A 60,871-nucleotide genomic window follows, 5' to 3' on the forward strand; every position below is an offset into this window, starting at 1 on the left:
GTGATGTCTACATGCTAAGTAGAAGACCTTTCTATCCAACTGTTGCTCCAGTAGTTTAGTAGCTCCCTTGTGTACACTACTGTTGCTAGACGTTGTATCAAACACAAGGGCAGTCACCACACCTGCAAGCTCCCATGCCGCCAGTAAATCCATGGAGGCTTCTGTGCAGTGTTTATATGCTACAAACAAAACAGATCATAACATGTCATGCAAAAACCGTCCTATATTTGTAACTATAATTAAGAAAATTACTTAAGACTGACTGTGGTGCATGTTTCAGTTTCTCTTGTTGAGTTTACTCTGATTTTGTACTCTGCCAACACCCCAAAATGCCGATTTTTTTTCATTTTTTTTCACTAAATATCAGAAGAAATACTTCTGTAAAGGTTTCCATGCATTCTATTGTATCAGTCAGAGTGTAATTACTTTCTATAACCTGCTTGTGCAAATTTATTATTGAAAACATAGGTGGAAATAAGCCTCCGAATGCTGTGAAACCAGCATTTCGGAAAATGTGTAAACATAAGAGCTTCTTGCTTCATGAGGCAAAGGTTCCCAATGTTTTAGAAAATAATGGTTGTGATATTCGACTTTTTCATGCCAAATAGCACCAGAAACCGTGCAGGGGGGTATAAATATAGGAATTTTATGTATTTTGAAGAAGTCTAATGATTGGTATTTGAAAAGGCAGCATGAAACCCTGATGGGAGCATCCCTAAAAATTACTATTATTTCTCAGAATTAAAAAAATAATAAAAATATGACTTTTTGGGCATACTGAAAATGAAAAGAACAAATGAACTTTTAAGGTTACTTTTACTTTCATTCAAGAAGTGGTTGTTGATGTGACGGTAAACAGGATGGTGGTGGTTGATCTCGCTGCCACATCGTGTCTTTGGGAACAGTCGCGTCTTCAATGAACGCAAGAGACAGGCACAACCAAGGTTCCACTGTTTTTACCTTATTGCCAATTCAGTACATATAAATGTATTAAATCATTTTTTAAAAAATGCTCATAAAATAAAAACATTGGCAAACAAGTAAATTAGTAAACAGTTTCAATTTATTTGACTTCATATTTATATTTCATTTCATGAAGTTTTCATGGAAATTGGTGTAGTTTCCGTGTAACTAACCACAAATCGCGTTTGGTACCAGTTTTCATTTATTTCCTTTCTGACAAGTGGTGATTGTTTGAAATGTGAAACCATGACCATGTCTGTTTATTAAATAGAACACATGTGGTTTAATACAATACCAAATTTTTAAAAAGCAAAAAAAAAAGACTATTTACATAAGTGCTCCCAATCCTGGAAGTAGTGGGTAGTGCTTTCCTGTTGGACCGCTGAGATGCTCCTTTGGGGGAACCCCTGATTGTATCTGGACTCTTTGGACGTCAGCCTGCAGTCCACCTCATGTCCACCTCAGTCCTCGTGGTTCTCATCTCTGTGTTTGCGTGCAAAGAAGCCGAGCTGGGGAAGTTTAACACAGAGTGACGCTCTGAACTTTGAACTTCCCTAAATGTTACCATTGATGTCCAAATACCTTCCATAGTATGAAGATGATGAGCGCCAGTAGCAGCAGACCACCAATGATGCTACCAATCAGAATCCACAGTGAGATGGGAATGGCTCTTCCCTTGAGCACCTCCAGTACAGTCTTAAGACAGAAGAACATATTCGACATAGATATACATGAACTAGATCGATAGACAGTGTTGTTCTTACCTCTCGCCAGGCTGTTTCTGTTCCCAGAGTGATGAGGTTGGTCTCTTGAGGTGCAATCTGATACATGCTGATTATCCTTGCCGACTTATACTTGGCCTACAGACAAAAAGACAAAAGAGGTGGCAAAAATTGTTTGTGCCTTCAAACAAAAACAAAAAAAAAGACAGAAAAAGCTGTAATATGCATGCCAGGCCACTAATTGGCGATATTACTTTTGTGAAGAAATACAAGGGGCACCAAATGCTTGTCCTTCAGAATGAAAGCATTTTTACAGTACACTTCATTGCCGAATGTTTGGGTTTTGCATTTACATAATGTATGCAGTAATCCCTCGTTTATCGTGGTTAAGTGGTTCCAGACACCGCTGTGATAAGTGAATGTCCGCGAGTTTGTAAATTGAATATTTTCGTAGTTAGTGTACAAAACCTTTTTACGGCCTTCTACATATGGTTTTTAACATTATTAGAACCCTCTAGACATGGAATAACACCCCTATAGTCACATTTACACTCCTCGTTAGTGTACAAAACCGTTTTACGGCCTTCTTCATATGAATTTTAACATTATTAGAACCTTCTAGAGATGGAATAACACCCCTATTGTCACATTTACACTCCTATGACCCAATATCGTAGACATAATAAGAGAAAATAAGACAGAAATAAGAAATATGATAGACTCACACATGTTACATTATCACTGGGTACTTCCTGTGGTGGCTATTCTCATCAATGTAATATTACTGACACCTAGTGACCAGTGCAGAATACTACATATTACACACATATGCCAGCGTACGGTTTGTTTCATTTGATACGCTTACTACATGCTTACTTAGAAATAATACTTAACTTACGTACTTGTGCATTATAATTACCGTAATTTCCTTTTTTCTCATGCTTTGAACCCTGCGGCTTGTCTAGTGATGTCTAGTGAAAACTACATTTCCCATGATGCTTAGAGTGCAGCTTCTGGAAGTAGTGACGTGGACACGTGACGTGGAAGCTAATATCACGTTTTAAAAGTCCTATGCAGTCATCGCTGGCACATCTTAAATTAGTTTGATGAAGTGTAGAATTACTACAGCTTCTGTTTGGACTACTGGGAGCGCCAACTGTCCACTATCACCAACAGGTTTCGAAAGGCTGGACTGAATGAAGAGGATAGCTCAAGCTAAATGGCTAATTTGCTTCAAGAGAACGGAAGCGATATATTTCTATGTCTATATCCCATGTTAAAACGTGGACACCTGCGGTTTATAGCCAGCTGGGTGTATGTACGCTTAACCAGGCCTTTGTATGTCTTCTGAATGCCTTATATTTGTATTTGAGTTCATTTAGCCATATTTATGCTTGAAAAGGCTTCATTTAGGCATACAATTTGCTTAAATGTGCGACTAATAATAGGCCGGAGTCAACCATGAAACCGCACTGATATTAAAAATGAACATATTTTGAAAAACCGTGAAGACAACTGTATGATGTGTGAAAGAGCGTATTAGCGATGCACTGCAAAAAATGTAACCTAAGCATGATTAAATAGCTGAAATACTTATTACTGGCTAGCGAGTACAGTGTTTCCCACCCATTTAGTTGTGGCGGTCCAAGTTTATTCATGGCGGGCCGCCACAACTAAATGGGTGGGAAACACTGTTCATAAACACATTATAACGGGACTGTCTGTGAATGTAGCTTGTCATTCCAACTCCGTACAGTAGATTCTTAACACACCTCATGCACACCTGCTCTGCCAGAGAATAAGAGGACGTAGCAGGAGGGATCAGTGTTACCAACTTAGTATTCAGACCCCTCTAGGGCGACAGTATCTAGCGACATTTTTTTTTAATCTTTTTTTTTAGACACTTTTGGAGACTTATAACATGAAAGCATATATTGCTCTTTTCAACGAGCAGCCGGTGCCTCCCATCGAAAACCAGTGAATGATTAATTAATTAATCAAGTAATTATTCGTGAAGAACCCTGGTAGAGTGAGGGAGCGATGTAGCAAGGGATGACTGTAGTGGTATATACTGTACAAGTGGTCATAGAAAAGGAAAGTGAAAAGTGAAGTGAAATTAGACATTGCAAAATGCTCACAAAGCGGGGAAATGCCAATCAACATGCTGCTCAAACATTGTGACTGTCATGAAGGATAAAGATGGTATTCTTGAACATGTGAAAGGATCTGCTCCTATGAAATGGTCAGTGATGACTAAACAGCGTAGAGGCCTCATTATTGACACAGTCTCTCCCACTCAGTGTAAATGGTCCTTGAGGATCTCACCTTTCTGAAAAAGTCATCATGCACTCTTCGGCTAAGGCGAATAACCGCAGTCTGTCCTTTCAGGAGCTGCTGGACTTGACAGGTCACCTCTATGCACCATGACCTGCTGCAATTCTACATAATAAAAATACGGTTAGCGTTCTTTAGGGGAGTTGAAACAGGCTGAGTTGCTGCTTGGCCGCTCACCAGGACGTCGTTCTGCATCATGTCTTCAGGGTGGAGGGGGCGCACGTCTCTCTGGCGACCCTTCAGCCCAGCCAGATCGCTCGTCACGCTGCAGTTCACGCCCGTCGCCTAGGAGACATCTTTTTGCGTCACACGTGATCGGAAAGGGGACGCATCTGTAACGAGGACAAGGACTCACGTTGTGCGAGGACACGTCGGTGACCGTCATAAAGACCCAGTCTCCTGCCGCCACGGACGGCAGAAGCAGCCTGAGCTCCAGATTACTCACGGGGTAGCAGCCCAGGTTCTGGATCTACAAAAACACAGAGTGATGAGGTGAGTCTTTCGGGTGGAGGTGTCATGAGACACTCAGTTCACAAGATAATACACGAGATTGGGTCTATGACGGGGGTGTCCAAACGTCTTCCAGCAAGGGCCACATACTGAAAAATGAAAGGATGCAAGGGCCACTTTCATATTTTGTAAACTAACACATAGAGATATGCTAAGAAGCTACAGTATATGTAGCTCAAGAAAAAACTGCCTTTCACCTTTGTAATACAGGTGAAATGCTACTAAAAATGATGTTTTTTCCATAATAAAATGAGTTTATTCTTGTAACATTGCGACTTGTGTTCTTCATTAGATTATGACTTTTTTTTTCTTAATATTTTGAGTTTATTCCCGTAAAATTACAGCTGTTTTTTCCATTTTTAGTGTTTTTTTAAATTTTCCAACTATTTCATTTCAGCTTTCCTCTTGTAAATTTTGTTCTTGGAATTATAACTTTATTCCCATAATATTTTTTTTATCTTTTAAAACAATGTATTTTTTCTTTATTTCAACATTTTTCCTCATTTTACAAGTTTATTCTCATAAAATTGCAACTTTTTTCTCATTAGAAAGCTATTTTTTTCTCTTAATATTTTGACTTTACTCTGATAACAGTTGATTTAAAAAATAATAATTTAATTTCCAAATAGTTCAACTTTCATCTTGCATATTTTCTTCTCTTAATATTTTGACTTTATTCTCATCTTATAAATTTTCCTCCCAACCTAAGTTTCCAAAAATGACAACTTTCATTGTGCATTGTTTTTTTCTTTAATATTTCACTTCATACTACTACTTTATTCTTGTGAAATGATGTTTTTTTTTTCCTTGCTAGATTACAACTCTTCTCTTAATATTTGGACTTTTGATTGATTTTCCCATTTTTGCTGCTGTTGTTTTTTTTATTAAGTTTCCTTGTTAAATTACATTTTTAGACTGTGGTGCGGGCCGATAAAATCACAGCTGTGGGCTGCAAATGGCCCCTGGGCCGCACTCTGGACACCCCTGGTCTATGAGAATGAGATGAGACTAGCATTAGCACTCAGTAAGGTCATCAGATCTTACCTTCATGCATTCCCACATAGTATCAGCAATTGGGATCAATACAAGGTGAAAGAAAAAGGGGAAAAATAGAATATAGTACTCTATATTAACTAACTGAGTTAAGTATGGACAAAATGTGATTAATTGTGATTAAATATTTTAATAAATTTACAGCTCTACTTTTAGGAAAAGTACAGTGGAAAAAATATAAGACAATATATTGCAATCTACTCATTTAATGTCATCATATGTTACGTTGCATTGCTCCTCACGAGGCTACAGTCTGCACTGTGTGTATGCTACCTGCCCCGCCTCCACCCACCAGGACAGACGAGATGAGATTTTATCAATACTTTTAAGAAACCATCCATCCATCCATCCATTTTCTATACCGCTTCATCCTCATTAGGGTCGCGGGGGTATGCTGGAGCCTATCCCAGCTGACTTAGGGCGACAGGTACACCCTGGACTGGTCGCCAGCCAATGGCAGGGCACATATAGACAAACAACCATTCATACCTATGGACAATTTAGAGTCTCCAATTAACCTAACATGCAGGTTTTTTGGGAATGTGGGAGGAAGCTGGAGTACCCGGAGAAACATGCAAACTCCACACAGAAATGCCCAAGGGAGAATCGAACCCAGGTCTTCCCGATCTCCAGGCTGTTCCTGTGTTGGCCAACATGCTAACCACTAGACCACCGTGCGGCCCCTTTTAAGAAACCACAATGAAAAAATATTTAAAAAATGACATACATCCACCTCCTTTGATTGTAGGAAGTTAGCAATCTGCTGCTCTATTGAAGGAACATGGCTTGACCTTGGTGTAGTTTGGAGCCCTGTGAGGACCACATTCATTCATGCATTCTGATCCATCTTGTCAGTAAGTTTTTCATTTGCTAAGTGATATTCTCCTTTGCTTCATTCGCTTCCTAAAGGGTGGTGCAAAAGGCATCGTTATCCTTCAATAGTGCCTTGATATCATCCTGTAGAATATTGATATCATTAAATAATGCTCTATTTTCTTCTTTAACCTTCTTAAGAGCAGCGCGTGAGACAGCTTCCACAGGGTTTACTGCCTCCTTAAGAGCAGCGCGCAAGGCAACATTGTCTTCCAATAATTCCCTGATATCATCCTGCAGAACCCTAACATCCTTGCATAATGCTGTATTTTTTTTTAGGATTTTTAGCTTCCTTAAGAGCAGCGCGCAAGGTAGCATTGGCATTCAATAATACCTTATTATCATCCTGCAGAGCCTTGATATCTTCTATAGAGTTTTTAATCTTCTTTTGGGTTTTTTCCTCCTTAAGAGCCGCGTCAAGTCTGCATTTTCATCTTGCAACTCCTTGACCTCTTCTCTTAGTGCTTTGATAGCCTCTGTGCTCTATTTTCTTCCATAATGTTTGTGATAGCCTTGTTCAGTGCACTATTTTTTCCGCAATGTTTGTGACACCAAATAGGGCATCTATGATCATTTCATGGAGGTTATCGTGATTAAGGTTAATTTCTGCTTTCAGAAGCGATATATCCATCCTTATACTTGCAGAATTTTGCACTGATTTTGATTGCAGATTCTCAGTTTCTTGCATTATTTGTAATAGCGTAATCTCTGGTGTCTTCTTCTTGAGAAAATCTTCAAATCCTGGAGTTGTTTTTTTTATCTGAGTCTGTGTTCTCATGTGTGTTCTTCTTGAGACAATCTTCGAGTCCTGGAGTTGTTTTTTAATCTGATTTTGAGTGCGTATATGCAGAGCCAGTATCATTTTGCTTTGTGTTGGGCATTGTTGCCAAGCAACCGCTTTGAACTTCAGCAGTTAGCCAGTTGGCTTGACTTGCTAGCAGGTAGTTTATTTCAAGGAATCTGTACCTCTCACCTGTCCAAGTTAAAGTTGGGGGATTCAGCAAGCAGTGCTGATCTTGTGTTTATGAAGTGCAGTCAGGAAAGCACCAAAATGTTTAAAATTTCCAGTGTCTTCAACAGAGCTCCTGCCATACACGTCCTTCCCAGTCGAGGGGAAAACAAATTTGCAATCTACTCATTTAATTTCTACTACGTTAAACTCTTCTGCACTCTGTGTGTATGTTACTGGCCACGCCTCCATTCACCGAGACAAACAGACTGTATGACTGACAAAAGGGCACACACTGTTGATGCCGTTGTTCTATGGAACAAACGCGGCAAGGTGCTGAAAGCAATGCAGAGAGTGAACTCTCTTCCTGCCTCTTTGGAGGTGGGAGATGAGGAAAACTGACACACATGCACATGGCAATATACTGACACCGGCAAAATTATCCAGTTCATTTTCATTTATTGTGTGATTAATTAATTAGTAAGCCTTGGGCCCACGAGACTTGCTTTAAAGCGTCATGCTTTAATCTTGCGAGATCTTTTGACACCCCTACTTTTGGGAGATGGACAAAACATGGAGGCCTGCGATAGCGTTTACCTTGAAGTGCGTGTAGAACTCTGGTCCAATGGCTTCTGACATCGTCCTCGTGGGATGCACCTCGTATCGGTTTAAGTTGGAGTCGCTGCAATGCAGTAGAAAAGGCACGTGAGGAGCTCATCACATGACAAAGAGTTGTTAATGTTAAGACGCTGACATACCTGCTGACAAACAGATCAGGCTCGTATTGGACAAAACTCTGCAGCTGAACACTGTTGTCCCCCAAAGTGTCTTGTCTCTCCACACTGTCACTGGTACATGATTAAAAAAATATATAGTTATTGTAAAATCTATTAAGCGCTAGCAAATCAAGCTGCTCAAGCTACCTGGCTGCGTGGAGCTTCATTTGGACGCGACTGTGCAGGGTGGCACAGCTGAACTCAAACTCCAGCATGAAGTTCACCTTTGTGTGAGAAGGACAAAACAATCGGATGAAATGACGCATCACGCATGGCGGCGGGGGAGTGGCTGAACGGTGCGGCTATGCCCACACGTACCTTGGACTGAGAGCGGAACACCGGGTAGCTGACGTTACAGGAGTGGCTGTTGGAGCCGACGGCCGTACACTCAATCTTAAAGTTGGCATCCTCCTACAAGTGAAGAAGAAATGATGATGATAATTGGACTGGCTGACTCACCAACCAACACCGAAGCTAGCTTGCACATTTACTTGGGACTTCCTCCGCTGAGACATAAGGAGAATGTGTGATAAAGGATCTTTTAATCTCGAACAGTTTGTTGACATGGTTTTCCTCCATTTGTGCGTGCAGTCGTGCTTTGCCACTTCACGCTTCAAATTTTGCAGCTTCACTATATCACAGTCTCTCAAAAATATATTAATATAAATGAACAAATCATGCTGGTTAGTGGTTAACTATGGCCTATTATTAGTCTAAAAATATGCATGTTTAAGCAAATTGTGCATATTTTTTGGCCTAAAATAAGCATTTCCAAGCATAAAAATAAATGGCAAAATTAACTAAACAAAAAACTTAACAAAATTAACTAAAATGAAAAGGCATTCAGAAGATGCATTCAAAGACACCTTGTGAGATGTATACACTGGTCACTAGGTGTCAGTAATGTTACATTGATGAGACAATAGCCACCACAGGAAGTACTGTACAGAACAGGAAGTAAAAGAGGAACAACAACAAAGAACTCTCCCAATGCTAACATGTGAATGTACGTTATGCATTATATGTCTTATTTTCTCTTATTATGTTTACTATATTGGGTGATATGAGTGTGAAGGTGACTATAGTTGTGTTATTTCATGTCTAGAGGACTAATAATGTTAAAAACCGTATTTAGGAGATCCTAAACAGGTTTTCTATGCTTAACTACACAAATACTAGATTTATCAAGAAGGAATTCTACTTTGCAGAGATTCTTTTATCACAATCGGGTATGGAACCAATTAACCACGATAAACGAGGGACTACTGTACTGTTGTCGTTAGGGCTGTCAGTCGATTAAAATTTCATCGCAATTAATCGCATGCTGTAACTCGTAATTAATCGCAGATAGAAAAGTTTTTTTCTATAATAAGAGATGTTAAGAGATAAGTCTGAGGGCTGAGCTCGTGACTTGCAAGTCTCTACCAACATGCTAGGGGGAAATGTTTTCCCAATAGTGAGCAAACACAAATCTTGTTGACTAGCTATTTAGCTCCCTGTGTAGTAGTGGTGGACAAGGGTGCCACATCCTGATGGGTAATATTGGAGCATAATAACGCGCGACATTTCACTCTCGGTAACGGCGCTGTAATGTTTGAAATAGTAATGAATTAGATTACCTGTTACTGGAAAACAATAACTGCCTCACTGGGTTTTGTGTAAAAGGCACATCGGCTGTGATGCAGCAATTTTGCAGGGTCTCTGTGTGAAAGGTCTTTACCCGAATACTGAGGCTAGAGAAGTGCAGGTTGCGTGAGTAGTGCAGCGTCAGGCTGGTGTTGTAGGCGTTTTCCAGTCGGTTCTGCAGTTGGACCTCCACTGACACACGCCTACGAGGACTGCGGATTACATACGGCCTCTGTCTGCGGGGGAAACGGGGAACTTTAACAGCAGCGTGTTTTGAGTACACAGGGGCGGAATCCTGACTCTTACCTCGTCCCAGAGATGTCCATTTGCGCCTGCAGCACCAAATCCGTGGTGCACACGTCGTCCTCCCCGCAGTCTTTAAAGAACGGGATCTGATGGAGGACATGTGGAAAGGACATCAGGATTTTGTAGTGCGGGGAAAAACAGGAAATGCAAAGCGACACCCGTTTTCACCCACATATTTCTTGATGGAGGTCGGCCAGCCTTCGTCCAACACAGGGCCGCTCTCGGTGTTGTTGATCTTGAAGCGCAGGGAGAAGCTAATCGGGCGGATGTAGTCCGCTGTGTCCTACAAAGACAAAAAGGTTAGAAACAAAGCGTTGGTCACAGCTTGTGTGCATTTCAGAATGCTTACGTAGACGTGGAAGGGAAGCTTGTAGCAAAGAGTCTGTCCCGTGTGAGCTCGTACTGCCAGCTGTGTCTGCCGGTGGGAGCTGTCGTCAAACAGTGCCCGAGCTGACAACTTCCTGTCATCCAACATGGCCGACACCCAGAGATCTAAGGAGAGACTAGTGGTTTCAGGTTCGGAAAGGTCACGTGTAGAGTAGGTGTAATGGAAGCCTGTGAGCGTGGCTTTACGGATGTACTGTATGTTTGTAAACGGCACTAGCCGACTCCTTAAGAGTTGCGCTCGGCTTTTAGCTCGATGCCTATCGCTCTCTGTGGACCGGGTTACCAGGGGCGGACCAGATAGTTAAAAGGAATGGGACGTACCAAAGCCGTTGCTGCGTGGTCCAGGGGAGCGTGACACCGCCGTGAAACAGGCTGTGGCGTCGAGGCAGGCCGACTCTCTGCCTCCACGCTGGCACGTCTTTTGGATGACGTTGATGGAATGTGGCTGGAAGGACAGAGTCACGTTGATCTGGACGATGCTTCGGGATCTACAAACAAAAGGAATCATCAACGGCATTGGTTGGTTAGCAGGCTGCGTCCTGGTTGATGAAGGTAAGACCATATGAAGCCATGGACAACAAGGATGGGCGGACTGAAAATCAGGGGGGTCCAAAGTGCGGCCTGGTGGCCATTTGTAGCACCCAGCTGTTTTTTTAATGACCTTTGGCACATAAAATTTGACAGGACGAGAATAACATCAAAATATTAGGAGAATTGATAAAAAGTGGTGATCTTATGAGAAAAAAACTTGTAATTTTACAAGAATAAAGGTGCAATATTATGAGGAAAAAAAGTAAGAAGCATAAAGTTGGAACATCAAAGAAAAAAACCCATCAAAACAACATTACATCAAAATAAGTAATCTTTCATAACATTTATTTACAAATAACTATTTACAGTTGCGTGTGCGCACATGTGTGCGTGTGCGTGTGCATGCGTTCAAATTTCCCTACGATGCACGCTACACTCCTCCATGCTCTCTCGAGGGTGTTAATACATGCAAAAGATCCATGCAGAGTTCTTATCAAATGCACTTCTGCCACCTTGTGGCCGTTTTTGTGGCTTAAAATCATGAAAATTCACTTATCGCGGTCAGGTCTGGAACCAATTGCAGTAACCACAATAAACGAGGGATGACTATGTAGATACAACAATGTAAAACGATGTAACACAAGCAACAAATTAATACAATTATTTGCCTTCATTACATACAATTGTTTGAACAAAATTAAGTCATTGGGGCAAAATAAGTGAACAAAGCTCCACTGAGTTTAGATGACAGAACTCCAGGCTTTATTACGATGTGTAACGAAGATACTTTTTTTTTTTTTTAACAACACTGTCAATGGGACCCTCCAAAAGAATCAAAAAGGGCTCAAAACAGTCTCACCTGAGCAGCACAGCACTACCATGGGCTCCAACTGCCAAGTCAATCAGCCCATCTCCGTCCAAGTCCAACCTTGCACTCACACTGCGGCCAAAATACTGCAGGGACGGGGAAACTGACATCCCCGGAATACGCTACGGTGTTAAAAGACAGTGAAAACAAACTCAGACTGGATTCTGAAGTTAGTGTCTGAACTTTCAAGTGTAGTACAACACCTGCTTGTAATTGTGGATGATGTAAATGCTTTGACCGTGATACACGTAAATGGCCCCTCGGTGCTCGTCCTCCAAAGGGGCACCCACCAGCAGGTCAGTGAATCCATCATGGTTGAGATCCGGAGCGGCGGCCATTGCGTAACCAAACCTGGCATCTTGGGACTTTTCATCTGATTTGAGGGTACCATTGGAGACAAACACCTCCTCCTGGGGAAGAGGAAAGAATAGAAATGTAGCAAGTGGGAAGTGACTTGGCATTCAAGTAGATTCTTACCCCGCTGAGGGTGTAAATGTAGACTCGACCAGCCTCCTTGTTCCCTGAGCCCAGGTACATGGGGGCTGCAACCAAGAGGACGTCAGTGATGCCATCCTGGTCTATATCCAGTCCACACAGCTCACTGCCATAATAGGAGCCGATCTAAGGAGAGACGCATTAGTTCATCTTCTTGCCACCAGGGGGAGGCATTGCTCCAATGTCGTCTATACATGAAAAACAGGATGGTGGTCCACCTGTTCTCCATTGAGGGCCTGCACTATGTTGACGGCGCCGTCATCGCTGAGTTCAAACAGGATGACTTTGCCTTTGTGTTTGAAGCGAGGTGCGCCAGCGACATACAGCCTCCGCCAATCACCGACGAGCACCGATGACACCGTGTAACCTGCACACACGCGCACACAGACACGTGCATTTGAAATCTTTTCCAGTGAGGGTCACATAGTGAAAAATGAAAGGATGCAACTTTGCCACTTTGATATTTTCTAAAGCAACACGTAGATATGCTAAGAAGGAATATATATATATTTAAAAAACGGAATCCCAGCTTTGTGATATAGAGAAAAAGACTATTATCAGTATCAACTATCAAAAAAAAAAAGGAAAAATTTTTAAAAATCATCTTGGTGATGAATAAAGTATCTATCTGTCTATCTATCTTTAAAAAATATATTTTTTTCTTTAATATTTATGTTACTAAAATGTTCTTTTTAAAAATTGTATTCCGATATTATTCTCATAAAATGTTGACTTTTTTTCCTCATTAAAATGCAACAATTTCTCAACATTTTGACCTTATTCTCGTGAAATTACAGCAGGCTTTTTTCCATTTCTGCTGTTGTTTTTAATTCCTTTTAAAATTTTCCAACTATTGCATCCTTCTTGTAAATTTTCTTCTTGTAATATTATGGCTTTATTCCCATAATATTATCAATGGTTTCCCAACGTAATTTCCCAAAAACTACAACTTAATTTTGTTTTGTTTGTCTCTCATTATATTACGATGTTTCTTTAATATTTCAACTTTATGCTACTAAGATGACGTTATTTTTTCTCATGATATTGCAAGATTATTCTTGTAAAATTATGACCTTTTCCTCTTAGATTACAACTTTTTTCTCTTAATATTTTGACTTTATTCGCGTACAATTATTGCTGATTTTTGCTGTTGTTCTGTAAAAATTATTAATTCACTTGTTACATTACATTTTTAGAATGTGTTGCTGGCAAATAAAAAAACCCAGCCAGGGCCAGCAAATGGCCCCCGGGACACATTTTGGACACCCCTGCTATAGAGGCGGGCCGCACGGTGGCCCAGTCAGGAGATTGGGAAGATCTGGGTTTGAATCTCCGTTGGGCATCTCTGTGGGGAGTTTGCATGTTCTCCATGTGTGTGCGTGGGTTTTCTCCGGGTACTCCAGTTTCCTCCCACATTCCAAAAACATGCATGTTAGGTTAATTGGCGACTCTAAATCAGGGGTCTCAAACTCAATTTCACTGGGGGCCAGTGGAGGTATAGTCTGAGTGAGGCTGGCCCGCATCAAGAATTGGGAGTAGGGCTGGGAATCTCAGGATACGATCCCATTCACAATACATCCATGTGATAACACCACTGTTAGTTCAGTGTTGGTGTTTACTTGCCCCTGTAAAAATGGAAGTAACATTGAGCTTTCCCGGATGTTGCGGGCTGAAGTTACACTACTTTTTGATGTCCAGTCGCGGACCGCAAGATACGATTTGGTGGGCCGCAAATGGCCCGCGGGCCACGAGTTTGAGACCCCTGCTCTAAATTGTCCATAGGTATGAATGTGAGTGTGAATGGTTGTTTGCCCTGCGATTGGCTGGCAGTCCAGAGTGTACCCCGCCTCTCTCCCAAAGTCAGCTGGGATAGGCTCCAGCATACCCGCAACCCTATTGAGAATAGGCGGCATAGAAAATGGATGGATGGGTGCTTTAGGGGCACCATTCTGGGCGCTTCTGTTGGATAACAGGGAAGTGTGCCAAAACACACCAGCATGTGTAACAAGTCTGATCAAGTCTGATGAGTCTGTGACAATTGCATGTATCATGCAATTGTCAGGGGTGTCCAAACTGCATCCCGGGGGCCATTTTCAGCCCGCAGCTTGTTTTTTTTTACTGGCCCTCTATATTCATATATCTATATCACCTATATCACAAAGCTAAGATGTGGATGTTTTGTTTCGATAGCTTAGCATATGTAGTATGAATCTACAGTTTTAGCGTAGCGAAGAATATCAATGTGAACCCCTGCATCCTTTGTTGGAAAAAGTTTGGACACCCCCGTGTAAGCTCCCAGCCACTAGGGGGCATGTCTGTATGGAATAAATGTATAAACTAGTGTTCAGTTATTTTAGTACCGAGATAAGCAGCGTGATTTTTGAGCTCCAGCGGGAACTCGCTCTCGAAAGCTTCTCTGGCCGGCATGATTCTCCCGTTGATCCCCTCCTTCAGCACGCCACCATCCCAGTCGTAAGCGCCCACGATCCCGAACAATATTCCGTCCTGAGTGACAGATGCAGAGATGAGGCACACAGAAAGCAAAGGAGAACGTACACAGAGCGATGAACACCTTACATCCAGCATGTGTGTGGAGAAGCCAATCTGGGCCATCTCCATGTGGAAGGAGCTCTGGTTGTAGCCCATGGTGCCTGAAGGTGGAGGAATACAGGTCAGTTCTCCTCATCCTCATGTTGATTCACACATGTCCTCCCTTCCTTCCTTCCCATGCCAAACACCACGGGTGACACAAACGGCTCACCCTTTTCCTTTTTTCCTCACACATTTTCATCAGGTTTCCTCTCTTGATACCTCAGCTATTACACTCGTGTGTACTTTGTACACTCCCACAGTCTCTTCTGCATCCTTCCTTTTGAAGCAGGACCCACTTTTACATTCCTCAATGTGTTCAGTGTTGTTCTTGCTTTGATATTGGTCATCCTCCCCAACTTAAAAACTGCATTCATGCCCAATCTGATCTCGACAGCACCGCAGGTGACGGATGACCTAAAGCATCCAAACATGTTCATGTTAAATGTGACAAATACAGTATAGATACAAATATTTCAAATGTGATTTGTGAACAATAGCGCTCATGCTCACATCTACATATATAATTGACTAGGGGCGTCAAGACACTCAGTTCATGCGACAATAATAATAAAAATACAGTTTGTTTGTTGGTGGCTTTCAAAAAACCCATGGTCACCTTACACACAATAAATGAATCACAATAGAGCATCCAATAAAAAGAATTATATAAAGGAAAGGAAGAACAGCCGGAGATTCAGAACTAAAAATCCTAGGTCGAGAGGAATAAGCAGTTTTGAACAGGTGTGTTTCAAGTTGTGATTTAAAGGTATTGACAGAGTACAGTAGATGGATGTGTAGTGTTCCAAAGTCTGAGTGCTGAGCAGCTGAAAGCCCGAGCACCCAATGTAGTCATCTTTAAACAAGGGGTCGCGAGCAGGGCAGCGGATGATGAACGGAGTGAGCGGGACGGGTTGTGGGGGGAGATCAAGTCATGTCGGTATGGGGCGCCAGGTTATGGAGTTCTTTGACAGTTATGAGGAGGAGTTGATGCGTTGTTGGACAGGAAACCAATGGAGCTTAGAGAGAATGGGTGTGATGTGGTCAGAGTATTTAGTGTCGGGAATAATCCTGGCAGTGCAGTTTTGAATAAACTGATGTTGTTGGGTGAGTTTCAGTGGAAGACCTGTGAGAAGGGCCTTATAGTAATCAAGGTGAGAGGTGACAAGGTAACGAGAATTTCTGTCGAGTGCTGGGAGTTAGATGGTCAGAGTCGGAGGAAGGAAGAAGGCTGTGCGTGAAATATTATGAATGTGGGATTTGAATGACAGTGTGCTGTCAAGGATGACTCCGAGGCTCATCGATTTCAATATTGAGGGAACGGGCCTTGGCGTTTACTTAGAGCTTCTGAGAAGAACGTCACTTTTATTGTCATTGAGTTTGAGCATATTCGTGGACACCCAGTTAGTGATAACCTGGGAAACAGTATGTTTGGGGGGGGTTTGCTGTGATCTTAAACTTTTGATCAGCTGATGAACAGCTTATTTCACTTTAATGCTTGCTTGCAATAAATTGCTTACCTAAAAATGTTTTTGTCTCACTCCCATTTCTTCTTTTTGCATTTTGAAACTTCACTTACAACCTCCTTAGGATCCAGCAGTGCAAAATGTAAATTCTTGTAACTTTTCAACTGGTCTTAACATTTTAATCAGGAGTGTATATGTAAAAACATATATAACATGACAAACGTCATTCGTTTACTTACCTTCAAGAGAGAATATGCGGTCTCCCAGAGCGTCCACAATGTCGTTGAGTGCAGCCTCATCCGTCACGTTGAAAAAGTATTTGTCGTCAGGGTCACTGGCGATGTACTTGATCTCACTGATGAAGGTCTCAGGGTCCTGCTGCCTGCGGATGTAATGGCCCAGAACCTGAAGACAAAAGCAGACAGAATTTCACATCACTGCTGGCAGAGAGCATCGGGCAGGGGTGTCCAAAGTGCGGCCAGGTGGCCATTTGTGTCCTCTATACGTATCAATCAAGTGAAAAACATCATAGTGAAGATGGATGATAGGCTGATGTCAATCTGTTTTTTTTTTTAATGCCATGCGATCGACCCACATTGCGTTGGAGATACAACAACAAGGAACTTTCCCAATGCTAACGATGCGTTATTATGTCTTATTTTTGTTTATCATGTCTACTATATCGGGTAATAAGAGTATAAAGATAACTATAGGGGTGTTGTTTAATGTCTACAGGGCTCTCATAACGTTAAAAACCTTAGAAGGTTATGAACAGGTTGTCTATGCTCTAACTGAAACAACAAATTGTCATTTTTGAAAAATTTGGTTGCGGAAAAAGTTATAATATCACAAGTATAAAGTATAAATATTATGTGAAAGATGAAATTTTACCAGATGAAAGTTGAAATAAAAAGACAAGAGCAGAAATGGAAGAAACAGCTGTATTTATGTCAAAATATTAAGAGAAAAAAGTCCTATTCTCAAAAAAAGGTGCAATTTTAGGAGAATAACCTCATAATATGAAAAAAATAGTAATTTTAATAGTATAGAGTTCAAATATTAAAGAACAACATATGTATTTTTTTTTAGAAGTCGTAATATTCTGAGAAACAAACACAACAACATAAAGTTAGATTTTTTGAAAATTAGGTTCCGAAAAAAGTAATATGGGACTAAAGTCATAAGATTATGAAATGCAAATGTATGAAATTTATTTCAGAAGAAAGTTTAAATATTTTTGAAAAAAACAAACAAAGCAAAACTGGGAAAAAAGAGCAAAGACTGAAGTTTGTACTAAAAATAGGCTTTTTCATTTACATCACAAAGCTGAGATGTAGTTTTTTTCATGAAATATATATAACTTCTTAGCATATCTTTATTCAAAATATCAAAGTGGCTCTTGCATCCTTTCATTTTTCACTCTGTGGCCCTCGCTGGAAAACTTTTGGACACCCCTGGCATAGAGTGACGGGTAAGATCAGTCAAAAAAGCAATGAATTCAGAGAGAAAAGAGACGCCTCCAGAGATGCATAAATGAGGAGCCACAAGCAAAAGGCAAAGGATGACGTGTACTATATATGCTTAGAAAGTGATCCAACTGCATTGGCTTGAATATGAAAGTTCCATAGGGGAAACCACAACCAAAGCAAACTAAGGAAATCTTGTGTTTTCAAAGGGAGGATAAAATGTGTAGTGTGTAACATAAGGACATCCTATACTTAGGACTTATGTGCATGAACTTGCAGGACACACTTTTATACTTTGTCATGCTTTCTTCAGCCAACTGTTTAGTATGTATCATAAATGAGCTGCTGTATTATGTGCATAATCGTTCATAGCCTGGAAAGGTCTCGACTTCAAGTGAATTTTTGTGTGTTTAATGGGTATTTTTGAAATGACACAAGATGTAGTGTTCAGGCAGTGGTGTCCAGAGTATGTCCATTTGTGGCTCACAGCTCATTTTTTTATTGCCCGTCTGCATATTCCATTCATCTATTTTCTATGCTGCTTGTCCTCACGAGGGTCATGAGGGTATGCTGGAGCCTATCCGAGCTGACTTCGGAAGAGAGCGGTGTACACACTGGACTGGTCGCCAGCATTGGCTGGGCACATACAGACAAACAACCATTCACACTCACATTCATACCTATGGACAATTTAGAGTTGCCAGTTAACCTAACGTGCATGTTTTTGGAATGTGGGAGGAAAAACCCATGCATGGGAGAACATGCAAACTCTACACATACAGTAGATGCCCAAGCAGGGATTTGAACCCAGGTCCTCCCGACCTCCTGACTGTGTGGCCAACATGTGTGGCCTCTCTGCTAATTCTCATCATAAAATTTAATTTTTGAACAAACAGCAGAACTGCTCAGATTTTTTTTCCCCTGGTAATACCACTTGTTGCTAGGCAGAACTCATGGAGTGCAATCATTTACAGTGGTGTGAAAAAGTGTTGTTTGTATGTTTGTTTTTGCATGTTTGTCCCACTTAAAAGTTACAGATCATCAAACTAATTTAAATGTTAGTCAATGACAACACAACTGAACACAAAATGCAGGGTTTTTTAAATTATTATTAAGGGAGAAAAAAATTCCAAACCGCCCTGTGTGAAAAAGTGATTTTATTATTTGATTTTATTAACTTTTTTTTTTATTATCTACCAAACAGCAGGACTCCTCTGATTCTTTTTGCTGGTAAATGTCACTTGTTGCTAGGAGTGTAATCAAGGAGTGTAATCATTTATACCAGGGGTGCCCAGCCACCGGGCCACGGCCCAGTACCGGTCCATGGGTGGGGCCGAACCAGACCTTGGGAAGCTTTCAGGTGCAATGATGAATAAAAAAAAAAAACACTTGTAAATAACTACATCTAATTTTATGTAAATGCACATCAATTTCGGAAATAAGGGCCATTATTTTATTTAAAAAATAATATACAGTTACAAATCCCATAGTATATGTTGTTTGTTGCAAGCGACGACCCGTCCCACTTTGTTCGAGGGTCTCTGAACGCACCATCGTACGCGTGCTAACTTTCTCTCATGCTGCACATGCTATATAGATAGATAGACTGCTATTCTGTATTTTTACCATTTTTCTTTCACTCTATTTGGTCTCAAATGCTGATACTATGTGGGAATGCATAAAGGTAAGTTTTGCTGACTTATTGAGTGCTCATGTGCATATTTGTCTCAAGTTAATTCATGCTAACACACTGCCTTTTACCACACATGTCAAACAGCCATGTAATAATCTCTCTGAAAAACAAACTCCAGGCTTGTACTGGTGGATGGTGGGTCGGCATTCATTTTGTGCTTTTAATTTACGTTGTTCATGTCTTAGTTTTACACAATACATAATAAATAAGATAAATTATATCGCTATAATGTACGAACTCCCCCTGGTACGCGGGACATTTGTGGGAACACAAGCCGGTCTGTGGGTCAAAAAAGGTTGGGACCACTGATTTATACGACCCAAAACTCAATAAATATAAGAATCCCGAGTCCATCCATCCATCCATTTTCTATACCGCTTCTCCCGAGTCAGGTTTAGAAAACCACATTAATACCACTACTCTGTATTAAACCTAAAATGCGTGATAGGTAAAACAGCGCCATCTGGTGGATCACCAGTGTTGCCATTCATTGGTGAAAACGTCTTCAATGAGGCTGAAGAGAACCACTGGTGCTCCACTTAAAAGTATGTATATGAAAAGATGGCGTATGAAGAGTGTCATTACCAAAAGGAAATGATCCGCTCTGTGGCTCGTGTAACAGTAAATGACTCTGTGGCAGCCATTCTTCATGTGGACTGACACTTTCTGCCATGACTCCTGCATGTTGTTGGCGTGGTCGCAGCCCGAAGTTTGCACTGCCTTCCTGTGGTCACGGGAGGAGTTTGTGTAGTGCTCGCCGACGAGCGAGCGTCTGTGCACTTCTGTCGGGGCGGAGCTGGACAAGCAGAGCTGATGTCTCCACTGGTTATTTCAGTAAAAGCAAAGGGGCTCATTTGGCAATTTGAAGATGCTATTTTGGGGTCAGCGGTAGTGGTATTGTGTGATTACTTGAGGGTGTGTGTGTAGTCGCGTTTAAGGAATGTCAGAGATGCTGCACAGACACACACACACACACACACACACACACACACACAAGATTCCCACTAGGTCAGGGCTTTTCAAACCATAGAACAGTGAACCTCCCATCAGAGAATGTACAGTGGAACCGTTCATGCCGACAACCCGTCTACGTGGACCAACTCATCTAGTGTATGATGGATTATGACCTATGTCTCATTAGGTGCCCTACTTCCTCTTCAGCCCCTAGTATGCCACTCAGACCTAGGGACCTAGGGATCTACAGTTGTGGCCAAAAGTTTTGAGAATGACACAAGTATTGGTTTACACAAAATTTGCTGCTTCAGTAGGGTTGGGCATCGTTTAAATTTGAATTCCGGTTCCGATTCCTCGTTTTGACTCTGGTTCCTAACGATTCTCGATTCCAATGCTTTTAAGAAGCAGGGTCATAAAAGTTTGCAAGGTTTAAATGAGGGCGCTAACCAGGATGCTCTGATCAGGGTTTTATGCTGCCGATTCCGATACCGATAATCCAGGACTGAAATCAACTGATACAGATCACATGGATTAATTATACATTTTTCAATTTATGTATGATAAGTGCTTTTGGTCATATGATATGAAACAAAAGAACCATAAAATCACCTTAATTTAGACAAAAACATGACTTTGTTTTTGAAGATAACATATATCACTTGTAAAGCTTACAGGGGATGAGATGCCTTCTTTAAGGAGACTTTGGATGTGAGAGTACATTGGTGGAGCTCTAGCAGGACTTCCAGGTGAGCACTCGGCGAACACGGTGTCTTCCACCGCTGAGAAAGGCTTATCTTGTTTGATTAATTAAATTATGTTTTGGGGTTATTAGCTTAGCCTTCTGACTGTCACACCCATACGGGCGAGTACCCACATGGCTGCGTTAGCTGCCGTTTGACTGATGATCACACACCATGAGCCTCAAGTGCCGTATTAAAGCTTTTTAACGTGCTACCCCCGCAAGATGGCATGTGTTAGTAGTTAAGTTCCAAACAACAGACATAATGTTTTTGTTTTTGTGAAGGAAAGTGGGAGGAGCATGATGCCCAAGATGTTAGTTAGGGCAAGACACTACACTGTACGCATGTATTGCTGCGGGCTGCAATAGTATATGAGCAACAGGTGATCGGCTTTTGTGATCAGCGTTGAAAGGGATTTATCGGCATACGTCGATCACGTGATTTTTCACGGAAATCGGGCGATACTGATCGGTGGCCGATCGATCGAAGCATCCCCAGCACTACCCAGATTTCCTGTCCTTTATTTACTTTAACTTCCACATCAGCTAGCACCCTGAAACCCTGTGTTACACTGACATGAGACAGACGTCATTTATTGTTTGACTTCCCTGATTCGATTGCTTTGAGTAAGTTCGACGCAAGATGACGTACTCTGTTATCTTTACACCATGAATGTGTGAACATTAATCACGTTGGTTGTGCACCCTCCTTTGCATGATATAATTGTGTTGCAAATGTTACTGAGCCGACCGGTCTTTTTTATTAACTTAACCCAAACTTTTTAGCCGCTTCTTCTTCGCTGGTGCTTGTCGAGTTCTTCTTCGTTGGTGTGCAAGGCTATTTCTTTCGATCGGCGAAGTGGGCATCGAAACAAGTAATCCAAATAAATCAGAATGTTAGTCCCGGTTCTCATCGATGCTGGAGACTCGATGCCCAGCCCTATGCTTCAATGTGACTATGTTACTACGTTGTTCCCCAAGCCACTTAGTTAAAAGGCACTATTTGTTACTAAACTGTTCTTGGATGGTTTGGAGAAGTTGCTCTCTGAGGATGTTTTGGTACCATGCTTTATTTGTGAGCCCACTGCCTTGGCTGGGATGCAACCCCACACATGAATGATTTCAGGATGCTTTACTGTTGGTATGACACAGGACTGATGGTAGCGCTCACCTTTTCTTCTCCAGACATGCTTTTGTCTGGATGCCCTAACCACATGTGTCAAACTCGTGCCATGGAGGGCCGAGACGCTGCAGGTTTTCTCTCCAACCAGTTTCTTCAGCAGGTGATTTAAGTGATGAGCTCCTTCCCTCAAACTGAAGGTGTTGATCATTAAAATCACCTGCTTTAGTGACCGGCTGGAAAGAAAACCTGCAGTGTCTCGGCCCTCCATGGCACGAGTTTGACACCCCTGCCTTAAACAATCAGATAGGGGATTCATAAGAGAAAATGGTTTTACTCCAGTCTTCAGGAGTCCAATACCTGTATCTTTTGCAGAGTACCTGATGTAGTCCTGGAGAAAAGTGGCTTACGTGTGCTCTTCTTGACACCAGGCCATCTTCCAAAACTCTTTGCCTCACTGTGCATGCAGATGCACTCACCATTCCTGGCCGAGCATTGCACTGGTGGTGCCCCGATCCCGCAGCTAAGTCAACCTTCGTAGACAGTCCAGACGCTTACTTGACTGTCTATGAAGGTTGACTGCCCTGAAGCCTTCTTCTCAGCAACTGAACCTCTAGCAGCAATATCCTTGCCTGTGAAGCCCTCTTTGTGCAAAGCAATGACGGCTGCACGTGTGTCCTTGCAGGCAACCATAGTTAACACAGGAAAAACAAAGATTTCAACCACCACCTTTTTTAAAGCTGTTGGGATGACACAGTCATCTTCATCCTTTGTCCTTGTCAATACTCTCACCTATGTTAACCAGAACATGATGTCAGCTGCTAATAGTTGCATCCAGAAGGGAACTGATCACTGGTTGAAATGTAAACAGACACACAAACGGAACCATGTGACATACCAAACTATAAAGGAAGAAAGAACGCATGCTCAAAAGTCTGTTGTCTTCCGGTTTCCAAGGCTCATCTAGACTTAGGACGAAGTGGAATTACTTCTAACAGTCATTTTGGAGAATAAGACAACAAAATATCAAGAGATTGTGTACTTGAGTGAGTCTTGTCCGTCGAAATATTCAGATAATATGTTGTCTTGTTGTCTATGTTGGCTTGTCGTCAAAGCTCACTTCTGGTCGTTTCTGAAAAACAGTGTTTCGGCTGTCTACACGAAAACGACAAGCTGGCGGTTTCAGATTCCCCACTCTGGAAGCTGCTTTCAAAAAATACTGTTTCAGGGCACCCAGAACACCGTTTCCGTGCGGATGACAGGCTGAAACCATAATATACTTCACCATTTTGACCTGAAAACGTTTCCGTGTGAATAGCCCCGAATATTTGTGCCATTTTTGAAAACTTCTGTCCATGACTGTGGGGTTTAGGGTTAAGATTGTTACCTCTTTGACATTTTTTGACCTATGGAGCACCTGTGGTAGTGCAAACATACAGTACGATGTGACCAGGAACAACACCGTCAAAGAAATTTGACCAACTTTGCTGCATGTTCGCGATTAAGCAAGAGTGGAAGTTATCCCTAATTACTAGCAGGAGGGGCAAACATTGGGGGCTGGGGCCACTTCTAATTGTGTATCCTTAAATGTTACAGAGGCTTGACCAACTGCTTGACCAATGAGAGAAGCAGTAGTAAGGTATTGACTCTGCATGTTTGGAACCCCAGCTGATCAGGTCCAAAAATACTATCTCCTAGTACCTGTTTTTGCCAGTGAAAGAGTGTCAGTAGTGAGTAGAGTGCATGATAAGAAATTAAATGATGTAGAAAATGAATGAGTACAGGAACTCACAGCGATGGCATATCTGGTGATGTTTCTGCTCTCGCACTCCAGCAGAGCGTCGGGCAGCTCCTCGCCGTCATGCGACTCTCCGTCCGTCACCACGATCATCACCTTGGTGGCTCCCTCCCTCGCTCCTCGCTCGGCGCTGAATGCCTCTGTGCTGCAAACAAATAGAGACAACAAGAGAACCAGTCCAGGAGTAAAGGGCGCTTGAGGGGGAAAGAAAGACGTATGGGAGCGTGCTGGGATGTGGTTCTTAATAATATGACATAAACACCTTCTATAGCAGTTTGAAAAAGTTTATGCTCGGTGTAGCCTTGGTTTTTATGTTGCTATGTGAAATCGATGCACCCAGGAAGGAAGTTACACCAATGCTTAAAATGACCAAAATACTGTAAGTGTTGCATGTTATCATGAATGTACTTGTTACTACAAGGTCACAGCATGGATATAAAACCATAAAACCTTGGTGGAGGTTTTTGGAGGTGTTTTAATAGCGTTTTTCCAAGGTGATATACTGTAGGTGTACGCACAGAAAAGAGAAAGGTGTGTGTTCATGTCTCACATATGGATTGTGGATGATGGGAAAAATTCCAAAAAAAGTGCACTTTTCCTTTAAGTGCAGAACAAATAATTTTGAGGCTAAGTGATTAGCTTCATTGCTTGTTAGCTTACTAGCTCACTAACTAGCGGCAAGCTAGCAGCCGTCTTGAGTCCCTGCAGCAAAAGAGTTGAGCAATGTGTTGTAAACAAAGAATAATAGGAGTGTAAATGTGACTATACGGGTGTTATTTCATGTTTAGCGTTAATAATGTTCAAAAAACTGTATTTAGAAAGTCATAAACAGGTTTTTCGATGTTCTAACTACGAAAATATTCCATTTATAACATTGAATTTTATATAAGTTAATTTATTGCGGTTGGGTCTGGAACCAATTAAGTGCTCTAAACAAGGGATCACTGTATGTCATAATAATGCAATATTTCCTTTCACGGTTGTAGAAGTTGTAGAAGCTGTAGAATCGGCATTTGTAACATGTGCTGTTTTTTTTCTCACAGGCAATTCGTAGTGTCTGTCAAAGAAAATGCTGGCTTTTCAACTGTAAGAGTAGCATTTGTTTTGCAATGTAGCAAAGTACACTTTCTGTGAACGCACACCATTTTGCGCTGTCCCGTTATTTATCTTGTCGACCAAACGTCTCAGTGAGTGCTGACTGTCGGGACGAAGGCTCTGCATCTACGCGTGTAGTTTCGGGTCGGTGGTTATGTTTTCGGTGGGGAAAGTTCGTTGCGTTTCCTTTTTCTTGCCAACACTTTTCGGTGAGAGGCGAGAGAAGAGGAAAACAGCCACGCACACACCTGGCAATATACTATGGAGGCCGGCAAAATGGTCATCATTTTAATTTATGGTGTAATTCATTAACTTCTTTAGTATCGCAAGACTGTTTATTTCTGAACGAGAAATCTCATCACGTTTACATGTCGTGACACCCTAGTGTGTGCACATGCTTGTCTTTCTATGTTGGCTTGGTAACGCTCGACATCTCTTATAGTGGGGATGTGTCTTTGTGAGGACATTTTGGCTGGGCCGTGCAACAACATAGGTTTGAGAATGAGCTTCTCTCACCCCATTAGACTGTGTGTGTGTGTGTGTGGCACAACCCTTCAGAGCCCACCTTTGCTTGTGAAGACGTTTTGGATTGTCCACAATAGAAATGTGTGTGTGTGTGTGTTTTCTTTCAAGATTTGTGTGGCACAGTTTTTGACAAAACTATGAATGTGTGTGTGTGTGCGCGTGTGTGGGCGTGTGTGTAAAGGCCTACATGGTTTCGACACTTGTGTGGCACAACCCTTGAGATTCCACCTTTATTGTGGGGACATAGTTTCTTAGTGACGACGTTTCTAAAATGACCTCCTTCTTTTTACCCTTTTTGATGATGATGATGATGATTATGTGTGTGCGTGTGTGTGTGTGTGAGTGTGTGTGTGTGTGTCATGGCATACAGCAGCCGCATCTGTGCATTCCTTTCAAATGGTGCCATGAAGGAGAGGAAGCGTACACCACCAACACGCAGTGACTGACCAACAGCCGCACCCTGTTTGTCTGCATGAAACCTGCTCTCGGTAGGACCTGCGTTAGGCTTAGACCAGCACACACACGCATACACACACACACACACACACACACACACACGCATAGAGCAGAGCGGGAAACGTAGTGACTGCAAGTGAACTCAGTCATTTTCAGGCCTCGCTCCAGCCCTTGGCTAAATTTAACATTGTGGTCACCCACACAAAACTCCAAGTTAAAAACAACCGTTTTGCTCTTCCCCCCGCGCAGTCTGCAAATTACACAGGGTGCGGACATGATGAGGAGATGCAGGAAAAAGAGAAGAATAAGCAAGATGAGAGGCTGGAACAGCAGAGACAAAAAGCAGTAAAGGAGGGAGGAGGAGGAAGGGCCGGTCAGAAAAAAGGTTGGAAAAATAAAAGCTGAGTGCAACAGCGATGAACGTGCCCTCGCACCCCCACGCATCTCGGGGGTTCTTGCAAGTTGATGCAAGTATCGTCAGTTGTAAAAAAACAAATCAGGGCATCTCGCTCAGAGGAGTGGGTTGATGTATGAGGTGTGTCATTTAGGGGCACTTCCTGTCGCCACTAGGAAGGACGAGGAAGTGACGTTGGGATTTTGTCAGGGTGTCTTCCCGAGCGGAGTTATTTGAGTTTCGTGTATCTGAGTCTTCTTCCACCTTAATTTTTTGGCACAGCCTAAAATCCTTTGTAATTTTTCATCAGTCATCTGGGTAGCGTCTCTGATTCCCAGTTGGGCTCGTTTATGAGGAGTTTGTTAAAGACCGACCCATGGAACTCTCTCAAAATGGCGGCTTCAGATAAAAATGGCCGACTTCTTGTCGGATTTCAGCCAAGTGTAATTCAGTCGTCCCTTGCCACTTCTTGTTTCCAATTTTGCAGCTTCACTCTATTGTGGTTTTTCAAAAATATATATTAATTAATAAATCATGCTGTTTTGTGGTTGAATACGGCATATTATTAGTCAAAAAATAGTAACAATAATAATAGTAATAATAATTCACAGTAAAATAGTAATAATATTTTTTTGTAATAAGAAGAACACGACAGGACTCGATGAGTTGGTCGACATAAACGGCTTGTTGACATAAACTGGTTTGTTTGAAAATTTGTTGCGAGCTCCAAGATAGACAACAGACGGGAAAAGTACTTGGAGAGTAATTAGAGGTACAATTCAATAAAACTTGCATGCAAGGAGACAGATAACCGCGTATGCGAGGGGAGGCTTTGATCTCATCCTCCTGTGAGGAACAGAGGCGATGAAGGGCAGACTCACATGCCTAGACACCCAAGGCCATTTGAATCAGGTGTTTTGGAGACAAGGCCTCCAGCCTCTTAATAATCATAGCAGTGCCAGTGTCAGCGTGACATTAATGTGTACTAATATTAGTCTAATCAAACGCAATAATGGACACAAGACATTTTATGAGCGCAGTAATAAACCATATTTTCCTGACAGGGTTCCACTGTACATTGCAGTTTCAAGAGGCCCTAATAAAAGCCTGTACAGAAATATAATACAGTCAAGTGTGACCACATTTTATGAGTGAAAAGTGCAAGTGGTCCTCTGCTAAAGTAAAACAAAACACAGTGGAAGAGGGAGAATGGATGAGGAGAAAGGAAAATATGACGTGCAACACAAGAGAGCATCAAAATAAAATTAAAAAAAAAAGAGGGCTGGGGGAAGGGGAGGCGACAGATGAGCAAATAGTGCGCGGGGCTAATTTGGAGGCCGCCAAGTTATTTACAAGAGGCTTTTATAGAGTTGCACTTGTGTGGTAATGACACATGGCGCATCTCAGACGGGTGGAGCTAAGGGAAATGACTCATGTGTCTGATGTTGATTCTTCACTTTTGTCATCTAAGATGCACTCAAAAGTGACCATTTTTTATTATTTCTTTATTTGTGTGTGGGAAGGGAGTGTCAAAATAGACTTTTTAGTGTGATGGTAGACGTGAAGAGAATTGAGTGTTTGCGGTTAAGTGCTCTCTTCTAAATCCAGCTGATGTTTAATATCCTACTTGAGAAGTTATTTTACATCAACTCCTCTTAGCCCAACCTGTCGGATGGATTACTGCACTGCAAATCCATGCAGGAAATAGATGACACAAACTGTTTGAAAAAGGCAGCATGGTGTGTCTGTCACCGGATCTTTGGCTATAATAAGATTTAGACTAAGGGTGCCCATTTTTGGAAGGCAACTGATTTTTAATTGGCCCTCGGCATGTAAAAATATGAATTAATTTATTATTTATTTGATGTATTATTATTACATTAGAAATTATTACACTCATTTGTAGGAGTGTCACAAGATGTTGTATCATGAAGATTTGACGACATTAAAACGTGCAGAGATTTCTCGTTCAGGAATAACTTGTCGCTATTTGTCCCTGTGATGTGTGGTTGGCAAAGTAAATACAAGCGGAATAGTGCAAAATGGCGTGCGCTCACAGAAAGTCATGACAGAAGAAATGCTGCTCTTTAATACAGTTGAAAAGCCACCGTTTCAAGAAATGCTCCAAATGTTTGACAGAGTACGAATTGTCTGTGAGAAAATACATGCCACAAACACCAAGTCCACAACTTACGATATATTAAAGGAAATGTTGCATTATTATGATATATTAGTTAATATTATTATTATATATCATGCTTTGTCCCTTATAACACAAAGATTAGATTTGGTCAGATAGCTTAGCTTATACAGTGGCACATTGGTTTTCATTATTTTAGATTTTTTTCCCATTGGTTTGGCTCTTTTTTTGAAACAGAAAATACATACCCAAAACAACATGGACAAGCCTCCAAACCACTTGGCAATTGTTCACAACAGGATTGATTAAGTACAATGATTAAGTACAAGTAGCCTACAATTAGCCTACAATTTCCATTTGAATAGATCTTGTTGATGTAAACTGATTGTCGATTCTCAGGTCGAATGGTTGTTCTCTCCAAAACATGTCAGCATCATTCCATTGTACAAGTCATCACATACGTACACAACAGTCTGTTCAATTGTCCAAAATTTTCTAAGAATATACTGTAATAACATGGATACCGTATATAAATCTTTTGAAACATTGGATAAATTGATTATTTGACAATCAGGTGAAATTACAACTTGCGCTGTGATGTGAATGAGAATCTGTGAAAAGAGACAGACAGCTGTGTGTGGACGCCCAGGAGGGTGTCCAGCATAGGGAGGATGAGGACATCAACCAGTGAAGAAGTGTTTTACAGTATTTACAGCACTGTAGGAGACATATCATTTTCCAATTTTTGTGTTTATATTACAGTATGTTATGCTGTATACATTTTCTTATTATTTCTTATTTCATGCTGATTTATGGAAGTTACTTTATGTGTGTGAATAAAAATTGTACAATTTCCTTGGCATTATGTGTGCAATGTGTGATGTCAAACCTTTGAGGCTACTTTTACCGAAAAAGCCCAATTTTTTTTGTTTTATACACAATTGTATTCTGTTAGTTACAAAAAAAAACTAGCACAGTAACCACGGTCAATGAAGGACTGCGCCAAGACTGAGAGGTGGACATTGCTTACACAATGCCAAAAGGACAATGCATTTGCGGGCACTGACAATTTACATGGGAAAGGAATTTAGCTTTGGGAGGTATGAGCTTTTGCAAGTGAACCATGGTGTTGTGCTGAACCATCCAAGTTATTTTGTTTAAAGAATCGACAGTATTGATAAAGTCCGGTCTGTTTCAGAAAATGAGCCAAAGCAACTGAGAGGGAATCTTGAATTTTGGTGGCACAGACAATTTGCTGTAATTTAAAGAGAAAAAAGATTTGTACATACAACACAGGCCAAACGTTTGGACACACACAACACAACTGATGGTCCCAACACCATTAATAAGGCAAGAAATTCCACTAATAACCCTGACAAGGCACACCTGTGAAGTGAAAACCATTCCAGGCGACTACCTCCTGAAGCTCACTGAGAGAACACCAAGGGTTTGCAGCGCTATCAAAAAGCAAAGGCTACTGGCTACTTTGAAGAATCTGAAATATAGGACATATTTAGAGTTATTTCACACTTTTTGGTAAGTATTTAATTCCATGAGTTCATTCATCATTTTGATGCCTTCAGTGAGAATCTACAATGTAAATAGTCATGAAAATAAAGAAAACACGGTGTGTCCAAACTTTTGGCCTGTACTCTATATACGTAGGCTGCAGCATTCTATAAGCCGGAGGTGTCCTTGTCGTAACATGAGATATTTAGTACACAGAAAGATCTATTCTTAAATGCTTTTTACAAACAGTGTAATACGGCTGGTTAAACAGTAGCCTAGCAGAAAAGTCATTCATCGCTGTCCTCCTGCTCCTCCTGGGAACTAAAACCATTAAAGTCCTTGTCTTCACTCTCGGAACCGAACAACTCCACAATTCACTCGCCACTCACATCTCCTGTATCTCTCCCTGTTTCGTTGTCACTCCCAGCGCCAACCCCGCTCCGAGGCAAATCAGCGCCGACCACAAAGTGCAAAATGACTGCTCCGAAGCTCATGAGATGTCGTGACACAAGGCCGCGACCACATGCATGTATAAGATGCAGGGTTCAAAGCGTACACCGGAAAGTATATGGGAAAGAAGCTTTGAAGCATGAGTGAACAGTTTTGGGAGCGATATGAGCTTTTGGTGGTGAGCTATGATGTGCTGAACTGTAAGACTATTTACGTGTGTGAATAAAAATAGCACAGTTCCTTGGCAGTATGAGTGCAATGTGTGATGTCAAGCCTTGGAGGTTACTCTTACAGTTTTTTACACAATTGTATTCTGTTAGCTAGACAAAAAATGAGCACAGTAACCATGGGCTAAGACTAAAAGGTGGACATGAGGGATATTTCAGTGGTCCTCTGCCATAGTGACAAAACATCCAAACATTTTGACTTGAAGTCTTATACAATGCAAAAGGACAATGCATTTTCGGGGCACTGACTATTTATATTAGAAAGAAACTAGCTTTGAAGCACAAATGAACAGTTTTGAGAGAGAGATTAGCTTTTTGCAAGTGAGGTAAGGTGTTGTGCTTTTGAGAATGTGATTTCTGTTTCAAGAACTAAGCCAAACCAATGGAGAAAAACGGTTATTTCTTCCAAAAAGTCTGCCGAAGCAATTTTTCTCGTAGGACATCATGTAAATCCAATTAATCTGTTACAGACACTCAAAAATATTAACCGAAAATTCATTTTATAGAGAATAATTATAGATTCACAAGCAAAGTAATTATAAATGACAAATAACGTAATGTAATGCTATTTATTTATTATGTGTTGTGTATAAAAATAAACAAGCACAGTCTACCCAAGGTTTTTTTAAAGATTACCACTGAGGTTGTGAAAGCTTAACATGAAGGAAGGACGACTACTAACGACACACTTCCGACTTTCACAATAGAAGCCCTGCACATTACATTCTGTCTGACTGCGCAGAACAAAAGTCTCAGAAAAGTAGTGTCCGACAACATCAAATTAAATTCACAAAATGACAGACTAATCATGGGTACGAGCCTGGAGTTAGTTGATCACATTGTTTTTGGATGTGAGTGACAGGCAGTGTGCTAGCATGAATTCACTTGACACTGAACAATAGCACTCAACACACACATAATAACTTCATTAAAGCTCACCTTTATGCAGTCACACAAAGCATCGGCATTAACATGAAAGAAGAACAGGAAAATATAAATCTATTTATGGCATCATCAGAGAAAGTTATACTGTAGATAACTTTTACTTTGTCTTGGTGGTGTGTTCAAGGACCACTGGGAATAAATGCTTGGCGAAAGGCAATTAAACAAAACAACATAATTATGCAAAAACAATGCTTTCTTATTTTTAAAAATGATATGTATTTAAATAATAAACAATAAACGAGACAGTGTACGCACACAAAAAAAATTTGTGTCAAAAAGAGAATCATACAAAAACCGGGGCGTTCAAAAATTGAGGTTTTACTGTACTGACCTACGTTATTTAGCTTTTTTAACGCACAAAATGTATCAAAGTGGCCCCACAACCTGTAATTTTCTGTCTGTGGGAAAAGTTTTGATTTAGATGTCACATTTTAAACGTGCAATTTAACAAGCTTCTTCTATGTTGCCTGTACTATTATTTTTCTGACAAATACACCACATTCAAGTTTCAAGATTCAAGAGTTTTATTGTCATATGCATAGTAAAGCAGGCAGTTATACTATGCAATGAAATTCTTATTCTGTTCATTCTCCCAAGTGGTGGCGCTGTTATTAAACCCCACCGTTTTACCCCATACGTTGACTTGAAATTTCTTGCACACAGCTCAATGCTGCTCTAAAAAACAACTGTAACTTTGTGAAATTTGGTAAACACCTTCAAGGCACTGACAAGCACGTGTGTGTAAAATTTGAGCATGAGTGGTTGAAAAACATAGCTGCCATCAAACAAAATGGGTGGGACTTACGAATGAATTGTACATAACTCATTGAGCACTTGTCTAATGATGATCAAAGGTTGAGGATATTTGTATTAGATGTATGCTAGCATGTCTTCCAAAGCATTTTGACTACATCCCATAGGGGGCGCCACAACTGTCATGTATAACCAACATCATGGGACGTCCAAATGACTGCATATCTATCTTCTCGCAAGTGTCACAATGGAGTTTTAGAGCTTCTGTTTTAGTTCTGCTTTGTGGCTCATCATCAGTTCATCATCTGGACAAGGTTTGGGTAAAGGTTAAAGTTCAACTACGTCTTGCCGTGTGAGATTTGAGGCGAAGAAGTCAGGTAATGAATGCAGTCAATGTAAAACAGAGTGGAGAAATACATGTACAAGTACTGTATGTGTGTGTTTTTACAGCTGGGGGGGGGTGCAGCTTAGCTGTCCAGGCGCTGCCACACCCGCAGCCATGCTGAGCCAGCAGCCAGAGACTCCTGTTTGCTTGCTCCGTGCCAACCACGCTATTTGTGTGCGATTCCAACACAAAGAAGCGAAAAGATGGCCACAAGAGATCAGGGACCTAGATTGAAGCTAGGTAGCGCTTACCCAATAATTAATAATTATTATACAATAATTATATAAAGTAATAATTACAAAAGCAATCTTCACTCACTCACTGCACTGCAAAAAAGATGGGTGAGGATAATTCATAATGCCAAGTATAGAGAACATACAAACCCTTTATTTTTAAAATCACAGATATTAAAATTTGCAGATTTAGTACACAACCGCCGGAATAATACATAAAGTTAATAACAACTCGTTACCAAAAAACCTCATAGAGTATTTCTCTATCAGAGAGGAGAAATATGATCTTAGAGGAAAATTAAACTTAAAACATTTATACGCGAGAACTACGCTAAAAACCCACAGCATTTCTGTATGTGGAATTAAATTATGGAACGGATTGAGCAAGGAACTCAAACAATGTACAGAGATGAGAACATTCAAGAAACAATACAAGCAGTTGATGTTTGCTGAATACAAGGCAGAAGAGTCTTGATCATCACAATAATGTTCTGTCAGGTTCGTTATTTTTTTTTTCTGTTTCTTTATTCATATTTATTTATATATACATATATGTATATATATATATATATATATATATATATATATACTGCTCAAAAAAATTAGAGGAACACTTCAAAAACACATCAGATCTAAACTGGAGGAAAAATGATCTTGAATATCTTTCCTGATAATAAGTGGGTGATGTATTAGTAACAAAATGATGCCACATAAATTGATAGAAATGAAAATGGTCACCCTATAGAGGGGGGAAATCAAAGACACCCCAAAAATTAAAGTGAAAAAATGATGCAGCAGACTGGTCCATTTTGCTAAAATGTCATTGTAGCAACTCAAAACGATTCTCTATAGTTTGTGTGGCCCCCACGTGCTTGTACGCATGCCTGACAACGTCGGGGCATGCTCCTAATGAGACTACGGATGGTGTCCTGGGGGATCTCCTCCCAGATCTGGACCAGGGCATCAATGAGCTCCTGGACAGTCTGAGGAGCAACCTGGCGGCGCTGGATGGACTGAAACATAATGTCCTGGAGGTGTTCTATTGGGTTTAGGTCAGGTGAACGTGGGGGCCAGTCAATGGTATCAATTCCTTCATCCTCCAGGAACTACCTGCATACACTAGCCACATGAGGTCGGGCATTGTCGTGGACCGGGAGGAACCCAGGTCCCACTGCACCAGCGTAGCTTCTGACAATGGGTCCAAGGACTTTATCCCGATACCTAATAGCAGTCAGGGTGCCGTTATCTAACCTGTAGAGGTCTGTGCGTCCTTCCAGGGATATGCCTCCCCAGACCATCACTGACCCACCACCAAACCGGTCATGCTGAATGATGTTGCAGACAGCATAACGTTCTCCACGGCATCTCCAGACCCTTTCACGTCTGTCGCATGTGCTCAGGTTGAACTTGCTCTCATCAGGGAAGAGCACAGGGCACCAGTGGTGTAGCTGCCAATTCTGGTGGTCTATGGCAAATGCCAATCGAGCTCTACGGTGCTGGGCAGTGAGCACAGGGCCCACTACAGGACGTCGGGCCCTCAGACCACCCTCATGGAGCCTGTTTCTGATTGTTTGGTCAGAAACATTCACACTAGTGGCCTGCTGGAGGTCATTTTGTAGGGCTCTGGCAGTGCTCATCCTGTTCCTCCTTGCACAAAGGAGCAGATACCGATCCTGCTGAGGGTTGCAGGACCTTCTACGGCCCTGTCCAGCTCTCCTGGAGTAACGACCTGTCTCCTGGAATCTCCTCCATGCGTCCAGGTACCGCAGTGATGCCCTGGTCCAGATTTGGGAGGAGATCCCCCAGACACCATCTGTAGTCTCACTTGGTCTTACTGTCATCTATTATGTATTATTATCCTGATTATCACAGAAAACATGACATGGAACGCAGGAAGTGAACAACAAGTGTTGTAATAGATGTGGACATGTGGAACTGTGAAAGAATGATTCATGAGATGTATTCCATTGGAACCTTCATGTTCAAATAAACTAATACCAAACCAAACCTAACCGAACATTTTAACAAGCTCCCACGTCTGCAACTAACTGACGCTTAGATGGCGGAGCTTTATTTTAAGATGTGTAGCGATGCCTTTTTTTTTTTAGAAAGTGATGGGTGTATACACGGGGCTGTCTCATCTAGGTAGGAACGGGTCAAGGGTGGTATCATATCCACGAGGTAGGAGGTTTTCCCCTCCATGACGCCTTCATGAAAAACTCATACTCTTAAAAGCAACCACTTCTCCCAAAAGTGGAGCAAGTGGGGGAGATTTTGTCACATTTGGTGCTCATTAACAGGTCCAGCGCAGTGGTTCTCTGTCACCCCCCCCCGAATTTTAAATACTATTGAGAAACTGATAATATCTATTTATCATCTATCTATCTATAAAGACTGAACTCGAAACTGAAACCAGGAAAATGCAACAAAATGGAGAGCTGTGAAGCATGCAAGCGTATTCAAGAGTCAAACTGCATGTTGAGTATGATAAATTTGCACATGTTGGCAGGTCTGCAGTAACACTGAATGTACTCCCTGCCTCTCACACCCCCCCTGACAGTTCATCGCACCACCCCCAGGGAGGCCCGCCCCACTATTTGAGAAGCACTGCTCTAGGGACACATATTACTGTTAGAACATCATTCAAAAGTCACTTTTGTATAATAGGGGGCCTTTACAATTTGAAGCCATCAGTAGATGGAGGGAAATTTTAACCTGGTGACCTTTGGTGACAGGCCACATCTTTCTTATCCACTCACCCCCCCCAAAAGAAGGTACATAGATTGAGTGTTGTCCTGTCGGCGCTGTTTCAAGGACCACAGTTCCTCGACTTTACTGCCTTTTTTTTCCCACTGACTACCTTTAAACATCATCAACTTTTACCTTTCAAACCAAACACAAAACAGGAACTCCCCAATTACCTCTGTGTGTGTGTGTGTGTGTGTGTGTGTGTGTGCATGTCTTAGTGACGGCCCCACACCAGTCCCAGAGTGGGGTCTCCTATATGTGTGTATGACTTTAATAAAGCAGGAATTTTATTTTTGAAAAGAAAAAAAGGGATATATGAAGACTGCGGTTTCAGCCTATATCGTTATGTTTCTTTAGACTTGGCTTTAGTGGATCATCAAGCCCCGCCCCCTTCAACATATTTCTGCACTTCATGAGCGTGATGATAAATCTGGAGCAAATTAAAGGAGTATGTTGCAAATACATTGTCAGCATATATCTTATTTCATGACTGCCTTAGCCAATGTCTTATTTTTAGGATTTCTCTGCGGCTTTAAAGACTTTATAAGGCACTCATTGTACTTGCATTTTTTGATATTATTACACTACTTTTTCAGGAAATTCACTCTTACCGCTACCACTACTTTTGTCATAAGTAATTGTATTTGTTATTATCAGTCATTTCTTCATTTCTGGCACTGACTGAAATACATGAATTAATCAATGTGTCTATTAATGTGTTTACATGTATTAACATATACAGCGGATCCCCCGCATATGCGTCATTCCCTGTAAATTTGCTCATTTTTCATCAAAACTTTTTTTTTGTAATTGTGGGTACTGTCTTGCATGTATTTTATAGGAAGCGTTAATGTTTGGACCAATCAGATCCAAGGAGTTTGTACATTCCTTTTCTGTTTGATGCTGGTGGCCGAGAACTGCAAAACCCGTTAACAAAAAGTAAAACAAATTATAATTACAGCACCCAGAAGGGGCTTGGACCATTAGGAGTTGGGGCGGGTGATAATGGAGGACATTGGCATCATGTTTTGCCAGTTTTGTAGCAAACACTTGAGCTGCTTTATGCGATTTTGTTGCACATGCGGACGCTCATTGGAGTTGTTAAATGGTACTTACCGGACGGAAGGAGCAGGTGTACTATAGGAGGCCTTCAAACATTTTAATGAGGGTATAACAGGGGTACAATCCCCTTCCAGGTGGTCTAATTGTAATTTCCTATTTCCTTCCTATAACTGTGGGATATGGTACATTCCCTTTCCGACTGGTGTAATTGTAATTTGTCTTGTATTTTGTTAACGTGTTTTGCACTTCTCTGCCACCGTAATTTTGAGTTACCAAATACGGTTCCCTGCTTAATAACAATAAAGTCTGTTTTTGTCTTTCTGACCACATTCATCTTGCAGGAAAACCCCGGCAATATTATACACGATGTTTTCTCATGTCACAATGTCATTACTCATTGTTTCATTTGAAATATAGAGATTCAACTGCACGCTGTGTGATTTATTTCGTGTCCTGGCAGGGTTGAAAGACACTGACTGGTCGTAACTACAAGCTGCACCAAGAACATATGGGAGCAAACAGTAGGAAATGTCAGTAAAAGCCAAAAGTAACAGGTCATTGACAAAGCCTACCAGGCCATGTTGATGGCGTATGCGGTGCGCGTCTCTCGCCCCTCCTGGCGGCTGATGTTCTTGGCAGCCTCCACCACCTCCTGTGTGGTCTGGTAGTCTTTCAGGGACCACTCGTGGACCGCCACCTCGCCATACTGCAGGATCCCCACCTCAATGAACACATACACAGAACCGCTTTCCTTATCTTGGCTTGTCCATCATAAACGTGTGCAATCCCAACCCTAAAACCAAGACTTAATCGTCAAGCAGCCATTGCAGGTTGATAAATGGATAGAATATATGCTCATAATAAAGAAAACCACAACAGTCTCCCTTTAAAGCAAACAGTGAATTGGTGGAATTTTGGACTTCATTTGGAAACCAGAGGTATTTCCTTTTCACCCCACGTTGCCTGTTTCTCTTTCACCCCCTTCCCCCCCCCCTTTCATTCCTTCCCGGCCTCAAGTTGGCCTCCTCGTGCCCCTTTTTACGTCACGGCAGCAGTCCACGCTGTCCAATTTGCCAAATTGCGCTTGTTTGGATGTGTGTGACTTTGTGCATGCTTTGGCTCAGTCAATTTGTCTTACACATTGGAACCTACAATGAGCCTCAAGTTGGACATTTTTGTGTTCAAACCAGTTTTGGGGAGCAAATATGCCTGGAAAATGTATGGCGTCCAAAGCAGAGCTTTAAAAACGGGATAATCATCGCCATGAATGACATCACACACGTTCACGTCCCAACTTGGGAGCAGCAATCATTTCTGCAACACATTCAAAAAAACAGCAGGGCGCTCCTGTCATATACAGACTAGCAGCTATGCATACTGTAGCTCCTGAAAAGAGCAGAGCACTTGTCACATACAACGGCCGTCATTTGGAGAATCTTTGACTAGCGTTTTTCAAAACAGCGATGGACTCCTGTCATACAGAGGATCTTTGACAAGGATTTTTGCAGTAGCTCCTAAAAACAGCAGAGCACTCCGGTCACATAAAGGGAATCTTTGACTAGCAATTTTGCAGTAGGTCCTTTAAAACAGCAGAGTGCTCTTGTCATATAGAGGACATAAAGGATCTTTGACAAGCGTTTTTGTAATAGGTCTTCAAAAACAATAGAGCACTCTTGTCATGTAGAGGATCTTTGAGTAGCGTTTTTGCAGTTGATCCTTAAAAGCAACAAAGGGTTCCTGTCATATAGAGGATCTTTGACTACCACTTTTGCAGTACATCCTTAAAAACAGCAAAGTGTTCCTGTGTTATAGAGGATCTTTGACTCGCATAGGTGCAGTAGGTCCTTTAAAACAGCAGAGCGCTCATCATATAGAGGATCTTTGACCACCATTGTTGCAGTAAATCCTTAAAAACAGCAAAGGGTTCCTGTGTTGTAGAGGATCTTTGAATAGCATAGTTGCAGTAGTGTAGTCCTTTAAAACAGCACAGTTCTCCGGTCATATAGAGGATCTTTGACCAGTGGTTTTGCAGTACATCCTTATAAACAGAATATAGAAGAAGACCAGCATATCATACCGAAAAGGGGTTGGGAACCTTTTTGGCTGTGTGCATTTTTAAGCAAATAGTTTTAGCTCTGAATTTATTCTTTTTAATAACGGTGTTATACTGAAGCTAACCAATAATAAATAAAATACTTTTACCATAAAGATTAAGATTTTACCATTACCTTTTTTAAAAATGTTACAATTAATGCGACTTCTGCTGCTGCATGGTTTTCTTTCTTTCTTTCTTTCTTTTCGCCATCTTCTTCATCAGAAGGGTTTGTTCTGCAGAACTAGCTAGCTGACTGTTTGATCCAAGGAGGGAAGTTTACTTCTTGACATCTCAATGACCGGGGTAGGCTACCACATTATTCCGTAATAATCACGTTTTGGTGTCTGACCTGGAAAACTCTCACAAGGACAGCTGGCATTGATTCTGGCCAACCGCATTGTGGTAGAAAATGGATGGATGAATGGATGAAAAGTTTTAGATTTTTAACACTGTGATTTCTGTTATGTGTTACTTAAAAATGTCAACAAAAGAATGAAAATAAATACATTTGATCTTGTTAAGAAATGTCTGAGGGCCAGATGCAGCCATCAAAAGGGCCACATCTGGCTCCCGAGCCATGGGTTCCCTACCCCTGCTAGAGAAGATCTGTGACTGGTGTTTTTTGGATGGTTTTTTTTTCCAGACTTTCCTAAACAGCAGGGTTCTTCTGTCACATACTGTAGAGGACTTTGCCTTGTGTCTTTTTTTTCTTTGTGTAAGGCCTGAAAAACAACAGAGCTCTCGTGTCCAATAGAAGATCTTTGATCACATGCTGCCGTGCTTCTGTTTTAATTTCTGACTTTTCTTAGTTAATTTAAGGCTGTGTACCCACTAAAGTAAAAGTGTAATGATAGGACAGTACCTTGCATTGACATTATATTCCAAATAAAAGTCATAGTGAAGGAGAAAGTTGTCTGACAGTTGAGGATGTTCAAATGTCACATCAAACATAGCCTGTACGGTTCCTAAAAAGTTTTATGATGGCCGCAGTCGACATTATGGAAAAATGCTTTTCCATGCTTTGGAGGTTCATGCGTATTCTTGCAAACAAGAATATACTTGGCTTTTACCTGCATTTGGTCTGGGCTGATGTGGAACTTGCTTAGGATGTTGCTGAGGAAGTTCTGAACCTCAAACCATGGGTAGATGCTGTTGGATCCATCCAGCACGATCACAATATCCATGTATGTTGTGCAACCTGCAGGACGACGTTTGCTTTGGTTGAAGCCACGTACTGGTGTGTGTGTGTGTGTGTGTTTGTGTGTGTGTGTGTGTGTGTGAGATTACGCTGTGCTGTAGGAGCTATGATCTCTCTTGGCTCAAGGTCATCACTGACAGATGCACAGATGCCAGTGCTGAACATGGACGTGCCGCACTCTTGAGACCACAGTGGGGCGCAGGCCTGCCAAACACACAAGTATTAACACGTATCAACCCTTAAAACGTCCTTTCAATATCCTCACACTTTTGTCCTTAATGACAACAAGTGCCAGCATCCCAAAATATTATTATAGTCATTTTTCACCACTTTAAAAAAGTCAATCTTTTCACACTCCTTCTTTCTGAAATGCACATATCAATTACTAATTATATTTGGGGATTTTAACCATTTATAGGCCAGTACGTTTCCAAAGCAACCCACACTTACCATTTCATTAGCAAGGCATCCTTGCAACTTTTGCTGCATGCTTTGAAAGGGAAAAAGGAGGGCCATTTCATGCACAAATTCAAAATTGAAAGCCAGTACAGTGGTCCGTCGCTACATTGTGGTTCGAACATCGCTCCCTCTCTCTATTGTGGTTTTTCAAAAATGAATTCATTAATAAGTGATCGCGGTTTCGTGGTTGACGACGGAATATATTCAGTCAAAAAATATTGATAGACAAGTTAGATGTAGTATCCTGGTCAGTAGGCGTCAGTAATGTTACATTGATGAGACATTTCTTTACATTACATTACCTTAACTTGCAGCCAGTCTAACATGACACTGTGAAAAAAAAGTTCTCCTCCCATTCTGTGTGGAAGTGGTACGTTTTTGATTTCTTACTTTGCCCTTCTTCCCCACTCTGTTTCATACCTGTTCTTAAGTTTAGAATAAATAAATTGGAGGGTAACTAGTTAGCTCCAGAAACTTGCTATTGTTAAAGCAGCGACCGTCTCTTGTGTCACTTCAGAGATTCAGTCGCCTGCACGTAAGCGGTGTGGAATGTGATGGTAACAAAGCTAGCAGTACTGTTGGCTGTCCTGTATATCAATCAAGTGACAAAGGTCATATTGAGGATGGACGATAGGCAGATGTCTCTCATTTTTTTGAATGCCATGAGATCGACCCACATATGTTTGAGATACTACAACAACAAGGAACTTTCCCAATGCTAACGGTGAGTTATTATGTCTTATTGTTGATTATCATATCTACTATATTAGGTAATACAAGTATAAAAGGTAACTATAGGGGTGTTATTTCATGTCTACAGGGCTCTAATAATGGTAAAAAACGTATGTAGGATCTCATAAACAGGTTTTCTATGCTTTAACTACGACAATATTCCATTTATTAATATTTAATCCAACTTCATGCAAATTCACCTATCGCGGTCAGGGCTGGAACTGATGAACTGTGATAAACGAGGGACAACTGTAGTCTAAATTGAAATCTTAACATAATTAGCACTGCATTAGTTAAGTTTAAGGTAAATGTGGGAACAAAAATAACATTTTCAATTGGACATTTTCAGCAAATGCGTCACTTTTTTGTAGCATTGCCATTTTAGGCTAATTTAAGGAACAGAGTTCATTCTAAAATTATTTAAAAATTAATTAAAAATGTCACCTACGATAATTGAAAAATATATTTTCTATGGTTTTCTATGGGACTTTTTTTGTCTCGAGGAAGAAATGTGTGAATTTTTGTGTGAGCATCTCCTTTTTAGGCTTATTGAGGAAGAGTAACAACTGTAAAATGATTTTAAAATAAATATCGTGTGATAAATTTCACCTGATATAAATGTGAGATCATGTGTCTTTTTTGTCTCAAGGAAATGCGCCACTTTAGAACAAAGATAACAATTCTAAAATGATATTGATATAAACATATTCTGGTAAATATGTCACCTTTATTCATTCAACACATCAAATGGATTGACAATATTTAAAAAAAATGGAATGGTACAAAATATACCTAGCATCTTTTAAGGATTCATTCCTAAGTTGTGCTGATGATTACAATCAAAATGGTTGAACGGTTGCTGACCTACCCAAAACATTAAAAAGTGACTAAATAAGGACAGACAAGGAGCAAAAACAGTCATGAGAAGGGAGTAAGTCATGGAAAAAACACAATAATGTGGTTTGGGGGAAATTGAAGTAAGGGGGGACTATTGTTGTCATATTGGCAGCGTTGGAACACCAGACCAGAGAGGCAATTTGAATCTAATTGAGCTGAGGAAAGACCAGCAAAGAACAGAGGGATAACTTGAAGAAAAGTGGGGTAGGAGAAAGAGAAACATCCTGTCTTTTTTGTCCCTTTCATTAGAGAAAGTCGATAAGTTGATGATGGAATATGGAGGGAGGGTCCAAAGAAAGAACATCAACAGAGGTGCGATGGCTTTTTGCAGGTCTGTCATTAACAAAAGGCCGAAGACACATTCCGAGCCTGTTATAGACCTGACCACTGGCCTCAAGAAACACACACACACACACACACACACACACACACACACACACACACACACACACACACACACACAGACATTAACTCGGCTGGCCGGCTTTTCATAGACTATAAACCACTGAGCTCCAGCAGCAGCACGAGAAGTTGGCGGGCGTCTGAAGACACAAGCCCACTGCTCAGTGATACAAAACTCGGCGAGGGTCATTGACACGCAACATTACACGCCTGCACGCTTTTACAGCGGTTTCTGTGAGAAGGTGGTCTCCCAGCGGGAGGAATTAGGAACATTATTCAAATACAAAGATTCTGCACTTAATTTGTTGATTTTTAGACAATGCAGGCTTGTGACATTGAAAAAGTGCGTAGATTATCGATAAAATACAGAAAATACGTCAAATAGTCAATTTGATTAAATTAGTGTGTATCCCGCCTGGCTCAGCCAGCCCCGCGTCCACCCCTGACTCGGACCAGGGTCCGTAGCCATCGAGCTAAAAACCCAGAGTGTCCACTCAATGTCCAGTTGTCTTAAAAGAAAACTTCACTTTTTTGGAATTTTGCCCATCATCCACAATCATTGTGTGAGACATGTACGCATGTCTTTCTCTTTTCTGTGAGTTCTAAAGATATAAAAATAGATAAGACTAAGAATGCACATAATGGGAAACACTTACTCTGCCTATAAAGCCTTCTGAAAAAAAGCTCAATTTAATTATAAGCTACAGTGACATTGTTATTATTATTAACAATGTTACGCCCATCGATCTACGTTTGTCATGTTCCGCAGGACAGGAGCGAGGACTTCCTGTCCTGCGCTCTTACTTTGGCGGGCTGCACTTCCGGCTGGGAGGAATCTGCACCCCAGGTGGTTAGTACGCAGCTGTAGGCTATAAACATTTGTGGGGTTTAAAAGCCCAGTGCCGCCTCAAGTACGCCGCTGGCTCACCGCCTCTCGTCATCCCGCATGAAGTACGAGTATTGTGTAGCAGAGCCTTTTTCCTCTGTCGTCTTTTGTTAATCCTTGCACAACTGTGAGTACCTGCACCTGCATTATTAAAGATTTGTATTTGCACGCCACCGCCTCGTCTCTGCATACCGGGGTCAAGCTTCCGACAGCAACCAGCCCGTCACCAGATCGAGACAACGTTACTGGCATACTGACACCTCGCCACACCACACCAGCCTAGCCACTAGCCGGCTAGCGACTAACTCGCCCGCAACGCGTCGGTGCCGTACTCACAGTACCTCAGGCCACTGCCAAAAAGTAATGCTACATATTGGAGCTACCCCGTGTTTTTGTTTTTGAGTTTGGAAACGTTAATGGCAGGTGTAGCGTTCGTTTCTATGTTGCTATGTGATATCAGTGCACCCAGGAAGGAAGTTCCAGTAATGCTTAAAAGGACCAAAATATGGCAAAATACTGCAAGTATTACATGTTATCATGAATGTACCTTAAAAAAAAAAACACCAGGAAGGAGGCAAACACTTTATCACACCACTGTACCACTGCATCACACACACATACCAAGAGGCCATCAGGTGAGTCTGGAGTGAGGGTCATTCCCAGGTGAGAGTTCTTCAGGTTTTTGGATATGTTCTGGAAGGCGGTCTCACCTGATACAGACATAACCCAAGGTCAGATACGTACACCAAGATGTTGATTTTCTTCACATTCATTTTGACTTTCACCTAAATTCATTTTGCTGCAGTTTGAGTTGCTCTCCTCGCCCATCGTGCACCTGTACACATCACCTTTCCTGTTATTGGGTGGCCCGTCCCAAGGAGCACCAACCAGCATTCTGCAGCAGGGGAGACATTTGTTATCATCTAAAGAAAAACCCCGACACGTTTCTATCTGTTACTTACGATTTCTCTCCCTCTGTTTCATGCTGCAACACAGAGAAGCCAAAGAGGGCGTCATCCGAGCCACCGAAGATGCGTGGATGCTTCACGTCAATGTTGAAGCACTGACACAAGCCTGGAAGACCAAGAAAAACTGATACATGTACTGACTGGCATCAAGTTTTCAATACACAGTATGTTACTACGTACAGTACAAAGATGGCCTTCAATCCACCACTGTGCTCATTTTTACCCGAGTGAATTCTGCCTAGCAACAAGTGACCGCCCAAATGCATTCTGTCTCGATAAAAGGAAGCAAGGCAATCGTATTGCTCTTTTGAATTTTTTGGGGATGCCAAAGTTAAATAAATATTCCCTAGTGGTTAGCATGTTGGCCACACAGTCAGGAGATCGGGAAGACCTGGGTTCGAATATCTGTGGAGTTTGCATGTTCTCCCCGTGCGTGCGTGGATTTTCTCCGAGTACTCCGGTTTTTTCCCACATTCCAAAAACATGCATGTTAGGTTAAATGGAGACTCTAAATTGTCCATAGGTATGAATGTGTGTGAATGGTTGTTTGTCTATATGTGCCCTGCCATTGGCTGGCGACCAGTCCAGGGTGTACCCCGCCTCTCGCCCGAAGGCAGCTGGGATAGGCTCCAGCATACCCCCATGACACTAATGAGGATAAGCGGCATAGAAAATGGATGGATTACATTGATTTCTTAAAATAAAGCAAATGAATACACTAAAATATTAAAGAATTAATTAAAAAGTGAAATTATAATCAAGTTACTGTCCTAACCGCAACCTTTGACAGATGAATTTATTCTCTGTTGCAGTTGCTTTTCAATGCACTACAGCCTGTTAATAAAATAAGAAAAAAATAAATAAAATAAGAAATAAAAATGAGCAAAAAAATCCATTATTTAAATGATTTAAAGTAAATAATTGAAAACTAAAAAATAAAAAATATAATGATTCAAATTTTCAGACCAATTGAAAAATAGCAAGAATTTACATTTTGCAGGTTCTAAGCAGAGCTTCAAAATGCAAAAAGAAGAAATGGGAGACCAAAATGTTTCAAGTAAGCAATTTATTGCAAACAAGGATTAAAGTGAAATAGCTGATGAAGCTTGTCAAAACTTTAAGACCATAACTCAAAAAATCCCCCAAACCCTCCTAAAATAAAATTAAAATGTTGAACAATTGAGTCAGTAATGAGTAGCTGCACCATTCTTGTTAATCACCGAAAAAATGGGGTGGGCATGCTTGATGCCAGCGTTTCCAGGAGGCCAGTGGGAATGTTGCTCCAGGTGGTGAAGATGGCTTCATAGAGGGCATCCGCTGTCTGGAACTGATGTCCATTTTTGTAAACTTCCCTTGCCATCCATCCATCCATCCATCCCCAAATGTTCTCAGTTGGATTTAGATCAGGGGAACACGCAGGACGGTCCAAAATAGTGAGCCTATTCGTCTGGAAGAAGTCCTTTGTCAGGCGGGCATTGTGAAGTGCAGCGTTACCACACAGATGGGGGCCTTCAGTCATAAGGGATGCCCTCTGTAGCATCTCCACATAGCCAGTTGCCGTTTGCCACCCCTGCACAACCTGAAGCTCCATTGTTCAAATGAAGGACCATGATGGTTCCCTCTCCACTGTGCCGTGTGGAAAACATCTCTGGTGGGATCTCCTTGTCATGCAATTAACGCATCATCAGGACCGTCAAGGTTAACTTTTTTTCTCATCAGAGAATAAAACTTTCTTCACACTTTCGATGTTTGGTGCTCTCCTACAAACTCCAAACGGGCAATTTTGTGACACTGAAGGAGACGAGACCTTTGAATAAATGTTTTCCTCTTAGAAGCCTTCTCTGGCAGATAGCGTCTGATGGTTATTGGACTGCACTTGGCACCAGTAACAAGCTTCATTTGGGCCGAGGATGGTTTCGTGTCTTGACGGACAGCCAATGGGATCCTCCGGCTCAGGGCCGGTGACATTTTTTTTGGTATACCACTTGACTTTTTTGTTCATAACCCTCAGAAAAACTCTTTGAAAAAGTTACTTACTGCGTCCAACCTCAGCAGCGAAGGTGCGCTGTGAGAGGCCTTGCTTATGCAGCTCAACAATCTCACCGCATTCAAAGAGAGAAAGCCTTTTTCCTTTGCCATCAAAAGATCATGACGTTTTCATTTTGGCGCAGAAGATTTTTACCACGTACAGTAGTTGGAACAGACATTGTGAGAAAAGCAATGCATCAGACAGTCAGAGAAAGGAGTTTTCCTATTCTATATTTTTTTCATTTACATATATGGATACACACACACCACTGCTTAACTGACTAGAAGCTTTGTCCTGCCGCCAAACTGTGCTTTTTCTCCATAAAGAAATAGGATGCATGTTTTTACAAAATAGAAGGTTACGCAAGCTTCTTAATGGGAAAGAAATAGCAAGAAAATGAATGTTCCTGGCCAAAATGTGGCAGTGCAAACCGTGAATGCACAACTAGAGCATAGTGTTGATTTATTACTTTCTGTCTCGGTTTTGGTAGGGCAGGCTGGCAAAGAGGAGGAAGAGGAGGAGGAGGGTGAGAAGGATGGATAAACAGAGCAACTCTGAGGGGAAAAAGGGAGTTCAGTCCTAAGGTAAGGAAGGAAAGAGGAGGCAAAAGCGGGGAAGGGTGTGTTGTTGCTCGGAGTATAGTGAGCCCCCTGTTGTGACACACAAGACTGCCCTTCATTCAGACTGAGAGGCGACGAAGAGCAGCAAGATGGCTGTCAGACAACTCGCTGGGTGAAACTGACTAATTGGGTCATGAAAACGCCAACATTTTAACCTTTTAAATGTACAACACAGGGACAAGTCTGACTGACCACTACATTAGGTACACTTGCACAGTCTGTGATGACTTCCAATGCAAGAACTGTATTAGCAATGCTGCCTTTTACAAAGATTACAGTGCTCAGGTTTGACTGGTTTGTTACCTCGTCATCACTTAATGGGCTACGTAAGACGGTCAAAATATTAGAAACAGCTTAGTATGACGCAGTGAGGTTTCACACCGCTGCAAACGACAAGCACAACAATGAACATATATTACATATATTGTTAAATTAACACACCTCGATTGAAAAAGGTACAATTGATTATGCAGGTGTGCCTTATGTGTCTAGAGAGTGTATACCGTATACTGTACATATTGTACATACAAATATACAGTAGTATGTGCCAATAAATGATCAGGCACATAGATTTAATGATTCCTGTGTAATGATCATTTTTATGTTGTTTATTTGTACATTTTTATTTACTTGATTTTACTTTTATTTAGTCATATACAGATTATTTATACACTTCACTATCGCATCTTGTAATAATAATTCAATACACATAATAATGTAATAATAATGTTTAAAAAAAGCACACATGAAGTTGACCTGAGTCAGTAGTCCTTGGGTGAATCATTTTACTTCTTTTTTGTTGGATCAAGTCTCATTATACAGTGGTTAACGTCTTTTTACAGTTGTGTTACAGTTAATGATAAAGAGCACAAAACATGAATTTGACTGGCCGTCAGGAACTCCCTTTCTTTCTCTCCACTTCTGTGTTGGAGTGAGTAATTTTCCTTTATATTGGTTTGATTAAGTGATATTATGGAGCAGTTGACTTCTGTTCACACTTTTATTACAACTGTATATGTTCAAAAGTATTTTAAAAATCAATCAAATCCACTGCCTTCAGCATATCTTTTTCTCTCTCTGCTTGTGTGTTGGGGTGAGTCATTTTCCGTTATTACTTTTATTTTTTTTTATTATGCGGCTGCTAGCTTTAAAAGACTTGAGTGTAAAAACAGAAAAGACACATGAAGTTGACTGCTTCCAGCAATCCTCACTCCCTCTACTCCGATGGCCGGGTCAGTAATTTAGCTTTATTTTAGTTTATTTGAAGTATAATTACATGTGTTAACTTCTTTTCACGCGTATCGCAGTTAAACATGATAAGAGTCAAACATGAGCAGCAATCTCCTCTCTTGCTTCACTTCCGTTTTCACGTGGAATTTTATTTTTCTTTATTTTACTTTTGCTTGACTTTGTCCAAAGCGGTTGGCTTCTTTTTACACTTGAGTGTTAAAAAGAACCATACATGTCCACGGCCTCCATCAATCCTCTCCCACACTACTCCAGAGGTGACCAAAGAGCGGCCCGCAGCTTGTTTTTTATTGGCCCGCGGCACATTGTAGAAATAAAATTAAAGCAAAACAACCCAGCAAAAATAGGAAAAATAGAGCAAAAAGGCATAATGTAAAGACAAAAAGCTGATATTTCATACTAATTAATAATAAAACACACAACTTTGTCTTTAAATATATATACAGTCGGCCCTTGTTGATTGCGGTCAATTGGTTCCAGACCTGACCGTGAGAAGTGTATTTTCGTGAAAAAGGATTCTATATTAATAAACAGAATATTTTTGTAGTTAGAGCATAGAAATGAAATATGACTTTCTAAATCCGGGTTTTAACATTATTAGAGCAATTACCTAAACATATACTTATAGTAAACTTAAACTGTTTCAAACAGAGAGGGGAAGAAGGACAAAAAAGCCAAAAAATTACCACTTCCACAGAGAATGAGAGGAGAACCTTGTTTTCCACTCTATCTCAGCCATGGCATGTCGGCTTGGCTCTGGTTTGGTAGCCAGTCTCCATGCAGTGTGAAAGGTAATGCAATCTAACGTCATGTCTGATAACATTACTGATTCCTAGTGACCAGAATACTGTATATAACTGGTATTTTGATATTTTTGACTAATAATAGGCCATAGTCACCACTAAACAGCAATTATTTATTAATTATTATTAAAAAAAACGCAATATAGTAAGGCAGCAATATTCAAACCGCGACATACTGAGGGTAAAGGGTTTTTCTTATTAAAATACATAAAAATATCAAAGTGGCCCTTACATCCTTTTATTTTGCAGTATGTGGCCTTTGGTGGGAAAAGTTAGGAAATCACTGCTCTACTCCAATGGTTGGGTCAGTAATTTAGCTTTAGTTTAATTTTATTAAGTGTTATTGTAAAGGGTTAAACTTCTCTTCACACATGTATCGCTGTTAAAAAGGTTAAAATCCTTTCTTTCTCTCTCTGTTTCTGTGCTCAAGTGAGTCATTTTACTTGACTTGGCTTTTACTGTGTCTAAAGCCGTTGTTTATTGTTTTTATACTTGTGTGTTAAAAAGAACGATACACGATGTCGACCTCGTTCCCCTTTGGTGGTTGGGTTGGTAATTTTGCTTCATTTTAGTTTTTCTACTTTAGTTTTAGTTTTACTGCTGTACAGTGTTTAACTTGCCCGTCATCCACAACCCTTACGAACACACGTCTGTCTCTTTTCTGTGTTTTCTAAACATATGAAAACAGAGAAAAAGAGGCATAAGAACGCATGTAATGTGACGCAACTATTCTGCCTTTAAAGCCTTCTGAAAAAAACACCAAAACGCACCAACAGTGTTGCATTTACATAATGTGACCTGCATATTAACCAAGCTCCAGCGACATTGTTGTTATTATTATTGTAATAAACATTGTTACACCCAAGAACTACGTTACAGGCATAGTGACACCTCGCCACACCACACTGGCTAGCTCCTGGTCGGCTAGCGACTAGCTTCACCACACACTTGTTCACAACGCCTCAGGCCACTAGCAAAAGTTAACGCTACATATTGGAGCTGCCGCCACTGTTGCTGTGTTTTTATTTTTTATTTTGGAAAAGTTAATGCTAGGTGTAGCGTTCCTTTCTATGTTGCTATGTGAAATCAATGCACCCAGGAATAACGTTCCGGGAATGCCTAAAATGACCAAAATACTGTAAGTATTCCATGTTATCATGTGTACCTGTTACGACATTCTCACACCATGTATATAAAACCATAAAACCTTGTTGGAGATTTTTGGAAGTGTTTTAATAGTGGACTTCCTAGGCTTTTCTAGGTGTGTCCCATTACGTGCAGTAACGAGCTGCCTCTTTTTAACTGTTTTTATATCTTTAGAACGCACAGAAAAGAGAAAGACGAGTGTTCATGTCTCACCTAAGGATTGTGAATGATGGGCAAAATTCCAAAAAAGGGCAGTTTTCCTACAAGAATGTTCATTCTAATAGAACTCAAAGGCAATCATTGTTTTAAAATGACCACATAAAAATGCATGTCCAGTCTATGAGATGAAGCTGTTGAACCTGTAGGGTGATTGTATTTCTCTTGTGGTTTTGCAGCGTGCTGGTCTGTGCGTTACATACACTCATGGGTACTGTATGTAACAGCGATCCCAGTGGAGCGAAGTAGGCCTTGAATGAGACCAGAACCGTGCTGTGGTGATTATACAGTACGTCACACAGCATATCCACATAGCCACAAACACACACTGACACACATTCCAATCAGGAGTGAAACTGGATATGTTTACTGTTTCTATACGACACATCTCGACTCCAGCTCATGTCTTCTTGTCTCTTTACCCGCTCATTCCATATTTTGCCACACCATTCTCATGGCGAGAGTGCAGCCACGGGCCAGCTTTAGTAAGCCGGTGTGGCTTCCAAGTAGCGCTCTGCTCATTTGCCTCCGCTCCGTGTACTTGTCCAAACCTCAAGTGACTTGGATGGGTCAGAGCCATCCTTCTGATTCCACACAGATGTTTCAAAGCCTTCTCCAAGGAGAACACTGCACTGAAGCTTCCCTTCAAGTGCTTATTTTATAACAGGTTATTCCCTGCTATTCCCCCCTCTGCTTTTCTTGTGGTGACATCCACACCCAGCTTTGTGTTGCCTCCTTGATCCGCCTGTGACGTTCATTCTCTCACAAGCCATAAATGGCCTCTTTCTGTACGCCACACACTCGACACCACAAGACCCCCTCGCCTTACACTCCCCCCCCTTCTCCCTCTTCCACCCCCTCTGGTTTCATTGAGTTTATATATGACACTGTACCACAGCCTGTCTGACCACCCGTCACCATGACGACTGGCTGCAAACATTTATCAAGTCAAGATTCTTTCAACCACACGTTGGGCTCCGGGCGCTGCTGTAGAGAGTGTATGGTTGTGATTGAATCTGTGTGTGTGTGTGTTGTATTGAGCTTGATACCAGTGTGTTACAAATGTAAGCACGTAAGGTGGAAGCTCTAAAGTCGTACCAACCAAAACTTTTTTTGTGATGGCGAGGAGAAATGTGTGATAACCGTAGAACAGGAAGTACCTTGGTGTGATATAGGAATGTGGTGTACAGGTCTACACCCGGCTTCTCGATCTCATGTGCACTGCAAAACCCGCTTGGTTTGGCTGATAAGGGAGAGTAACAGGTTAAGGTGAAGAGACTCACCTCCCAAGCGCACAGGGAACTCTAACCCTAATCCTGCCCTATCCCAAACCCTCTATTAATATCCTCCTTCTACTCTACCTCTGCAACTGCAAAGTTAATGGAGAGTACGTCATTTGCTGTTTATTATTATGGAAAACATTCCATTTCAAATGCGAAGAAATTGGAAGTGACGGAATGAATGGTTGACTTTGGAGGTTCCGCTGCACTGCATGTTATTATCACATGTGGGGATCTTTTAAAGGTCATGCTCTCCTCTTTCCCTCTTGATGTCTTTTTAATTCAGACCCCAGTGAGATGTATACCTGTATTTCATTTCTTTATTAAAATACACGAAGGTTTCCCGTCCCATCGCACATTTTCTCTCCATTATCTCCATCGTTTTATTCTCATCTGTCACCCTCTCGTGGGGAATGGGGGTGGAATTAGAAGGAAGAAGGGGAAGGAGGGGGCATGGGAATGAAAGTCGGGTAGATTAAAACAACCGGAATTCATGAATGAGGCATGCACACACACACACACACACACACACACACACACACACACACACACACGTAGGAAAACAGAGTTTGTCTGCTTAGAACATCATGGGGTCTGCGGAAAGCATTAACATGACACGCATACTTGCTCACCTACATGCTCTTGTATGACACACACACACACACACACACACACACACACACGCGAGAAGGCTTAAATTAAAAGCCAGGTTATGAAAACAGTATCCTCAAACAGGGTTAATTTGACAGGTTAAATGTAGAAACAGAGGAGCTGCTTTTTTCCTTTTTAAATAATACATTCTGACCTTGTTCATGCTCCCCATCTCAATGTCCCACATGAACTGTATGTGTGTGTGTGTGTGTGTGTGTGTGTGTGTGTGTGTGTGTGTGTGTGTGTGCAGGCAGGTAGCACGCCTTGCACAGCATAATTTTGCTGGCTATTGATGCACGTTTCACTGCCTGACGCCTTATCGGCTGCATCATTTTTTCTTAGAGACAACAATGGTCTGTTTCTTTGCTTTGCTGCTTGGGTGCAGCACGGGTCAATGAGCTGTGTGTGCATGTGTGTGTGTGTGTGTGTGTGTGTGTGTGGTTGCTTTTCATGATGTTGACATATGCAGTTTAGGTAATGGGCATAATCATCCAAGACATACAGTGTACCCCTTACATTTCAGTAAGTACTTTTTTACCACAGTATATCTTCTCAAGGCACAATACTATGTAAAGTAAACCTGGATATACTTTAGAGTAGTCAGTGTACAGCTCGTATAGTAATTTGTCATCACACTGCCTGCCAACACAAGTGAGTACATCTCACAATGTCAGAATGAACATGTCCGAATGGCGTCCTTTGTGTGAATATTTAGTGTGAGCACCATTGTTATCTAGCACTGCCTTTATCCTCTTGGGCATGGCTTTGACCGGAGCTGCACAGGTTGTTACTGGACTCCTCTTCCACTCCTTACATGACGACATCACTGGTGAAGCTGGTGGATGTTACACACCTTGTGCTCCTCCTCTTCCTTCCTTCCAATTGAGGATGCACCACAGGTGCTCTTTTGCAGTGGTTCTCAAAAGTGGGTCGCGGATCCATTCGGGGTGGGTCACGTGTTATTTTGAAGTAACTGTAGCAATATTTTAATCATCGTCCTCCTTGGTATTTGTTCATTGCATAGTTACAAGTGAAATATGGGATTCGGTGGTCTTATTTAGTGCAATATTCATGTATGTATTATTTGTATGCATGCAGATGTCATGTTCTTCCTCATTTCCTTGACAAAATGCCTTACAAATTCCTCTAAATGCAATTATGTGTAGTGAAAAGATTGAAAAGATAGAAGGTGACTTCAATAAAAGTATAAAAAAAATATAAATAAATTAATGAAAGAATTAAATAAATATAAAAATGACAAATAAAAGTCACGGGCCACACGGTGGCACATTTGGGTTCGAATCTCTGTTGGGCATCTCTGTGTGGAGTTTGCACGTTCTCGTGTGCGCGTGGGTTTTCTCCGGGTCCTCCGGTTTCCTCCCACATTCCAAAAACATGCATGTTAGGTTAATTGGAGACTCTGGTATGAATGTGAGTGGGAATGCTTGTTTGTCTATATGTTTGTCTATATGTGCCCTGCGATTGGCTGGCGACCAGTCCAGGGTGTAGCCCCCTCTTGCCCAAAGTCAGCTGGGCTATCCCAGCTGACTTTGGGCAAGAGGGATGTACAAATAAAAGTCTAAAAAAAAAAATTGTACATCTTCTCTGCCTAAATTAAGCATTAAAATGGCTAAATGAACGAAAATAAAAATATAATGCATTCAGAAGACATTGAAATGACGTTTAATGACGTATCTGTTACTCGTATGGGCCTATAAGGATTGGGGCCCGGGAAGTGATGTGTATGACATCAGCTAGCAACGTTTGACTGTAGGTGAGTGTTAGCCGCAGGTTGGCAGTGTAGGGAGAGTCTCTCCTTAACTACAAACACCAGCAGTAGAGTTGTATTCGAGCTGTCTCTAGCTGTCAGTAACGCTACATCGATGAGACATTAACCACCGCAGGAGCTGTCAATGCTAACGTGTAAGTCTATCTTATCTTATTTATGTCTAAGATGGCTTATTTTCTTTGATTATATCTACTACAGTATATTTGGTAACACAAGTGCAAAGGTGACTATAGGGGTGTTATTTCATGTCTACAGTGCTCTTGTACTGCTAAAAAACATATTTAGAAGGTTCTAAAAATATGTTTATGCTTGAAGTCCAAAAATATTCCATTTATTAATATTGAATCCAACTTATCGCAGTCGGGTCAGGAACCAATTAACCGTGATAAACGAGGGACTACTGTACATTCAATACACCGCAGCTTTACAGTGTCGGCAGCAGCGCTGCACTGTCAACAAGACACAATTATATTGCTACCCGCTTGTGTTGACATCTATTTGGACACTAATGGCTGTGTGTTGACTTATTTTTGTCCTGAACTCCTGTTTCGATGCCAGTGCTGTATTGAGCAGAATAATCCTTAACTTCCCATAGCTGCCTGTTCTGTAGAGAGCAAACTAGTTTAGGAAAACCTTTAGGGCAGTCATCCACAACCCTTACATGAGACTTCAACACATATGTATTTCCCTTTTCTGTGCATTCTAAAGAAATAAAAACAGCAAACTAGATAGCTAAGAATGCATGTAATGGGATGCAACTATTCCGCCTATAAAGCCCTCTGAAAGGTAGGTATCGAAAGGTAACGCTACATATTGGAGCTGTGCTTTTGAGTTTGGAAAAGTTCATGCTACGTGTGGCGTTCCTTTCTGTGTTGCTATGTGAAATCAATGCGCCCAGGAAGGAAGTTCCGCTAATTCTTAAAGCAACCAAAGCACGGCAAAATACTTTAAGTATTACTGTACATGTTATCATGAATGTACCTGTTGCTACATGGTTTTAAGAATGTACTGTATGTAAAACCATAAGGTGGAATACGTGTGTCCCATTATGTGCATTAATGAGCTGCCTCTTTTTATGTTTTTATATCATTAGATCGCACAGAAAAGAGAAAGGCATGTATGTGTGTTCATGTCTGACATAAGGATTGTAGTTGATGGGAGAAATTCCAAAAAGAGTACACTTTTATTTTAAGACTGAAGCAACAGAACCTCTGCTGGTTGCAGCCAAGTAGTGCGCTCCCATATTTCCTCAAGCAACAGCCGTATGCCCATCCCAAGGCTGCATTCGTTGGCTGCAACCAGCAGAGGTGAGAAGTGACGCTGGCATGCTGGCATGGAAATAGGAGTTCAAAACATTCCGATAGACTTTTTTCCATTTCTTTAAAGCACTGCTTTAATTTTAACCCCATTATGATAAAGAAATGTTGGCAAATACCTGCCCAAAGTGCCCTCAGTGTCTTATTAGGGGCATGTTAAGATGTCAAGCGAAAAGGGATATGGTGTTAGCTTCCACAGCTGCTACAGAAACAAGAGATGAGGATCCATACTTGTGAATGGATTCCAATCCCCTCTAAAAAAAATCACAAGTTTTAAAAGTAGTCTTTGAAGCACAGCTCATTATTGTTAATACTGTCCAGGTTCGACTTCCTGTGTCCTTTGATGTGCTCAGTGAGGTCATATATTTTAATATATGCTTCCATGCCATGCAAGGAATGCCTCCAAGGTCAGCAGGCCGTGCATCAAGTTGGAAGTCCAGGAGAAGCATGCATGACACTAGTAGTCACACATGTGTTCTGTGTTAAGTCAATAGTTGACTTTAATGCCCATAAAACCCAATCAGGGAAAGATGTCAGATATGGAATTTGACAGATGCAAATGCTTGGTTACCTTTAAGAAGGAGGATGCACTCCAGGCACAGCAGGTATGTTCTCAGCTCCATTTAGGACAACCAAAGAATGTTTTTTACGTCTTTAAAAGTTGTTGGAAAGGCAGTGCAGTGTAAGTCCACCAAAAAACAAACAAGTTGTCAGTGCTGTCTTCAGTGCAGAGATGCGTAAATTCCAGTGAAAATGTGCTGCAGTGGCATCATGAAAAGAAAACGTTAAGTGGCACCTCTGTGACCCATATTAATCTCCACGAACGGCTGTGTCCAGGAAGGGGCAGCAGGTGAAAGTGGTCAAATCATGTCTGCGGAGGAGAAACACCTCCCCAGTGCGTCTCATCAAGCCGCAAGCGTGATCCTCTCATAAGGTCCTCCTGGCCATGCTCCTCCCGCTGATTGTCTTCTTAAATGCATCACAAAAACCTCTCAGTGTGCGCTGCCGTTAGGAGAGTGTCACTTTGGGGATGAATGAGAGCATACATCCACTGCTGAGTGCCTGGTTCATGCTGGCAAATCAACATCTCTCTCTCTCTCTCTCTCTGTCTCTCTCTCTCCCTCTCATACTTATTTGCATTGCTTTCGTCACTTGTGGCTTGCTTAAGTATATGTGTGCAAAATAAGTTTTGGTATTATGGGAAATGACTGTCAATGTACGCGGAGAAAGGACATAAAAAAAAACTGGCAACCCTAAATCGTATACAACGTACAGTACCAGGCAAACGTTTGGACGCACTTTCTCATGTTATTCAATGGCATGGTGTGTTTCAGCTTCTGACTGCCATAATATAACTTCTATCTATCTATGTATCTATGTATCTATGTATCTATCTATCTATCTATCTATCTATCTATCTATCTATCTATCTATCTATCTATCTATCTATCTATCTATCTATCTATCTATCTATCTATCTATCTAGCTCGCCAGGTAGAGAGCGATCTCTTAAGTCTCTATGGGACAACAGTGACATCTGCAGGACATAAATGGCATAGCCTTATAAGTGCTACTAGGATTTGGACACTGTCTGATATTGTCTATTGACACCAGCACAGTGGATTTAGTTAGATTGAACGTGCAATTGAAATGTAGACTTTCAGATTTAATTGAAGAGGTTTCATAAAAAGGTGGAATGCATCTTTTATGAATTCATCATGTAATGTAGAATATCTTTTTTTACACCAAGCATCGCCTGAAAAATATTTTTTTGCCTTCCAAGTGTAAGTATAAGATATGTATTACTTCACTGAAATTGAATTCAAAAAACATTTTCCATTGCTGAAATATTAATGTTTAACAGTGCACACCTGTCAATATTTGTGTTGAAAATAAGGGAAATTTTCCGTAGGGAAATGTATCTATATATCTATAGTTATATATCTATATCTATAGTTATAACTATAACTGGTTCCAGTCCTGACCGTGATAAATGAATTGTTACAAAGTAGATCAATTTTCTTTGCTGCTTATCCTCATTAGGGTTGCGGGGGTATGCTGGAGCCTATCCCAGCTGACTATGGGCGAGAGGCGGGGTACACCCTAGACTGGCCGCCAGCCAATGGCAGGGCAAACATTCACACTCACAGAGATGCCCAAGCGGCCATTCGAACCCATTTCTTCCCGATCTTCTGACCATGCTAACGACTAGCAACGAACATGCTAACCACTTGGCCACCGTGTGACCCGGTTTACTTATTTATGAATGTAATATTTTCATAGTTAGAGCATAGAAAACATGTTTACGACCTTCTAAATAAAATGTTTAACATTAGAGCCCTCTAGACATGAAACACCCCTAAAGTCACATTTACACTCCCACGACCCAATATAGTAGCCATAACAGAAAATCTGACCTTGTTGTTTGCATCTTTTTTGACAATTAGTCCCACCTTCTCCACAGTATTCAATGGATATTGTGAAGGCCTGTTTTTTTTTTGGTCCAGAATCCATATTTGTTCCAAACGTGATGGCCCTCAGTTTTATAGGCTAAAATGTATCATCATGGCTGATGGGAGATAGATGTTTTTAAGTCAATGAGTGAGTTTGTCATTGCATGGGTTGACCTCCAAATCAATAACTCATAATGTCGGAATGGTTTTGTTTGCTGTGGTAACCGTCCAGGGTTGCTGCTGAACTCACCACTTCTGCTGGCAACAAAGAGGCGTGAGCGGAACCCAAAGTGGAACACAATATGTCGCTATCTGCTTTTTAGGCAAGTCCAAAGCAAATGAGAGCTATTACACATCTGGAAAAAGTGTTATTTAGTGTTCGTAGGTGTCCAGAATGACACAACTGTTGTGTTGGAAGTACAGTAGATGTTTCTTCCTGATACACTTTGTACTGATCAGGGCCTTCTTTTGACCTATGACCTATAACATTCATGGCAACAGGAGCTGACTTCTTATCAGCTGAAGGGAAGTGACTCATACTTTGCACTTTACCACTTGTAATGTGCACACAAAATGTATCCCGACTCACAAGGTCTTTATTCCCTTACATTACTTTTGAACCGCATAATGACAAGAGTAGTCCAGAGTGGGTTGTTTCGCTGTTACACTGTGTAAAATGTCTTTGTTTTTCCTTTATCTTGGATCTCACTGTATTTTTCTGCCCGTTTTTTAAACTCACAACTACAAAAAATATCCATTTTCAAAAATCGGAATACAGTCGTCCCTCTCCACTTCACGCTTCATATTTCTCTGCTTCACTGGTTTTTCAAAAATATGTTAATTAATAAATCATGCTGTTTTGTGGTTGAATATGGCTTACTACTAGACAAAATATGCATATTTAGATCATTTTACATATTTTCTTGCCTAAATTAAGCATTTTCAAGCATAAAAATATATTATGGTGAACATAGTCCAACAGATTTACTTTGTCACTGAATCAAACTGATGAGTGTGCGGATGGAACATTTTCTCCAGCTGAACTCGAACAAAACTGAAATTGTTGTATGTGGCTCACAGAAACAAAGAGAAAGTGGAATCAGTCACTTTGAAACTTTTTTTCTAAACCCTAATCATCAGAAGAAAATCTAGGGGTATTATTGGACTCAGGCTTGAACTTTAAGAGCCACATGAAATGAATAACATCCGCAGCTTTTTAGCACCTAAAAACATTGCCAGAATCAAGGGAATAGTATCAAAGACAGATTTAGAGAGACTAATTGTTATGTATGCTATGTTCAAGGATCTATATTAGGTGGAGTATTTTGGTTCTATGTGTTCTATATGGTTGCGCATTGATAAAACTGTTAACTGGCTGTATGACTGGCAAACTGTCAGTAAAGAGTTGATGATGTAAGTTCAGTGTCCATTTGTTGGTGTAAGAGTAAAAACACAACACTAATCCATGCCTTTGTCTCCAGCAGGCTAGACTACTGTCACGGCCTCTAAACGAGCTGTAAAACAACTGAAGTACATCCAGCATGCTGCTGCTCGAGGCCTGACTAGAACCAGGAAATATGACCATGTTATTCCACTACTCACTGGCTTCCTGTCACTCAGAGAATAGACTTGAGTACAAGTCTTTTCATGGTCTAGTGCAGGAGTAGGGAACCCATGGCTCGAGAGCCAGGTATGGCTCTTTGATGACTGCATCTGGCTCTCCGACATTCGTACAGCCAACGCCAACATAAACCTAGGAAAGGGATACAGTTCTTTCTTGAATATGATGGTGGTAGGAATACAGCAGAACCCAGTTGACATGCCTCAGATTGGCTGACTTACGTCTACATAAGCGGTTATCGACATACAAGTGGTGTAAAAAAGTGGAAAGAAAGGTTATAAAGCCATTTCTAAAGCTTTGGGACTCCAGCGAACCACAGTGAGAGCCATTATCCACAAATGGCGAAAAACATGGAACAGTGGTGAACCTTCCCAGGAGTGGAGTTCACACGTTGACTTTATAACTTCACCTGCTACAGTTATTCCATTTGTCTTCAAGTTCTTCAGATCCTCTAACAACTCTGAGAAAACTTTGGATATTCCAAATTGCTTCAGGTCATTCCCAACACACAACACGACAAGAAGACATATCATCAGTATTAGAACGCACATGGATGGGTAGATTGGCCACTAAAGATAAACTGTCACCACATCTTTTTAGCAGAACCCAGAGGACTGACTATTTCAAAGGCACCTTGATTAGCGTTAGGCATTTTGGGTTTTCAACGAAAACCTTTTTGCTTCTGTGTAGTCAAACATTTTAGAATTGTCTGACCACTGAGAACAATACAGTATATACTGTATTGTTCTCAGTGGTTCCTGATGACAAAAAGAGAACAGATCTGATCGTTTTATACGATCACAAACGTTTGCAATTGCATCATTGCCTCGGCCCATGTCTTTCTCTAATAGTGAACTTTCACGATAGTTAATTTATATTGCTGTCCCAATTCGTGGACATTTTGTGAACATCTTATGTTGTT

At 41.1% G+C, this 60,871-nt stretch overlaps 1 protein-coding gene across 1 annotated transcript; it reads right to left on the reverse strand.

Moving 5' to 3' along the window:
* Nucleotides 1-1,062: 1,062 nt before the first annotated feature.
* Nucleotides 1,063-56,944, reverse strand: itga10 (integrin, alpha 10). The gene is made up of 30 exons (XM_054782946.1): nt 56,447-56,944; nt 44,772-44,883; nt 44,595-44,704; nt 44,431-44,519; nt 40,523-40,637; nt 40,306-40,433; nt 37,713-37,861; nt 24,213-24,363; nt 16,688-16,853; nt 14,971-15,044; nt 14,754-14,898; nt 12,612-12,760; nt 12,376-12,519; nt 12,102-12,308; nt 11,890-12,020; nt 10,821-10,987; nt 10,462-10,604; nt 10,285-10,395; nt 10,113-10,198; nt 9,901-10,042; nt 8,499-8,591; nt 8,328-8,404; nt 8,163-8,252; nt 8,002-8,086; nt 4,375-4,488; nt 4,197-4,304; nt 4,011-4,124; nt 1,728-1,823; nt 1,546-1,659; nt 1,063-1,472 (listed from the first exon to the last, which is right to left on the reverse strand). The coding sequence occupies exons 1-30, from the start codon at nt 56,496-56,498 to the stop codon at nt 1,425-1,427; spliced, it is 3,510 nt and encodes a 1,169-aa protein (XP_054638921.1). The 5' UTR covers nt 56,499-56,944; the 3' UTR covers nt 1,063-1,424.
* Nucleotides 56,945-60,871: the final 3,927 nt, after the last annotated feature.

Source organism: Dunckerocampus dactyliophorus, chromosome 7 (assembly GCF_027744805.1).
Source record: "Dunckerocampus dactyliophorus isolate RoL2022-P2 chromosome 7, RoL_Ddac_1.1, whole genome shotgun sequence".
Classification (NCBI taxonomy): Eukaryota; Metazoa; Chordata; class Actinopteri; order Syngnathiformes; family Syngnathidae; genus Dunckerocampus; species Dunckerocampus dactyliophorus.

Excerpts from the sequence above, each read along its gene's own strand:
- itga10 (XM_054782946.1), bottom strand. The coding sequence starts at position 56,498 with ATGGAGCTGAGAACATACCTGCTGTGCCTGGAGTGCATCCTCCTTCTT. Across the intron at positions 8,253-8,327 it reads ATGAAGCTCCACGCAGCCAG|TGACAGTGTGGAGAGACAAG; the intron begins GTAGCTTGAGCA and ends ATCATGTACCAG. Across the intron at positions 4,305-4,374 it reads CCGACGTGTCCTCGCACAAC|GCGACGGGCGTGAACTGCAG; the intron begins GTGAGTCCTTGT and ends GATGTCTCCTAG.